Source organism: Schistocerca serialis, chromosome 7 (assembly GCF_023864345.2).
Source record: "Schistocerca serialis cubense isolate TAMUIC-IGC-003099 chromosome 7, iqSchSeri2.2, whole genome shotgun sequence".
In the NCBI taxonomy this organism is placed as follows: Eukaryota; Metazoa; Arthropoda; class Insecta; order Orthoptera; family Acrididae; genus Schistocerca; species Schistocerca serialis.
Window position 1 is genome coordinate 50250182 of NC_064644.1, and position 72089 is coordinate 50322270.

At 39.9% G+C, this 72089-nt stretch overlaps 1 protein-coding gene across 1 annotated transcript; it reads left to right on the top strand.

Annotated features, from left to right (window-relative positions):
- Positions 1–8441: 8441 nt before the first annotated feature.
- On the top strand, positions 8442–55076 carry LOC126412076 (carboxypeptidase N subunit 2-like). The gene is made up of 10 exons (XM_050081480.1): positions 8442–8560; positions 25675–25817; positions 31797–31954; positions 39094–39240; positions 40761–40954; positions 43912–44089; positions 45803–45984; positions 47783–47926; positions 49877–50152; positions 54863–55076. Exons 2-10 carry the CDS (start codon positions 25676–25678, stop codon positions 55014–55016), a joined length of 1575 nt encoding a protein of 524 aa, XP_049937437.1. The 5' UTR covers positions 8442–8560; position 25675; the 3' UTR covers positions 55017–55076.
- The last annotated feature ends 17013 nt before the right edge of the window (positions 55077–72089 follow it).

A 72089-nucleotide genomic window follows, 5' to 3' on the forward strand; every position in this document is an offset into this window, starting at 1 on the left:
GTGATCACCAGCCGCTTACTCGCTAGGTAGGTGTGAGTCCCTGAGGATTTTTAGATATTACAATTAAATATCATCACATTAAGTTATTTTGACATTCGTACAAAATTGTTTCAAATACTCTTCTCAGTTTCAGATATACAAGTCAGCTAAAAAAATTATATTATCACACAAGTTTAAACAAAAATGCAGAACACGCATTGAATGTTACAATTTCTTTACTTACATGAAGGTGAAATTAAGCATAACTTTTGTACCATGTTTTCGATATATATTTAACTAGAGCTTTTTAATAGTACTAACAGTAATACTGTCTTTTACACAGAAAGTATCTTTTGACGACTTGTGGTTTTTCAGGTTGCACAATACCGCACACTGTCTTAATTACTTCAAAAATTAGTGACTTTCGTCGCGTACATTTGTTATACACCTGGATAATAGGAGTTTACAAGTTGTTCCAAACTATTTTTCGGATATTTTGGCTAACAGACTGAAAACGAGTAACACTGAATTAAACGATATCATTATATAATAATTAGAACAGATAGGATAATTCAGATCACCTAGTCGGATTCTTTAGGTTTGATGTGTTGACGTATCATAATTGTTTACATTTTACATCATGCAAAAGGTAGAGATTACTGGTACTGACATTGCAGTTATCTTGTTAATTGAAATCTGGTTTATTACTTGCGCTTAAAGAACTAAGAATTGTGACACCAATCAGTACAATATACTTCCTAAACTAATCTGCTACATATCAACGGGTAGACCTGAAGAACACAATATAAAAAAAATCCGTAGGACATCTTTGTTTTGCAGTGGATGTCAAAGGATTGGTGATGTTAATGATGAAGATGATCATGCTGATGCTGTTGATGACAATGAAGGTCAACTACCAGCCTTTCCCCGAGCGGTAATCATTTGCTCGTTTTCCTGAATTTCGAAAGAGGAACCTGCCTGTATTCAGTTTAGTCATTCTACAGCCTCAGAGAGGAACCAATGTTATCTAGGAGATAATTTGTTTATGTCGTGACTTAAAAATTCTCCTCCTATTCTTCTTTGCGATACCGGTGTATCCAATGCTACTTTTGCGTATGAACATATCTCCTTATTGGGAGCGACGAACTAAATCCCGTTTGACTAAGAGGTGAATACGCTCGTATAGACCGATATACCGTTAGCAGGCATTGTGTTTACAGCACGGCAGTGCAGAAGTGTGTCGAAGGCTTTCCGGAACTCCAGCAAATACGGCAACTGCATGGGCTGTGGTAGTAACAGATTTCTGCTTCTCATGAATAAAGAAAGCAAAACGGGTTTCACACGATCGGTGTTTGCGGAACTCATGATAATTGTTAATTAACTATTAAAGTTACAGATTACCAGTGCGTTATTAGAATAAAAAGATGACTCTATTTTCTTATTAAACCAGAGCAATGTTAAGGATACTTGCATCAAAGCATCAGATTTGAGAAATGTGTGACACACGTTTGAAACATAGCGTGTCACATTCTTTCGTAAAGAATTCATAGTTTTCAGATACAAGTGCTGCAGGAAATAGTGAAGTCAATTGCCACGCGATCTGATGTCACACGATTCTAAATTACAGTAATTCATCGAGATGTCGCATTGTTTTAGACACTGGTATTCGGGAAGACTAAGGCTAAAACTCTGTCTAGCCATCTAGATCTTGGTTTTCTGTCAATGGTTTCCCTAAATCGATTCAGCTGAATGTCAAGAGGATTCGTTTGAAAAGTACACGGATGATTTTAGTCCTCGTTTTTGTCTTATCCGAGCTTGCGATACGTCTATAATTATCTCGTTATTGGCAAAAGGTTATGACCCAATATTCTTTGCTTCTAGACTGCAATACGTTTGCTCGTGTGTGTTTGTGGGTACGAGGCGCTCAACAAACGTTTGCTCTCCAGACTATCAAAGAAGAAGTGGTGTGTTCTATCAGCTATGTTGAGTAAAACATTTGGCAATTAAGGATAAGAAACCATCGCTTGTCCTGTAGAAAAAACATCCAAGACTTTGTTTCGACTTTTACATCTTCACAGACGTAGGAGGAGGAGATTGGTGTTTAACGTCCCGTCGACAACGAGGTCATTAGAGACGGAGCGCAAGCTCGGGTAAGCGAAGGATGGGAAGGAAATCGGCCGTGCCCTTTCAAAGGAACCATCCCGGCATTTGCCTGAAGCGATTTAGGGAAACACGGAAAACCTAAATCAGGATGGCCGGAGACGGGATTGAACCGTCGTCCTCCCGAATGCGAGCCCAGTGTGCTAACCACTGCGCCACCTCGCTCGGTTCCACAGATATACCAGTGCCCGGAGGGTACGTGGTAATTAGGAACAGCCTATACTTACTAATTCCTTACGCTGCTTTTGGCCTGTGTACGCGACCAAAAGTGCACTGAAATATCCATTTAGCGATGGGCAAATGTTACTGAGTGTAGCTACGATACGCGTAGTTTGCTATCCTTACCCGGAAGGGTCTAATGTTTGAGATCATTATTAAGATGTGTTACTGGGTGCTATAAGACCTACAGAAGGTCACCAACGATATAAGGTGGAAGAAAATCATCAACATTTGGATAACAATGGGAACAGAATACAAAGATAGTCGTGAAGTTTACAACTTATGTAAAATCCAAGACGATGTAATAAATGTAGAATGATACGAAAAATAAATTCGTGTTAGGAAAGATATGAGGTAAAGTTCTGCCTTTTTGCCACCGTTCTTTCACCCATGAATGAGAAAATATGAAGAAGGAAAAGGATATTACAGAAGAGTTATACACGTATAAGGAGAACAAATACTAAGACGTAGATTCGTACACAACATAGCCCTTCCATTCGAAACTGAGGCAGAATACCATAGCACTGTCGGCCTAATTAAGTAAAAACAAATATTAAGCATAGAAAAAGGAAAGATGAAAATATGAACAGTAATAGAAAAACGAATAGTGACTCTCCAAAACAATTAAAAAATTGAAACAAATAAAAAATCAAGGAAGAAATAGTGGAGGTCGTAGAATTTGCCTATTTAAGAGTGAAGGCTATTCAACACGGCGAATCAAGGGAGACATCTGGAGCAGAAATACCTTTTTTTCGTCACAATAGCTCTACTGGCATAAGAGCTTAGCATACAACCGAGAACGGTCTGTTTGAAACTGCGTGTGAAGTACATCTTTGCACTGAGGTGGAAGTGATGAAAATGAACAAGAAATTAGGAACACTCGAAATTTAATCTCAAAAGCCGATGAAAGAATTACGTTGGCGCCGAAATGGAGATATACTGGAAAGAATATGGGACGAAAGAAACTATTGAACGCCTTCACAAGCTGCATCGTGGTCGCGAATAAAAACAGTGATCCAGCAAATTGTTTAGTTAATTCTAGTCTGTTGTTGTTGTTGTTGTTGTGGTCTTCAGTCCTGAGACTTGTTTGATGCAGCTCTCCATGCTGCTCTATCCTGTGAAAGCTTCTTCATCTCCCAGTACCTATTGCAACCTACATCCTTCTGAATATGTTTAGTGTATTCATCTCTTGGTCGCCCTCTACGATTTTTACCCTCCAAGCTGCCCTCCAATGCTAAATTTGTGATCCCTTGATGCCTCAGAACTTGTCCTACCAACCGGTCCCTTCTTCTAGTCAAGTTGTGCCACAAACTTCTCTTATTCCCCCCCCCCTCCCCCCCCCCCCCCAAAAAAAACCTATTCAAAACTTCGTCATTAGTTATGTGATCTACCCATCTAATCTTCAGCATTCTTCTGTAGCACCACATTTCAAAAGCTTCTATTCCCTTCTTGTCCAAACTATTTATCGTCCATGTTTCACTTCCATACATGGCTACACTCCATATAAATACTTTGAGAAACGACTTCCTGACATTTAAATCTATACTCGATGTTAACAAATTTCTCTTCTTCAGAAACGCTTTCTTTGCCATTGCCAGTCTACATTTTATATCCTCTCTACTTCGACCTCATCAGTTATTTTGCTCCCCAAATAGCAAAACTCCTTTACTACTTTAAGTGTCTCATTTCCTAATCTAATTCCCTCAGCATCACCCGACTTAATTCGACTACATTCCATTATCCTCGTTTTGCTTTTGTTGATGTTCATCTTATATCCTCCTTTCAAGACACTGTCCATTCCGTTCAACAATTCTAGTCTATGAAGGCAAAAAAAATTTTCTCAGACTATCGCTTTATCTTCAGATATGATTAAAATGTACTCTAATATCATAACGCCAGAGTGAAATCGCCAAGAGGTGCAAACAAAATCAACTAGACATCGTCGGACATAAATATGGTGCGAACAGAGTCGCCACGGCGCTACTGTTCATAGCCGTCTGACGATTGTCACCATGACTGAAAACATACACTGGAATAAAAGAAACAAATTTTGTTAGAAGTCTTGGTAGAAGAAAGGACTAATTAGTGGACAACGGCTGAGAATTATTAATTACCACTAGAAGAATGACTGCAATATGTAACGCAGATTATCGATGATTTCGGTTGTGGTGGGTACACGGAACTGAATGGAACAATATAATACAGCAATGAACTGAGAACAACTCAAAACCAGTTAATCAAAATATGATAAAAAATCAAACCCGGACGTTTGACGTACGTGAGGCTGGGGCAGTTTCTTTACTGTCATCGATGAAGAACGTTACTAATTCTGGTTATTCTCGAACGAAGAAACCACAAACGGTAAGAAGCACTATTCAGTCGCAGTGTTCCAACAACAGAATGCCAAATCACATGGTGAACAGTACAGATATGTCTACGTCATCTTCACAGCTCAAGAGGAAACGGCTGGTTCTTGTCCACCCGTGTGTCAGATCTGTAGCACACTGGACGTGCGTGGCTCTCGATAACGCGGAAAATGCTTCGTTGGTTCCACCCTGGTGAAGAGTGGAACGAGATCTGCATTAAGTACCTACAAACTGTCTCTTCGGAACTTCGTTAGAATAACATTTAAACCTTCCTTTTCTTGTAAAAAATATTGAAGTACCACACTGCAGCAAATCAACAGACAAATTTTCCCCCTTTATCTTTAACTCAGCTCCTACATGAAGAGGAGAATTCAGTTTCCTGCTTCCCAGATTTTCGATCGTAAACACACCTACCTCAAAGCTATGCAAGTTGTCCCTACAACAATTTTCTACTACAACAACGCAGTAAACAGTTTCCGTAACGACGTGATATTGAGCGTTCGTGAAGACCGGACGCATGACTATTTAAGCTGCGGCGAATGAAATGTTTCGTGAAAAAGTGTTCTAGACGAAAATATTATACCTTTCTACGCTACAACGGGCCACCTCCTGCGCGCTCGGGGTGAACTTTGTATTTTCAAGTGGGAAACCCCCATTTTTATTGTATATTCGGATTATACGCCAAAGAATACGTACAGTTTACTCAAACCATTGTTTTCCATTTGTGGTAGATGGCGCTGTAATCGACAAATATAGAGTGTAACTGCTTTTGCGATTAAGAACCGACGTATTTGATTCTACATTTCATTTAGGATGTAAATGTAAACCTTTTATGTTGTAACAGCTGATATTTGTGTTCGAAATTTACTTTAGTGTTGCAAATTTGATCGTAAAGTACGACATGGTTAGCCGTTTCAGTGTCTGCTTACAAACTACGTCTAGCGTGATCCATGAACAATGACGTGGATGTGATAGTTTTCTGTTTCCATCGGACTCACAGTTGGGGTGGTTGTTTACGGTCAGTATCCATGGCAAGCGAGTCTGTCACTACAACTCATGGACATTTTGCCTTATCAGAATGTTCGTGATTTGTATTCCGCCAGTAGCTGCGTAGCTGCCAGCGTGACAGTTAACGGCGGTTGGATGGAAACACACACCGATATCAGTCACCCACACGACGCGGCTACAGGGCGGCCACTGAAATCAAGCATGCGCCCGCATCTCGTGGTCGTGCGGTAGCGTCCTCGCTTCCCACGCCCGGGTTCCCGGGTTCGATTCCCGGCGGGGTCAGGGATTTTCTCTGCCTCGTGATGACTGGGTGTTGTGTGCTGTCCTTAGGTTAGTTAGGTTTAAGTAGTTCTACGTTCTAGGGGACTGATGACCATAGATGTTAAGTCCCATAGTGCTCAGAGCCATTTTTTTTTTTTTTTGAAATCAAGCATGCGATGGTTTGAGGACTCACCACAACCAAACCTATAGGGAACAGAAAACTACGTTACCACACACGTAGCTCATTTGCCAGAAACGTAAATGTCTAGTCATATTTGTACCGTACAATGGCGTTTGTAGAACTCAAGCAACGTTTGAACATCAGCATCAACTGTTACCACACAAAGTTTTACATTAACATCGTAAATGAAACGTAATATCAGATACGTTGGTTATTAATTGCAAAAAGAGGTACACTTCATATCTGTAGATTCCAGTGTTATCTACCACGAATGGGAAATAACGGTTTGAGTAAACTGTGAATATTTTTTGGTGTAGAATCAGAATATGCAATAAAAATGGGAAGTTTCCTTTTGAATATACAAATGCGACTCGGCCCACGCAGGAGGGATGGTTAGGACGTGCCCACCACAGACGGATGTTCCATTTACTAATATTAACTTTTCAGCTAGAAATTTTTTTCGTACCATCCGTCGCTTACGAGGTACTTAGTCGTCTCAAGATAAAACAGACGCCCGTATATAAAAAAGGGAGTGCGAAGCATCTCTCCTGGTCCTAATAATAAATAAAAAAATGCATCTCTCCCGGTCCTAATAATAAATAAAAAAATAAATAAGTGTATAAATCGACAGGCAGAATAGTCTGGCCACCTGGCACCTGCTGATGACCCTATGTGATCGTTCACTTAACACAGCCCCACAGTTCGCCTCCATATCTGAGTGGGTTGGCGGCACGGTAGCTCAGCGTCTTCAAATGGTTCAAATGGCTCTGAGCACTATGGGCCTGAGGTCATCAGTCCCCTAGAACTTAGAACTACTTAAACCTAACTAACCTAAGAACGTCACACACATCCATGCCCGAGGCAGGATTCGAACCTGCGACCGTAGCGGTCGCACGGTTCCAGACTGTAGCGCCTAGAACCGCTCGGGCACTTCGGCCGGCCTCAGCGTGTTCGATCAGAGGGTTAGCTGCCCTCTGTAATAAATAAATAAATAAAAAAAAAACTGAGTGAATAGATCAACGATGAACTTCAACGGGTGTCATGGGACATCTGCCCCGGACAAACGCAACGAACAATACTGAACAAAATAAAATTAAAAGTAAATAAATAAAGTGGTCAGCGCGGTAGAATACTGCGCAAAGCGGCCCGGGTTCGATTCCCAGCTGGGTCGGAGATTTTCTCCGCTCAGGGACTGGGTGTTGTGTTGTCTTCATCATCATATCATCCCCATCGACGCGCAAGTCGCCGAAGCGGTGTCAACTAACAAGACTTGCACCAGGCAACCAGTCTATCCCACGGGAGCCTGTAGCCACACGTCTTTATAGCCCCACAGATTGTGATACCCAGGTACTTATATGAGTTGACTCATTCCATTTGTGGTTCGTTGATATTTTAGTCATAAGATACTGCTCTTTTTTGTTTTGAGAATGGTGTAATTTTACGTTTTTGAACATTTAAAGGGAGTTGCCGGACTTGCACCGCTGTGAAATCTTATCCCTATCCGGCTGAATGTTTGTGCAGCTTTTTTTTTTCGACCAGTACTTCGTTATAGATAACTGCATCATCCACGAAAAATCGGAGGTTTGCAACAATATTTGATGCTGATCATTAATGTACAACATCAGCAGCAAGGATCCCTACACATTTCTCTGAGACACACCTGAAGTTCTACGTTATTCGATGTCTCTCCTTCCAAGGTAATATAGCTGTGTCTTCCGTACTTGATCCAGTCGCATATGATAGTGCTTTCATTAATGAGTAATGGTGTGGTACTAAGTGAAATGCTTTCCACTCATCAAAAAATGTTGGATCCACTTGGCTGCCTCGATTCATGCCTTTCAGGAAGTTATGTGAGGAAGGCGCGAATTGGATTTCGCGTGACCAGTGCTCACGGAATCTACACTGGTTAACATGAAGGAGGTCATTCCGGGTAAGACACCTCATCCGCTGATAGCGTAAAGCCATTGCTAATTATAATTAGACAAGGGAGTGACACAGATGCTAATAGTATCCGCACAAACCTAAATATTTGTTCGCTCACACAGGATGACTTAACAGTACTGAAGCAATCGAAAAACGACGAATGTATACCGATGTTTACAATGCCGGTGTGTGCTGCAAGTCCATTTACAGCATTTAACAGAGGTTCTCTAAACCCGTTCATAGTCGAGAGCACTATGCGACTTCTGGTAAGAGCTGAGATGGTAAAGGGGCGATAACGGAGAGGTTTCCAGTAAGCAGCGCACAGGACACTGACCATCGGCGGCGTCCGGTGACGTCACAGGCAAGGCCAAGGCCGGGAAGTGGGGGCAGCCTCGATATATTGGACGGCCGGCCGGCTGTTCTCCAGTTCTGCGTTTCGGCTGCTCAGCGCGCGACGCATCAGGTAACGATCTACCAACTGTTTACTGTCTTATTCTCCTTGTTTTCGTTACTTTAAGTCAGACAGTTACATCTTATATTTACTACTTAGTCGCATTCGTCTCATTGTTCTTTACACCTCTTCTCTCGCCCATCTAGTCGTTTTCTGTCTATAGGATGGTAGTTCATTGTTAATTCAGTGTTTTGTCGTCTCCCACTGACGAAACGAAGGAACTAGTTTATTTTCTATACAATCATCTCCTGGTCCTTGTGTAATTACCTTCTGTAGTAGTGTAGCTAGTATCAATTGAATAAGAAAAAAAATACTGACTAAAACAGATAATGAAACTTATACCTCCTCAAAAGTTCTTAAATTCACATGCCGGTATACTTAAGAGCATTACTCAATTTCAAATTAGCTGCGATTTTCACAACCACAATGCAAGATCTAAACTAATTTCTACAAATACTTACTTTTCTTCAGGAGGGATCAGAAAGCGTTTTTGCATTCTATTGAAAAGACTTTTAACAATAGCATTACAATCCCATCTTATTGGCCACTATATCTACGGATTGCTTGATACCTCGATTCTAGAACAAGTCAAGCCTATTAGCAGTATGACGTTCATTACAAACAGGCTTTTGCTCTTAAAGTATATATATAATTGTTTGGTAGTTATTATTGTACTCATGTAAATAGTAAACACAATGGTCGATAAATACCTACTTCGCAAACCTGGGAAAGAAGCATCTTTATTAATTGTACTAAATGGGGACTTCACCACTACTGCTCTGTTTGCAGCCTTTAACAAGAAATGGATCAGATTATATAAATTTCGGTGAATAGCTAATTAGTTTATAACTGATAATTCTCTCCCCTGCCATTTAGAATGACACAATCTACATTCGCAGAGGATTCTCCTTTCTGAAAATATGTATTAGAAAATGAATCACGGACACTGACTCTCTGGCCGCATATCCCTTAATTTGACCGCCGGCCGCGGTGGCCGAGCGGTTCCAAGCGCTTCAGTCCGGAACCGCGCGACTGCTAGGGTCGCAGGTTCGAATCCTGCCTCGGGCATGGATGTGTGTGATGTCCTTAGGTTGGTTAGGTTTAAGTAGTTCTAAATCTAGGGGACTGATGACCTCAGAGGTTAAGTCCCATAGTGCTCAGAGCCATTTGAACCATTTTTGAACCTTAATTTGACCGCTAACGCTTTCAGCTCATTTCTGCCTCGTTACTACGTTTCATTTCTCACCTGGTCTTCTGTAACCAACAAATGTGTACACTTTTGAGTCTGCGTGCCTTTTGTTTTATTGTTATCCCTCGTCTGTCGCATATTAATTTTATTAATCTTTATACGCATGACGAAGTCTATCATTGGATGGCGTGTACTGTTTCATATGTGTGGAGCTTACGAGACATGGACCATCAGTATTTTATTGGCTGCTGGAGCTATGTAATTACGCATTAAAATCTGTGGTATCTTTTCTTCTTCCCTCACTGTTACAAGTTAAATCTTGCCCACATAAATGTCATATCTTATTGGAACTTCTTTCGTAATCCGAAAAATTTCCTTGTGTTTGGTATCGGTGAGAGAAAAATGGTAATAAAATTATGGCAAAGTTGGAACGATCTACTGTGATTAATAAACAGGGCGTCTCACAGCAATAAACAATGCTAATAGCTGTATCATGAACATTCTAAGATGATGGAAACATAATTTCCGATATGCAAAGAGTCGATCTTTCTTATGCTGCTCGTGTTTTTAACGTAATCCTTAGCTGAGATTTTGAAACAATGGTTACTTGCTGGATTTGTTACTAACGCCATTGAATTGCTCTTGAAGAGTTCAACGGAACACTGGTTGTTAATGTTTGCAGTGAGACGTTTCACAAAAATAGAAACTGTATAACAATGCGAGGGCAAAATATGCAAACATAGCTAAGTTTCAGGGTGATCCGTGATAGTTTTGAAAAAGGAGGTGAAACCGAAGCTCTATCTGTTGTGGCATTTACTTGCAGTAGTTTTCCTGTCTATTAATGGTAAATGCTTCATTTCAAACACTGACCGTCATCATCCATCCTTGCTGGCCTTCTCAAGAGCTCTCGAATGTGTTTGGGAAGGTCCTCTCTTTATAAGAAAAACAGTTGTTCCCTCACCACCTTGGTGTATAAAAAGTTAAGGATACGAGCTGTGCATGAAAATAAGATAAACCTTACTCATTATCGGAAAGCTTGGTTTTTCTGGTTTATGAAATATCATAGATGTAATTGTCCGCCGGCCGGAGTGGCCGAGCGGTTCTAGGTGCTACAGTCTGGAACCGCGCGACCGCTACTGTCGCAGGTTCGTATCCTGCCTCGGGCATGGATGTGTGTGATGTCCTTAGGTTAGTTAGGTTTAAGTAGTTCTAAGTTCTAGGGGACTGATGACCTCAGACGTTAAGTCCCATAGTGCTCAGAGCCATTTGTACCATTTTTTTGTAATTGTCCGTCCCGATAGCTGAGTGGTCAGTGCGGCGGACTGTCATGCTAAGGGGCCCGCTTAGGGACTGGGTTTGTGTAGTCATCATCATCATCATCATCATCATCATCATCATCTCAGCGACGCGCAAGTCGCCGAAGTGGCATCAACTCGGAAGACATGCACCAGGCGACCGGTCTACCCGAAGGGAGGCCCTAGCCACACGACATTTTAATTACCGTGGAATTTTTTTCTTGCTGTAATTTATTGACGCCAGTAGGACGTTTGAATTCATTCTCTTTTTTCATTTTCCTCCTGAGTTCGTTTTAAATAACATATCTTTTTACAACTTGAGGTAACTTCATTTTTCTTCGTTTCTCGTGTTCTCTTTATCTCCATACACATTCGCATCACACTTGCATTTTACTATGTACTCTGTCATCGTTTCACATCTCTTCATAGAGGAGAAAGCCAATATTGTTTCATCCTAGATAAACCTCGCGAAACGACTTTGAAGATTCGGTTAGTGTGATTCGAGGTCACGCGTAGACTTCTTCCCACAACTGGAACAGGAAAGAGGGGGGGAGGGAGGTTGGCAGTGGTAAATAAAATACGAGCCACCACACACTCTGAAGTGGCTCGCGGAATATACGGTGGATGTAAATGAGCTAAATTCATTGTTGCATTTGTGTTATATCTTTTTTTTTCCCTGTAGTTTCCGATCACCGTTCTAAGTACCTGTTTTAAACTTTTTATCTTTGACATGCCCAATGTTCTCGGCAGACTAAAACTTCTGTCTTTTGCTCCCAGGTGCTGTAAATTTTTGAGAACTGTTTGCTCCATCGTCTGTGAGAGCTCAGTGTATTAACTAGAAAATAATATGAAACTTGATTCTGAGTCGCCCTTTATTAGTGTCTTAAATTTCCCCCTTTGTTATGGATGTTCATACTTTTAACCATCGCACGTACATATCTCTAGCTACTGTTGGCCGAAATTTTTATCAGAATTTAACGCACTGGTGGACATGGAGATGCTGCAATAGGAGGAGAATAGTAAGAGGCAATGATTTATGTAGGTAACCATCCCGGCGTTAGCTTCGCACACTTAGAAAAACACTAAGACGTAAGTCAGTATGGCTGGATGGAGATATTAACTTCCCTTATATCGATTCCGAGCTATATGTCGCTTCTTTCAGTAAGCCTTTGGTGTTAGAAGTTATCAAAATTCCGGCACAAGAAAAATGTAAGTACCTATAGATACCCTTATGTTGAGAAAAACCACCATTTCATTCAGCACTTGCTGCAGCTACATTTGCGAAGCAACATGAAACTGAAGTAGTTCACGAATGAAATACCACTATATGCACATTGAGTCCGTCAGAGGTCATGCATGACTTACGTGAGTCACTCATACCAGTTTTGGTAACTGAGGAATTATTTCGTACTTAACATTCGCGGTACCCAAAGAGGTCAACACGTAAGCCTGCGATGCACGTGTTGTGTTGCACTATGTTCTACCGCCTTCCCAATTTTTATCGGGTAATATTTTTCCACGGGTTCCAACGTCATCTAAAATAAAATCTGAGACAGCAGCTAACACTCTGTCAGACGTTAAAACTCAGAATGTTGCCCAAGTAGCTCAGCTCAAATATTTTCGAAACCGTCAAAGATTTAGAAATAAGTATCTCAATAAGGAAACTCTTCTTCTTCTGTAGTGGTCAATCCAAGGATTGGTTTGCAACAGCTACAATGGCAGCTTGTCTCCATTCTGTGCGTCTTTCAGCTTTTCTCTTCATTTCTTTATAGAGAAAAGCTGAAAGACGCACAGAAGGGTTGTATTTCGCTGCGTGGACAATGCTCTTCGTCTTTCTCTCGACTATGAAAGCGTCTATAGAAAAAGATAAAGACATTGTTTTCAGCAGCATTTGAAATCCCTTAAAAATAAGGGTGTAGTGATAAAAACTGTTAGGGTTCCCAGCGTGAATTTTCGCAAAAAAAGAGGGGGCCATGCCTGAATATCTGGGCCAGGCAAAGTGCAGTTTGATCTGACCTGCTATGTACATAACTGGTTAGGGGCATTGCAAACATCTGTGTAGTGTCGTTTCCAAAAGCAGGGATCGTACTTTTGAATCTTAACTCGAGCTTGGTATATATATATATGGGATAGCGTACTAATGTACAACCAGTCTCAACATCAACACTAGTGTATCTATAGAAACGTATTCTACCGAATGTCCTCTATTTAAGTGCTCTCCAATGCCGCTTCATATCGCTCACGTAGGGATCGTGAAGGCAAGATCTATTTATAGCACGCGGAAAGGCATTTAAGGAATCATTCTTCACGCGCTCTATATGCGAATGGAACGGAAAGTAATCATAATATGTGGGACGATGGAAGTACTGTCTATCATACACTTCGCAGTGGTATAGATGTAGAACAGTACATAGCTCCGTATAATAAAAACCAGTTGCTTGTGTTTATCGTTAGATTAATAAACAATGGGTATTGTTCATGCATCATAATGCTTACCTTTTTGCGTTTTATCATTTATTGAAAAATTTGCTTCTGTGCCTCCACTGATTCCCGAAATATATGAGGTAAACAAAGTTGGTAAGTCTCATGGGATAAAATGAACAGCAGTGGCCCTTTTAGCTCCGCCTCAGCGATGGACTACCCGTTCAGGGTGACTTCAGCGACCTGCATTGATAAAAGGGTTCAAGGTTCGATTCCAAGTGACGACCTGTATAGACTGCACTGGATTGTTTCGCCAAGGATACGGTCTCTGTGTGGCCAGCTGGGTAACCTTATCAAAAATAAGCGCCCGAAGTTGAATGCACCAGACTGCGTGCCACTATTCTTCTCGTGCAAGCCCTAGTGACACGTCAACACAGACCTCTCGCGGCGTACGCAGCTACGCAGTTGAATCAGTCGCGGGCGAGACGTCTTAATTCGAGAGTTGATGTAGGGAATTTCGGCGACTGCCCTTAACTGTGAAATGGACAATGAATTCAGAGCAATAGCTGTGTAATGTTGCTATGATGACCTATACTTAGCCTATTCGTACAATGTCTAATAATTGCGTACTCCCTGACCGAATACTTTTACTTTTTTCGTGTCTTGAAGTTATAAGCTTATTCCAGTTTTACGGTTCAGTGGTAAGCTGCGTCATTTGCACATTTATTTGCTTTCCTTATATCTTCAGCGGTACGATGGAACAGTTCTTCGCATTGTTGCACCAAAAGCGTCTGCTGCATTGTTCGGCTTCGTTAAAGATGTTAGCTTCAGTCAACTATAACTGTTATGCAAAATGTTTACTTAAGGTTGGCATCTACTCACTCCGCTCTGGTAGATATGTTTCAGAGAGCTGGCTAAGAATATTAGTATTTATTGCTGCAACTTTCTTCCGAAATCAGAGGTAATTGAAATTGTACCACTGTTCAACGTGCAGATTTTGAGACATACACCATTTCGAAAACAGCAATTCTGAACGGCATCGTCCTGTTTAACGTATGTAATTTCTTATTGTGTGTTGTTCTGTAGGGCAATGGCTAAACCCCTTTGTAGGAGAGCAGCCTTTTGCGTTCTGAGGATGCTAGACAGAAACAGGGGATCAGAAAAGTGAAAAACGTTGCTTGACCGGAGACCAGGAGCCCTCATGAAACACGACTTGCAGCTTCATCATTCATGCGGTTTTCGTGTGGTATTAGCTTTGTTTACAGTGTTGATTTTTAAGTGTTTCTGCGGTTACAAGAAGTTGAGTTTGACAAATTAAACGTACAGTTTTGTAGAAACATGCTACTAAACTCGACCACATTTTCGTGCATGGGAGACACTGTCTGAAAAAAGGCGTCCACAGAAATAAATCCAAGAGAGAGGCACGATCCTAAACTTGCAGTTGTTGATGTGACTGATGAGCACGAAAAGGAACTGTTTTTCAAGGACTGTATTTGACAGGAATTACGAAATTTTTTTTATATCTCAAACGAATATTTGGTATCCACCGAATTATACCCAGACCGTAAACATATTTTATTAGTATATACAAAGTAAATAATTTTATGTCATTAATACGAATATAAGTGCCACCTTTTTCGTTCAGCTATCTGAAATTAACACCATTATTGTAATTAAACCCAGATTTACAAAAAAGATTATTTTATTCATATATCAATAACGTTAGGTTGACACTTAAAATCTACAAAAATCAGAACGAAAGAAAATCCTGTTGGAAAGCAATAAAATAACCTGCGAAAAAGTCACAGTAATGCTGCTCAAAGTGAAGAAACAGGTAAAGAACTTTAAAAAGGCTTTTCAACTTTCATGCCATCTGCAACTCTTTTTACTTGCAAAACTTCACATTTGACCGTGTTAGTAGACTGTTGCACAATTTGCCGTGCCTTGTACTATTTGATGTTATCTGGCATAACTGAAGTTGGAAAAAATCTCTTGGAAGCTAAATTTTTGTTATTTCGATAAAGTGTAATTTAGGACCAACAAACGACTAAATTAATGTGGGGGAAACCTCCTGAAACTACCCTCAACTTGACCGATGGAACCTATTTTCAACTGCCTAGAACTGAACCAAGGTGGTCCTCGTCTTCCCAGTTTGACACAACGTTGTGCAAATTTGCCAAATAATATTTCTCATAGCACCCGACAATGCAGAATCTACGGTTTAGTAAGATCCCAGCCAGTCATTGCTAGAAATGAGTAAGAATTTCGTAATGAACAGAAAGTAAACCCAAGGTAATAAAAAAAGGGGGGGCAATGCCTCATTTTACCTCCCCCCCCTCTCCCTCCGCGTCCCATACTTTGCGGATGTCTTTAGGGGAGTTGGAACGCAATGTTAAATTTAGTGACTAGGCTCCCCTGTATTTCAGGAACCACTAATTTCGCAGTTAAAATTTTGTGTACTTCTTTGTATGGTATCCTAAACAATTTTAATTATACATAACAGTATGTTCTTCTTTTAGTTCAGTAGACTCAGGATATGTATTACTCCCTGAAAATTTGAATACTCTACTCGAAGTGGTTTCTGAGATTTAGGGAAAAATGCAACAGAAAATGTAAATTTTCAGGAACGGCTTCTAAAGTTTCAAAAGACTGTAACTCAATTAATGCATAATTTTTTATTTTTAGTCACTCAGAGGCATCCTGCACCATACTGTATATCATCCTCTTGATCTTTTTCCAATTTTTTTCTTCTTTCTGGACTCCTTAGTAGCCAAATGTGCTGCATACTCTGCTTTACCAATGCGAACCTTGTCCATCCGTTCAAGCAATAACAGCATCACTGACCCCGCCCCCCCCCCCCCCCCCACTTTAGTGTCTTCATTCCAACAAAAACTGTTTTTGGTAAGCGAGCCCATATAAAATTATTGAACGACTCTAGGGATTTTGAGTTTGACCATGCAGACACTTCTTCAGTAATTCAGGATTGCCAAGTCTCTGTAAGTAGGTTTTAAGATATCCATGACAGCTGCTGGGATGGAAAGTTTATGGCTGTATGAACTGTTTTGAGTACTGGCCATTGCGATAATTGCACCATGAATCAGGTCCAGGAGGACAAAGGTGATGTACTGGTTTTTCATCAGTTGACAGTCTGTGGAAGAAGGTAGCCCATACTGCCTGCTCCTTTTTCAACAAATCCTCAATATTATTTTAATGGCCATCCAATAATACTGCTGTAGTTAATCGATCATTTTGGCTGTCAGCCAGCCTCTTATGGTTTTACCATCAGAAAATTTCTTGAGTCTCAAACTTTGTTTCAACTTCCTCAACCTGGTGCCCATCCACCCTTGACAGTGCTACCAATACAAACTCGTAATTTAACGAAACTTCCTGACAGATTAAAACTGTGTGTCGGACCGAGACTCGAACTCGGGAACTTTGCCTTTCGCGGGCAAGTGCTCTACCAACTGAGCTACCCAAGCACGACTCACGCCCCGTCCTCACAGCTTTACTTCTGCCAGTACATCGTCTCCTACCTTCCAAACTTTGCAGAAGCTCTCCTGCGAACCTTGTAGAACTAGCACTCCTCAAAGAAAGGATATTGCGGAGACATGGCTTAGCCACAGCCGAGGGGATGTTTCCAGAATGAGATTTTCACTCTGCAGCGGAGTGTGCGCTGATAGGAAACTTCCTGGCAGATTAAAACTGTTTTCATCTGTCAAGAAGTTTCATATCAGCGCACACTCCACTGCAGAGTGAAAATCTCATTCTGAATACGTAATTTGACCTTTATAACACAGCAACCCAGAGCCTGCTACATAAAAAATTAACGATTTTATTAGATCTTGAAGTAATGCACGTAAAAATTTTAACATTTTCAACGTGTGTAGATCATATTTAAAAAATAAAATATACTTCCCATGCGAGTTTATAAGTGAGCTACATCATTTTATTTGGAAAATTGCAAATTTTATGATGAGATAAAAATCTGAAAATGGGAAATTTTTTTTCCGTTCTAACTCCCCTCAAGTGCACGATTTGGTGGTGCTTTATGTATTGGATTTTATACATTATGAAAAGTTGAAGATAATGTTATTGTGCCTGCTTCTCAACTGGAAAATTATTTGCGTCAGTGACTCAGTTGTGGCGCTTCTCGCAGTTAATGTGCCGTACACGGTGATTTTATATTAAGAGACGCCATCTCATTCATATGACAATGTACGACCTAAATTGATGTGTATAAAACTGTTTCAATCCATCCAGATCTTGTAGGTTTTGACACTTTCATTATCTTGCTACTAGGATGGCCAAATGATTTGTCTATGGAGGCGCATCTGGAAGCAATATATCCAGCGACGTAGCGGAAACCTTCTGTAGAACACTCTGAAGCTTCTATCAACTGCGAAAACAGTAAAATCATCTAGTGTAGTCTCTCATTTGTTGCTCATCAATCATTGACAACGCTTCCTCAACGCCGGGCACAAGTCCGGTAAACAACTTGACAGTCAGTTTGTATCAGTTTCCACTGCGACTGGAGAAGAATTACGTAACTGTCAGCAGTTCTTTAGCTCATAACTAAAATACGCAAACGGCTTTTGAACTCCACCGGTAAGGGATCATCACATTCGCTGCCAGTTGCTCTTATCTGGGAAAATAAGTTTCCCAGGCAGACTTGGTTGAACCTTGAGGTCAATACATACTTCAAATAGTAGCCATGTTTCAAATAAGAGAAACAGCCCAATAATGACCTATCGAGTTGCGTTCCTGCTCTCTCTTTTTTTTTTCACAGATGGAGTAGAATCTGCGAACAACTTCCTCTTTTGTCTCCATTCACGATCCAAAAGCACTAGAAAGTGGTCGCTTGACAACAGGCACCTTGGAATTCATGACGCCAAAGATATCTTTCACCAACTTAAAAAATTCTGCTCTGTCTTTTTCTTCTGAGATCACGAAAGAAATCTGACACGGTGCTGGAAAGAGCTAGCAGGCAAGATGAACACGTTGTCGATCCCTTCCGAAAACTTTCGGATGACGAGCAGTAAGTTTAGGGCACAGTTTTAATTCGTCATTAACTTACAACAGCTGCTTGACTGCTCGTTTTATTATGGTTTTCCATCGCTTAATGCAAAATCATCATCCAAAAAGTGATTTCTCAAAAGTTTCACCATATGTGACACATCAGCAAATACCAAAACACGTTTCGTTTCATCGTTAAGGTTGATGAAGCAAGTGCTTGCGTAGTCTATATGGAATTTCTTCCACACTTTTCCATTTTTACCTCCCAAATCAGACACAATACCATCTACAATACATCCCACTTTCTGCGTCTCTTTGATGATACTGACCAGAAAAACACGATTCATTGTAATACCAAAATTATAATACACAGGTTGCTTCCAGGTCCCACGTAAACCATGTGCCATAACAAACTGTATCTGACGATGTGACCCGTATGTGGTGTCTGTCTCTGAGTCACCAGGCAGGGGTTGACATATCGGTTGTTGTGGCGGTACGCCTCATAACGTGATAAAAACATTAAATAAACTTCACAAATATACCAAAACTGATGTAAAGAAATACGTTACTGTGTGAACTGTCAAGGACATAAATATTATCTCTTCTAAGGAAAATAACTAAGTCTCTAATATGATCTGCAAATGTAACTGCAGTCTGTTTTTTGCAAAAAGATACCTTCTCTTCCCTTTTTTTCGTAGTGTAAGAAGCCGTAGTGTAAGAAGAGGCACGAAAACTTGTAAATTTCGTGTAATATTTAGCCTAAATATAATCAAATATTACTTAAAAGTATTGTCAATTTTTATATGCACCAGCTTCTAAATTTCATGAAGTGGTAAAATTAATTTTTTGTGCAAATTTTATTTGGTACATTGGTGCAGAGGTCAGCGCCATTATTCTAAACGATAATGGCCCAGGGTCGTAATAAATATCTTAATATTCTCTAATTTTGACAACAAAAAATAAATGTAAATGCAGGAGATTTCTCTTGATTAGCGGTTCTTACTTTGCAACAATAAAAGTAATAAATATTTTCAATATTGAATCATATTTTAGTAAATTGAGTTCAGTAAATTTTTTCAATCCTTGTTTAACGAAATTGCAAGAGTCAACTTGCCTTGTATTTTCACAAAAGTAAAACAATTTGACAAAAAACAATTTTTACAATAGTCATATCTGGAATTTTGTTTGAATATTGGACCACGAGTTTGAAGCCCTGAGATAGAAAAAAAGGTCGTATGCTTAAGCCATACGCACTATAAAGATTTTCCATTCTTATACAGAGTTAACGATTCTTAAAACTAAAATAACAGAAAATCGTGAGTCGCCGGCTTTTCGCTTATTTTTAAATTTTCATGGCAGCAGTCTGTGTAAAGACGCCAATGTGATTAGAAACCTAACGATACATCCGATTGGGAAGCTTCCAGCTTTTTCTCAAGAGGTCATCACAGTATATGCTAAGGCCATTATCCGGGCAAGACACCCCAACACATCAGCAAAGGCACAGATGGCCAACCAGTAGCAGCAGAGAACAGCATCTGCGGTTCACTCCAGAACGGATTAAGACATTTAAATTATTCTTCAAATTTTTGAAAATGAGGCGATTAATCGTGTAACTTCTGTATCATCATGCGTAGTAATGTGTCAAGTAACTGGACTTACAGCGTTTCCTTACTATTTAATATCTGCATGACAAAAGTGTTATCCACTATTTCCGATTGTGACGCAAAAAATGTTTTCTAAACTGAAAGCTCTTGTCATTGTTGCGTTTACGTACAATTGAAAATTGTATAATATTTGAAAACTGACTGAAGTATGCTAAATTATGACTTATATAATGAAAAATATCGAATAATAGAACATACATGTTAAGGAGGCCACAATCAGTAGTTTTGCCATTCCTAGAAAGACAGTGTAAGAGTTTCATAGACGCAGTAGGCGACGGTGACTCACGAGAAAGCGCGGCCCTTTAGTTTTCGTAAATAAATGTTAGTATGAGAGGAATAGCGCCTTACGCGAACGTGAGAATACGTCTCGTGCTGCTGAAGGTTCTCGACGGTGACGTCACGAGGAAGCGCGCGATGGCTGCCCAACGCATCGGCCCAGCCTTGTATGTAGGAACCTGGCTACAAAGCATTGGCCGTGCAAGCCAAAGTTCCTTTTCAAAGGAACAAGTCCGGCATTTGTCTTATGTGATTTACAAGAACCATAGAAAAGCAAATCAGGAAAGTGAAAGTTTCGTTTACTATTTCGTCTGTCGACGCTAAGCTTTATTAAATTTCTTATCAACACGGAGAACTATTTCTGCTTCATATCAAGTTAAGTTGGGAATGTCATTTATAAACAAGGTGTCAGTCGTAAGAGGAATTTCCGTGATATCTCATATATAATTAAAAATACGGAAGCAAAGAACTGCGCAGTTTGATCTGATTTATCCGTAAATCCAGGTTAATAGGGTAGTCCTGCAGTGAGTCTGCAGTCACAGTTTTCACATTTTCTGATCCTGACTTTTCGAGATAGTTTCACTACCAATGTTGTTATACGTTCAGGTATTAGTCGTACCGTGAAGTAGTCACCTTTCTTACAGACAACATTGTTTCAGTGTCTCAACCCGTTTTGAAATACGAAGGACGTTCGTAAATTCGTGACACGTCATTGTAATTACGGGTGGATACAGAATCAGCTCCTGTCTTATAACAGTAGAGACATTTCCACGGTCAGATGATGATCTTTTATTTAATGCAAGCAGATGCAGCTGACTAACTTGACTCTGTTGCTTCAGTCCACATTGCCTGTTATGTCAGCGTGGATTTGGTTAGACTAAGACCTTGGTATTACATCACTCAGATTGAGGACAGTAGGGTGAGAGGTGTAAAAGATCATGTTTGTTGACAGAGAGCAGAAATGAGTGTGACCCCAAGCCTGATTGTCACCTCTACCCTCTCCTATCTGCACAGGTTAGGGGCTATCGCGAACTCTACAGCCGCCATTGAGATGACCTACGAGCGCTAAGTTTCCTCCGATAAAACATGTCGCTTGTTTTCACTTGTTTTCCTTTCTATACCGATTACTGACACTGAAAAGCGAGGCTGGTACGTGATAAGTGGTAAAGTGTTGCGAAATGAACACAGATCGAACAAATACGTTGGAGAAACCAGTTAGCGTCGCAAAAATTGACGCATTGTCTTTTTCAGAGAAAATCCGCAATCGGTTGTTGTAAAAAACATTTTATTGTCCGTTTAGATCACATTTTTTAAAAACTGTGGTCGGTTTCGGTTCCACATGCGCCACATTTAGATCCGTAAAGCAAAAAATAAAGTAATTAACCAACATACGATCTACGATGTGCAACATTACCATATGTACCGGACGTACCTGAATGTACTGCCTGCCATTTAAGAGTAACCCGTACAGTTAATCAGCAAAATACTTGCTAAGAAGTGAACTTCGGAGAAAAGGCTGTAAATAAATATTCCGTACGATAATGAGACGAAGCACATATAGTTAAACAAAAATTTATTAATAAATAAAATGGCACAGTTCCTTAGAGGAGCGATTAAATGAGCAGCGGCCGCCATACTGTACCTGACAACGAACATTCTGGTTTCCTGGCAGACAGTGATAATCCCTAGATCGGGTTCCTCATGTTTCTCTGAATACTGCGATTAAAGGAAAAGTACACACTCAACAAAGTTAGTGTCTTCAGGTCTTCCAACAGTTTCAGTACTCTTCTCTTACGTAAGTGTATTCGTTTTGCATTACAGTGAAGTCAAGACCACTGCCACATCAAATAATTCATGCCGCTTGTTAACTAGTCGCAGTTAGAATTTACTACCAGTAGTGTTTGGCTCTATGGGTCTTAACTTCGAAGGTCATTAGTCCCCTAGAACTTAGAGCTACTTTAACCTAACTAACCTAAGGACATCACACACATCCATGCCCGAGGCAGGATTCGAACCTGCGACCGTAGCGGCCGCGCGGCTCCAGACTGTAGCGCCTAGAACCGCTCGACCTCTCCGGCCGGCGTAGATGTTTGTTTTGCGTCATTCCCGGTTCATGAAGAAACATGCTCAGATGTCTGTGTGCTCTAATTGGCAACATCTTTTTTCTCTTTCGACGGATTCGATCGTGACGTGAAATACACAATTGTGAACGGATGTGGTACGGTATTAGCCGACAAGAGATCCGATATCAGGACGTCTTTAGTGTTGCGCTTGGCTTCCAAAATGGCTAAGTCCAAGTTTTATCACCATTAGTTGCCGCGAGTTTTCGTATTTGCTCGTTTTGTGTAACAAATGAAAGAAAGAACACAGATTTCACATTAATATGAGATTGACATAAGTTGGTAACTAAAAAACGCAGCGTGTGGGCATCTGTGTGACTCTTGTAATTATTTTGAGCAAATGAGTTGTCGTGCGTTGCTAGACGAGTGAAGCTTATGAGGCACGAAGTAAGGAACTCCATAGTCGCGGGGCTGACTTGAAATCCCATGCAGGCGAGACAAATTCTGGCCACTCGCCCAATGTCGCGCATTACAGATGCAGGAGCGGACCTAACTGCGAGAAAATTGCGCCATAAAGCAGGAAGTTGGTCTCGACAGCTGTGCCAAATCGGTGAGTCACAGTTAACCACTTCTGTACTGGCAACTGGCAAAACATCCCGCCAGGCTATGGTTAGTTCTTGATTCATTGCCATTGTCAGCACTCAGTTTCTTGTGCGCATTTGTGTACAGTACCGGTATTGTTCGCACAAGCAAGTGTTATTGAAGAGAGAGGGGGGGACCAGAACAGCGAGAAGGTCTTACGGCAGGGCATTCTGGAAGATGTGGACAAACATTTAGAGACAATAATATGGGCCCCTCTGGAGGTCTGGAGGAAAAATATCATAATAAAACACGTGCCCTGTTACCGGATTCCGAAATACTGTTGTTTGAAACAATGAGTAGGAGTGTTGAAAGGTAGTGTTTAATTTCTAAAATTTTAGGTGCCGGAACTCTCCTCTTCAACTGTACAACCTCCCCCAAACTTACAATGAGAAATCACTTTTTACAAGATACTGTTCTGAAATCCAGGGCTTTATAGTAAAATTTCTTACGACTAAAACAATAACGCCACAAGATTTAATATAAACAGGTGTTAACTGTCTGTCCTCGGAGCATTTACAAGTTCATTGCAGCCGGCGCAGCGGCAGTCTACAATTAGCGGTACTTTCCGATTCGACATCACGTGTACTACTTGCCGACTTTTTTCAGTCAAGCTAAAAGAAGGAAGTCTCTGGGAGATGCCGGTGCGCCGTTCCGGCCAAAATTAAGCCCTGGTTCAAGGATACTTGTCTAATTCTGTAATCGATTATAGCTAAAATAGGCACTGCTATCTTCACTGCATTTTAAAGCGGATGTTGCCAAAACTTGTCAGGGTGCATATACAAAACTCAAATAATTTGTGAAGAACAACATTTGAAAGTGAACAAGCAAATTCTCCCATATACATAGTTGTGCCAATAACGTAACTTACAAGTGACCAACATGGTGCAGATAGTGACACGACGCTGCATTTTGCAGACCTGTTAAGCACAGAGCATATGTTTAATGGTTTCCCATTCAGAGTGGCACATGCTATGCAGAGCTGTACCGAGGTCATCTCGTGTTCTTTGCAGAACTACAAAAGCTGAACCCCCCTCCATTTTGTAAGTAAATTTAATAAAAAGAAGCATTACTGGAAACGAAATTATGGTACTTAATGGAACCGTACTGTGTACAACCAATTAAATGTATCATTGTACTCTGGTGTGCAAAACTTTTGAATGAAAGTAACTTTCATATGTCACTGCCAAGTAACATAGCTTGATGAAACCTGGGACTGTACAGTGACTGAACTGCTTCAGTATAGCAAGAAGGTAACTAAAAGAAATGCGTAGAGAGACAAACAGAAATGACACTGTATCCATCATTTTGATTTGCAGCTTCTTGTATTGGCTCTGTTTGCAGTTAAAATTGTTTGGATGTGAGGTCCGCCAGTTATGCAGAACACCGTTTTTCTCAGTACCCAGACATGTTTCGGCACCACTGTGCCATCATCAGTGGCTTTTCGTTTTTATTTATTCTGCAATGTGAACATTTTTGTTAAATGATTATAGAATTATGTGCATATTTAGTTCAAACGACAGACTGTTTCTTTTTGTAAATACCTTTATATTTGGTGTGCATGAATTTTCTGGATCACTTGCGTGTTAATTACTACAGGTAGCTTGTCATCTGCAACCAAACGATGTTGATGAGAAAGTTTCTTGCTGGGAGTTAACCTATCTTCTAGAATGTAATTTAGTTTTGTTTACGCGCTTGTATTTGTTTTTACATACGTTTTCTTGTGGCGAGCGCTTCTATTCTCTGCATCGACACCTCAGCAGTTTCAATTAGCTAAATGTGAAGAGAAAAGGGAAGCTACATCTGCAAACAACTTTACTGAAAGATAGTTTGTGATGACTCACTAAATGGGGAGCAGTGTCATGGAAATGGCAACAGTATTCTGTATATTGATATTCTACTTTCAGTAGTAAAAGTGGATGAATAGCAGTGAAACTGCCGTTGGACATCTAGGTTTCTTCTGACAACTTGGACTTTACTTGTTTGCTCAGTCAGTGAACAGGGTAGACTGCAATGTGCAAAGCGAGTGGAAGCCGAGTACTATTCCTGGGAAGACAAACATTGTTTGGATCACACTGCTCATAACGCATTGTTGCAGATTTGCTCTGAAACAAATGTATTCACTTAGTTGTTACCAAAGGCACGATGGCAGTTGTATTCTTGTTAGCCACAAATCCTTTGCAGCTGATGTCGTCCATACCAGACGTGGAATCTTTCAGTATGACACAAGAACGGAACACAACAGTTATTAGAGTAGCTTGTGGCTAAATTCCTGTCAATGTACCAGCTTACAAATGTCAAAATATCAAACCTCTGAAACACACATGATGCAGAGCACAAGCTAGAAGTATTTAAAGCTTCTCATTGTGGTTTTTAGTGAACACACAACCATTTGTAGTTGGATGTACGAAAGAGTTGTAGACTTCATATCATGAATTGCAGGTATTTTGTGTAACAACACTGTTAGGTGGTGGCAACAATTTTTTTTAACTTGTCAATGCATTGTGCATAAGTAAGGTAGCCTTAAATAATAAGCATTCTTAAACTTATCAGCATTACAATGTTACAGAATGTGGAAGCTGGTGGCTTTGACTCTAGCAGCAGCCTGCTGCATTGTTCTGGGTGAGGAGTGTCCCTGCAACATCAGTGGGAACAAGCTCATCTGTACTGGTATCAAACTTGATGCTTCACCGCCAGAGTCTTGCTTTGCAGGTACAGTACTGATATAATTAAAATTTTCATCTTCTGCAACTGTAGGAAATGCTAAGGTGCAAGCTCAGTGGCACCTTGAATACTATTCATGTGACATTGTATTTTATGGATTCAACAAATCACACTGTTGTACAATTTGTACATATGGTATTGGACAAGTCAAGTATACATTTTACAAGTAATTTTTACAATTTATTTGTTAAAATTTTAATGTATTGTATAAAAGTCTGTGCAATATTGTTAGATGGTAACAGGCATCACATTGTAGGCTTCTTTCACTTGGGTTGTAAATTCTTTTTACAGTACTATGAAATTCAATTGAACATGTTGAGAGCAGAATAGGAATAAAATACAGACCAGTACATACATCCTTTTAGGAAGAATGCACAATAATGCCATCAAGCATTTGTAACAGCAAAGATTTTCAGAGTCGCAGCATACTTAGTGTGTACTGGAACTGAAATATTGTATTCATTATACTTGCATTTCCATTATAAAGGAAGACAGCTAAATAATGTCCTTACTTGTGCAGTTGTGTGGAGACCTTTAAAAAGAATTGTGAAAGTTTCCAACTGCAGTAGATCATCTTATGAATTTGTGTGATGTTAGGGACTGTAAACTGCCAGCCATAAAGCTTGTGCCATTAATATGCTGTATTGCCATAACTTCTTTACAAACATAAATTGCACACTGTGGATGATCTATATATGTATATAAAATATTGCTTAATAATTATATTGTCAGTAAGATTAAATTACATTCCAAGAATTTTAAATTCATCTTGATCTCTCCATACACTATTATAAATTGATATATTCATAATTCTGAGGGAAGCAAATAGCCACTACTTCCAATCTAAAATCACCTCTATATTAAACACATGTACACAAAACTTAACTTCTTTATGTTGAAGCATTTTGCCGCGACAATTGACAAGTGGTTATCAGATTATTGTCAGAAGCTAGATGTTAATAGCAGTGATACACGTCACAAAGATATGTTGAATGTTGATGGTAGAGGTGTTTTTATAGCTATAAAAATATGATATCATCTGGTAAGGTTAGTAAGATTTTGAATGTGAAATAATTTGGGTGAAGCTAAATGTTAAGGAGCAGTAGTGGTGGAACATTTGAATGATCAGTATTAGTTGTAGATGGAGATTTCAACTTAACCAACTATAAGGGGGGGGGGGGGGGGGGGTTGCAAAGACAGGGGATCATATTAAGTTTCTATACATGATGTATTTGAGAATTATCTTGAATAGCTAATCAGAGAACTGTCTGATTAAGACAACATTAAAGCCATTACAGCAGTAACTGAATAGGGCTGTAGGTAGGAATGTAAAGAAAAGAAAGGAAGATATTTCTGCCTTGCAAGAGCAACAAAACACAGATTTTAGATCACTTCAAAATTAATCTCTTGGACCAAAATTCTGAGCATGAATAGAAAAAAAAAAAAATTGAGTATTCTACATTATTGCTCAGATATGTGAGAAGAAAAATTGTGGTGAAATGTTTTTGATCACAATATAAATTGATATTGTGATCAAAGACTGGAATAAAAAACATATCGTAGTATTGGATTGCTGTTCGTATATGCGACTATGTCGCAACTGGTGAAAAAGTTGTGGTGAATGAGAGAGACCTGCAGTGGTTCAGCAGCCACATTAGAAAGCTGCCACAGAAGCAAAGAAAGCTGGAAATTTAAATGTATCCAAAAGTTGACAGACAAAAAACTGAACAAAATCAAAATTAGCACAAGGAGAGCCATATGTGAAGTGTTCAGTGAATTCAAAAGTAAAATTCTGTCTACTGCCTTTGCAGATAGCCCTAAGAAGTTTGGTCTTCTGTTAAATCAGAAGCCATCAATCCAGACACTCTACATCTACATATACTCCCCAAACCACTGTGAAGTGCATGGCAGAGGGGTATGTCCCATTGTACCAGTTATTAGGGTTTTTTTCCATTCCATTTACATATAGATTATGGGATGAATGATTGTTTAAATGCCTCCACATGAGCTGTGATTAATCTCTTATTGTTGTCCTGATCCCTATGGGAGAAATATATAAGGGATTATAGTATATAATTTAAAGCCAGTTCTTAAAACTTTGTAAGTAGGCTTTCTTGGGGTAGTTTGTCTATTTTTAAAGTGCCTGCCAGTTCAGTTTCTTCAGCATTCCCATGACACTTTCCCACAGGTAAAACAAACCTGTAGCAGTTTGTGATGTTCTCCTCTGTATATATTCCGTATCCCCTGTTACTCCTATTTTGGCAAAAGTCTCTAAAGCTTAAGTAATATTCTAGGATGGGTCGCATAAGTGGTTTGTAAAGCTGTCTATAGACTGACTGTATTTCCCCAGTATTCTAGTAATAAATCAGTCTGCCACCAGCTTTGCCCATGACTGAACCTACATGATCATTTCATTTGATATCCCTAGAAACTATTAGATCCAGCTATTTGTAAGAATTGACCAGCTCCCTTCATGAGTCACTAATATTACATTTGTAGGAAACTGTTTTCTGTTTGTGAAATGCATTTTCTAAATGTTTAAAGCAAGTTGCCAGTCTGTGCACTGCTTTGAAATCTTGTCAAGATTTGGGTGCAAATTTACCGTATTTACTCAAATCTAAGCCGCACTCGAATCTAAGCCGCACCTGAAAAATGGTACTCGAAATAAACGGAAAAAAAATTTTCCGAATCTTAAGCCGCACCTGAAATTTGAGATTCGAAATTCAAGGGGAGAGAAAAGTTTTAGGCCGCACCTCCAAATCGAAACAAAGTTGGCCCATTGTAATATGAGACACAATTTAGGTCGAATGAAAGACGATACAGCTACAGTAGTTTGGTTCGAGTCTTAAGCTTAGCAGTTACGCTTTACCAGGTAGCCATTGCTATGCATCAGGCGCTCTGTTCGTATTTATACGGGTACCGTTCCTTTTTCACGTGTTTCGTCTGGTTTGAATCGATTGCTTATTTTTATTTGATCTGATAAGTGCCGTTTTCTTTGTTATAGGTGTTTACGTCACTCTACGCTAAAATGCATTACTGTACTGTGTCATGCCTTGTTTGTCACATTCTGATAGAGCGTGTTTACGGCCTGTCGTCGCTCGCGGCATGGCTTGCTTTTGTGCGCGCTACTGCCGCTTACAATTATATAAAAAAAAAAAAAAAAAGAGGAGAGGAATCGTCTCAGCGAAACAATGGCAAGAGACTGCTATTTGTTGTTACTTACACTGCTGCTTTCTTTGATAACGATCAACAAGAACCAAATAATAGACTGCGTATGATAGAACATGTTCTGAACAAGAGTTAAGCAAAAAATTTTCTCCGTTTGAAAATCTTTGCGGCCGCTTCTTTAGTACATCAAATTCTGCACAGAAATTAGTCATCTTAGATTTAAAAATCTAGTCAGTTGCTGTGCTTCATTTCTGACTGTATCACTATTAGGCGTAAGAATAATACGAATATAAACATGACACGATACGTATATTCTTCCGCGTTTGCTGTTGTCTCACTCTAGTTTCGTAGCTTATTAGACAGACAGGGTTTAAATGGGATAGCAGCAAACAGGAAAGAATACATGGCAAAATGTTTATATTTGTATTATTCTTATGGTGAAGAGAATACTGCATGTGATTCACATTTCATCAGGTTCCTATTAGCAACCATCTCTTCTCACAGGTAGAAAAAAATTCAGAATGTAGAGTTGGCCATATTGACAAACATCCCCAACAGTCTTGCCAGTCGGATTTTCGTAGTACATAGAAATTCTGCTACATTCCAAGATGAACAATATGGAATTTGTATTTACTTCATTGGATAATGTATGAAAATGCAGTGGTCGAAACTCAGGGGGGAGAAAAAAAAAGCTCGTCTTCCACCTTTTTTTTTTTAAATTTATTTACTTACGCAGAGGTTTTGGCACCAGTATTTATCTTTGCAAAGCATGCCTGTGTAGCGGTACATAAATTCGACGGCAGAAGTTACTTGTGGCGGCATTTACAAACATTTTTCAGAACTTCCGCTTGCTTTGCACTCGATTCTAAGCCGCAGGCAGTTTTTTGGATCACAAAAACCGGAAAAAAAGTGCGGCTTAGATTCGAGTAAATACGGTATGCAGCTTATTTTAGGCAGACTGTCTGATCATAATGGTCAAAATGGAGCTTACAGAGAAAAGATAAGGCCAAAATAGTAAATGCCTTTCTCTGAGTTTGTTTCACTCAGGGAGATCATACTGCAATTCTTTCTTTAAATCATCATACAAATGTCAAAATGACAGGTAGCAAAACAAGTAATCATGGGATAGAAAAGCACCTAAAACCACTCAACAGGGTGAAAGCCACTGGACTTGATGGGACACCATTATAGTTCTGAGTAGAGTATGTGAAAGAACTTGTTCCTATTTTAGGAGAAGTGTACCATAGGTAAGAAGGATGGAATATCAGACTTGTAGTGAGAGAGAGAGAGAGAGAGAGAGAGAGAGAGAGAGAGAGAGAGAGAGAGAGAGAAGGGGGGGGGGTGTTTTTTGTTGTGCCTATCTGCGACTCCTGGATTTTCCATTGTTTGATTATTGTTGATCAGTCTGAGATCCATGCCAGATAGTATTGATGAGGGGTGAACAGAAAAGATCTGCAGAATAGCAGTGTGCAAATGCATCGTGGAGACACTCGGCCAACTCCAGCAGCAGGCACTTCAACAGAAATATTCTGCATAATGCTGAGGTGTGCCTTTAAAACACAAAGAGCATACATTCCTAGAAGAGTCAACTAATATATTGCTTCCTCCTACATATGTCTCAAGAAAATACTATGACTGTAAAATAAGAAATTTGAACTCTCACAGAGGCTTACCAAGAATCCTCCTTATGAGCCATTCATGACTGGAACAGAAAGGAGGAAAATGACAGTGTCGCACAAAGTACCATCCACCGCATACTGTAAGCTTGCTTGAAAAGTATATAATTAGATTCTACATACATTCTTGTAGCTGACACAGAAATCTCTTCAATGTCCTGCGAATGTATGTGTAACTTGCACAAATTTTCTTCCAGTCATTTACTTACTATTATTACATCTTGTATTTGGAAGATTTTACATTTTCAGTTCAAATAATTCCGATTGTGATCTACCCACTGGCTCCAAACACAAATTTTTACAATGAGCTCAACCTTTGTACTGCTTGCTATGAGCTCTCACTTAGAACTACCAACTCTCATAGAGATTATTTTCACAACCATGTGCTTCTGCACTAATGGTACCAAAAGAAAGAAAATAAATGCAAAAAATGAGTTATTACTATATTTACTATTGCAATGTACATACCTTGAATATAATCATACTTCTCATTTAAAATAATTTTCTGTTTATTATTTTATAATAACTGTTTCTTGTTTCCTTATTTTGACTATACTTGTAACTGTAATTGCTTACTTACCAATCTGAATTTCAGTGCAATAATATAAAAGTTCTAATTAAAGATTTGATGACACAAAATGGGTTAATCAATGCCTATTGATTAACAATAAACAAAAATAGTAAGATTTCTCACTGTATTTTCCTCACAGATTATTATTTTATTTGTGGAATAGGGCTCTATTTAAATTTCCAAATGAGATAAATTAATTTTAATAAAATATGGTTGAATTACACTCCAGGACCCAAGACTTAGATGTGTCACAATGTTACTGTTATAAACCTTCCATGAATGTTGTCAGAACATTAACACTCTTTAGTAATGTATACTATCTGTATGTATTATCTCTCAGCAGTGTGCTACCCAATACACTCAATTATACACAGTATATTTTTCATTAATGACAGTTTGGAACATCCTTTTCTGAGATGTGATTGGAAGTTTTTTATCATCTCAGTCTAGTGAAGTTATTACACAGTAGGTCCAATCATCACTATGTTTGACACACACCTGCTGACATCTATTCTGATTTCCAGACAGCTGATGAATTTGCTCTTATTTCAGGTAAATCAATAAAACAGCTAGTAATTTCAAGACTACAAGAAGGTGGATTTAAGACACTGCAGTTGCCATCATCACAGTACTGTGCCAGTTTGGAAAAAGTCATTGTGACAGAAGTAGCCAAACTCTGGGAGGTGGAGGGTCTGTCACACTGCCCACAGGTAATAATCGAAATATTATTGTCATTTCTTGTTATGTATGATACATTTACAAAGTTGTGAAAGTTCCATATACTTGAATAGCTGCTTTTAGTTTTTCCTGTGCAGCATTATTGAAATTTGGTTTTCGTTACCCCTAGGTTCTGTTTTACTGTGGGCAAAGAAGGAATATGTTTGATTATCAAAGGATATAAGAGTAACAACCATCCTCAAGTCACTTCTTGTTACAATCACGTGAGAAAATAGACAGTGAAATTGAAATGCAGAAGGATAAGTTGTCTCTGGTCCTATGTAAAATCACTAAGTGCCACTAAGGCTTCCATTCAGCTCCTTGATGACCAGTCTGGTGTGGCAGTTGAAGATAACAAAACAAAAGAAATAGTTTCAAATTTCATGTTCAAGAAATTGTTCACACAGGAGAATCGTACAAACATACCATCATTTGACCATTGGACAGACTCCTGTATGGATGACATAGTAATAAGTGTCCTTGGTCTAGAGAAACAACTGAAAGACTTGAAAGCAAATAAATCACCAGATCTGGGTGGAATCTCAATTCAGTTTTACAAAGAGTGCTCTATGGCACTGGCCTCGTACTTAGTCTGCATTTATCATGAATGTCTTGCATAGCATAGAGTCCTAGGTGAATGGAAAAAAGTGCATGTGACTAGTATATAAGCACGGTAAAAGAATGGACCCACAAAATTACACACCAATATTCCTAACTTCAGTTTGTTGCAGATTCCTTGAATACAATATATTCTCAGTTTGAATATATTAAGTTTCTCAGTCTAAAGAAAGTTTATGGCCACAAATCAGCATTGTTTTAGAAAGCATCACTCATGAGAAATAGATTTGCCCTTTTCTCACATGATATACTGCGAACTGTGGATGAAGGGCAACAGATTCCATACTTCTAGATTTCTGAAAATCATTTGACATGGTGCCCCAATACATGCTGTTAAAGAAGGTATGGTCATAAGGAATAAGTACACAGATATGTGAATGGCTTGGAGACTTCTTAAGTACCTGGTATGTTGTCCTCGACAGTGAGAGTTCATCAGAGACAAGGGTATCAGCAAGAGTGTCTCAGGGAAGTATGAGAGGACCACTCTTGTTTTCTATATGCATACATGATTTTGTACACAGGGTGGGCAGCAATGTGCAGTTGTTCCCTGGTGGTGCTGTGGTGTACGGTAAGGTGTTGGAGTCAGATGACTGTAGGAAGATACAAAATGGCTTAGACAAAATTTCTAGTTGGTGTGATGACCAGCAACAAGCTTTAACTGTGGAAAAATGTAAGTTAATGCAGAGTAGTAGTAGTAGTAGTAGTAGTAGTAGTAAGAACAAACCTCTAATGTTCAGATACATTATTACTAGTATCCTGCTTGACACAGTCAAATGGTTTAAATATGTGCGCGTAAGGTTGCAAAGTGAAAAGAAATGCAACAAGCATGTGAGAACTGTGGTAAGGAAGGTGAATGGTCAAGTTCAGTTTATTGGGAGAAATTTAGGAAAGAGTGGTACACCTGTAAAAGAAACTGCATAGGACGTTGGTGTGACCTATTCTTGAGTATTGCTAGAGTGCTTGGGATCCATACTAGGTCATATTGAAAGAAGGCATCAGAGCAATTCAGAGGCAGGCTGCTTGATTTGCTACCATCATATTTGAACAACATGTAAGTGTTCTGGAGATGCTTCAGTAACTCAAATGGGAATCCCTGGAGAGAAGACAACATTCTTTTTGAGGGACACTATTGAGAAAATTTAGAGGACTGGCATTTGAAGCTGACTGCAGAACAATTCTACTGCCTTTAACATACATTGTGAGTAAGGATCACGAAGATATAAAAGAAATTAGGACTCATATGGAGGCATATAGATAGTTGTTTTTTTCCCTTGCTCTATTTGTGAGTGGAGCAGGAAAGGGAATGAGTAGTAGTGGTAAAGGTACCCTCCACCATGCACCTTATGGTGGCTTGTGGAGTATCTGTGTAGACATAGATTAGTTAACGAGTGCTTCTAATAAAAGACATAAATAATAAAGTGACTGCTTCTTAGTAGATATCAGTTGTCTGGATTCCACTGAGACCTAGAACAGCTGTAGAGGAACCTTCACTTGGGGAAGTCTGGTAGTAATTGCAGAAAGGTGAAAAAACTATTATTTTTCTCATACTACAAAATCCTATTACTGGGATTTACAGAGAATGTTGAATACCATTATGAATTAAGAAGCAATATCATATTATGAGCTGCTGGAAACAACTCATTATATCATATAGATGGTAAAATGGAGGGGCAAACATTTCTGTATTCCCTACTTAGGTGTACGATACAGCACAAACCTGAAAGCTGATAAAATTTCAGAGGTTGTTTGGGGATATTTTCTAGGCATTTTAGTATAAGGGACACATGGTCTCCAGTATCTCATCATGGAGTAACTTCATTCATTCATATTGTTTTTGCGCTTATGGACAGTGTTTGAACTCAAATATCTCATGACGACACGATTTGCACTTCTTTCCTTTCTTCCTTTTCTTGTCCCAAAATCTCGTAATCCTTTGCATATGCCTTTGTTCTGTCCATAATGCTCCCGTATTCCTCTTCTCATTTACCATAAATTTTGCATTCCTAATTTTGTTCCTGAATTCCTTTCTGTCTTTTTATCATTTGTTTATTGATCCCCAGCTGCCTTATGTCTTCCTCTATTTAATGATACCAATTTGTCTTATGGCTTGAATGTTTTATTATATCAAAGATTCTCTTTGTAAGTCTGGTGTTGTCCATTCTCTGTATGCATCAATAGAAATTTATTCTGCATTTTCTGATCATGTCTGTGTGTCTGTCAGTGTGTTGGTCTTTTCGTCCATATGCATCTTTGTGTATTGGTCCAAATATTGTCCTGAGAATTTTGCATTCTATTTTTTCTGTCTCTATAATGCCTGATGCTCCAGTTGTGGTCGTTTCTGACACATATAGTGCTTCCGGTAATACAACTGTTTTGTAATGTCTAATTTTGGCCTGTCTTGATATGCTTTTCTTATTATAATGTGACCATGTGAGTTTATATGCTTTCTGGAGTCTTTCGGTTTGTTCTATGCTGAATGCCTTGTTTGATCCTCCTATTTGTATGTATTCCCCTAAATACTTAAATTTTTTGACTCTTTTTACGGATCCATACATTGTTTGCATGATGTGTACATTGTTGGTTTGTCGTTCCCTGTATTGAGTCTTCTCATATGATATCTGTAGATCTGTTTTGGCAGCTATTTCATGATGTTCCAGTGCTTCCTTTGTCTCCTGTGTATTATTACTAAGTATGGCTATGTCATCTGCAAATGCCAGACATTTTATGATTGTTGTTATTTCACATGTTCTTCCTTTAACTTGTTCTTCCCATTGTTTGACAATTTGTCTAAGACTATGTTAAACAGGATTGGTGAAAGCCCCTCTCCTTGTCGGACACCTATTTGTATCTGGAAGGGTTCCAAAATTTCTCCCAGGAACTTAACCTTCGAGGTGGTGTCTGTGAGTGTCTGTTGTATAATTGCCGTGGTTTTTCTGTCGCTGCCATATTCTTCCAGTATGTCAAAGAGCGTCTGTCGGACTATGGAGTCGTATGCTTTTTTTTTTTAAGTCAACATATGTGATGGAGTAATAATGTAATTATGACTTATTTGTTTGTTCCCCCCGTTATCTTTGTTCCTATGAAAACACCTTCATATTGTTGAGTTATCAGAATGTACCACACTGATTTCCTGTACAGACAGGGAAGTAATGTGTATATGGTTGCTTTGCTTCCTGAAAATTTCAGCATAGCATTATTGTGCTACTCTTCAGTTCCATCCAGTGAGCACATGCACATGAGATGCATACTGGCCAATTCTTAATCATTAAACCTATCCACACAATGCATGCTATTAGTTTATTGGAAAAATATTTTCAGTGCAGTACGGATGATGCAAAGATAAATAGGAAGGGGGGGGGGGGGGGAGTGAGAGGAATCAAACTAAAAAACAATTACTCCGTGATGAATTGATGAATCACTTAAGGCCAAGGGTCCCTTACACCAAAATACTCAGAATATGTCCCTGAGCGAATGAAGTGCCAATGTTGTCTGACCCAGTCAGCACATTTTCCACATTAATCGTCTGTTTTTGTGGCCAGTCAAGAATGAATTAGAATGGGGGACATAGTCAACACTACACAATGACATGTGATGTGATCCAGTGAGAGTTGGATAGATTACTTCCTATTGTTAAATAAAGAATTCCTTGGAGATGTAGGCAACCTCAGGGTGATGATATTGGATATACTTACATGGTATTTTGTTGGTACCATGTCAAGGAAAGGTTGTGTGTATGTATTAGGTGATCAGATTTGTCATGCTTTGTTTAATATTTTTAACACAGTTAAACGTTTCCAAGATGACAGAGATAAAAGCATCCCTTTTTTTAAGAAGTCTTCAGCTGCCATTTTTTTTTTTTTTTTTTTTTTTATTCCTGTGCTATTGTACAGTTTCAGCCTTCGGCCATTTTCAGTATCTAAAACGGAAGTTTCATACAGTGGATACATTAGTGACACTTGTGTTTTTGATATAGAAACAAGTCATATCTGTACATATACTAGGCGCATTATAACTTACTTTATGTATGATTTTTTTGGTAACAGATTGTCGTATACGTTGTTGCTCCTACGACATATCATGCTTATAAATCAGTTCAAAGTGTTCACACTATTTTAGGAGCACTTTACTTTCGAGCAGTTGTTGCAAAACTCTTATATATAATGTCCTTAACACTAGGAAGATTATAATTTTGCTACTTAATCTGCATATGCTTTTGTTCTCAGTTATATTTAAATATTGTTCATCATTGGTATAAATATGACAATGTAATTTCTTTAAAACAACGTGTAAATATTTGTTCTGTTATGGTAGGAGCACGTCATTTTTGAATAGTTGGTACAAAGATCGTATATATCACATTTATCACAGTATTCTAATGAGATAGTACTGAGAACCACGAGAGTCTGGTAAAAATTGCTTTATGGTTGCTTGATGTTTCGCATTAGTCATATTTATTAATGAGTGTAGCAACAATTGTACATTCTATGCTTCTGTAATGCTTTGCCCTAGAACTGGTAGAAAATTGTCTAGGAATTTCCCATTTAATACTTTGTCTGACTGATCTTTTAGATGTATGTAGATTTAAATTTCTTCCTTAACATCCATGACATTTCCTTCCTGTAGCTTATGTAATATCTGAAGTGAATGGTTGGTGTCTTTTAAGTGTGCAGCCAATGTGGATGGGTTATTGTCATGTGTTCTTTAAATCGTGTACCAAATTTTCTTCCTGTTTGTCCAATATAAAATTTTGGGCATTCTTCACAGCTAATTTTGTAGATTCCTGATTGTGAAAAGTAACTGGTCTATAGTTTTGTATCCTTGAATCATCGAGTAATTTTGTCAGAGATAATTCCTAGACATGGGCGTACAAGGACATTATTTTTTCTGTGGTTTGTTTTTGTCTCTAGTTAGTTATTTTGTCTATTCAAAAATGACGTGCTCCTACAATAACGGAACAAATATTTAAAAGTTATTTTAAAGAAATTCCATACAATCATATTTATACCAATGATTAACGATAATTAAATATTACTGAGAACAAAGGCATATGCAGGTTAAGTAGCAACATTCTGTAAAATAATTATAATCTTCCTAGTGTTAAGTACATTATATACGAGCTTTGCAACAACTGCTTGTAAGTAATGTGCTCCTAAAATAGTGTGAACTCCTTGACCTAATTTGTGAGTATGATATGATGTCATAGGAGCAACAACATATATGACATGATCTGTTACCAAAAAATCATCCGTAAAGTAAGTTATAATGCGTCTAGTATATGTACAGATATTACTTGTTCCTATATCAAAAACACAAGTGTCACTAATGTATCCACTGTATGAAACTTCAGTTTTATATACTTGAAAATGGCCTAAGGCTGAAATTGTACAATCATACGGGAAATAAAAAAAGGCAGCTGAAGGCTTCAAGAAATCATCCAAAAAATTCATCGCAGCTGCGGACCCTGTCGCATTGAAAATTACAAAAGCATCTATTTAGCTTTGTCCAGGTGCATTCATCTGAAAACATTTGTTGATAGCTTTAGACCAGAGAATGTGGTGCAAATTTGGTTATTTGCTAATGGAGACCTGTCCTCCATCACTTATAAGTGACAAAATGCGCTCTGTGAAAGAGTCATTAATTTTTGCATTCATTATCACAAATAAAATATGTGACACTAGGTAAACTAATTGAACATGATTTTAATCATATCTGGTACAGTGTTTTATTGTCCGATTGTGATCTGTTATTCACAAGCTTGCATTACCAATTGACCCCAAAAAAGTTTTTATAGATATTTCATACAGAAGTTGCTCGTGCTGTGCTTCCAGTAATATTTCTTATCAACAATATTCTCTTGTTTCATCAGATAATGTCCTTTGAAACTGTTGTGATTTTCCTGGTTTCTATTATTTAGGGGCCTACTAACTTATCATAGATTCCTACTATGACAGGTAACTTAATGTTACTCAGACATAGTTAATTCACTATTGTGTTCGGTAATTAGTTTTGCTGGCAGTCTGTAATATGTCTGCAAACAAAAATGTATTATTAAAAGCTTTTTATCTTTCAAATGGCAGGAATAATATGATAATTGTATTAGTAGTATGCTGTGCAACATAGCAACTCTGGTGAAGCTGTTCTTTCATTGGCTTGCTCTGACCAGCATGTAGACAACAGAGAGATGAGCAGCTCATAACCTGTTACCAATTCTCATCAGTAGCTTTCCACCAAGGAAGGCAGCACCATTTGAATTCTTGGGCTTCACCTACAGCTAGATTGGTGTCTCAGTTTCTGTTGTGTTTATGCTACTGTAAAGTTTTCATTTTGTTTATGCTGCTGTCAGTAAAAGATGTTATTTTCAAAGAAAGTTGTTTTAAGTAATCCCACATATTATCTTAATTAACATAAACTAATGTGTATAAGTAATTATAGTATCCACCCATTTTATGTGAATAAATTCGACAGACTACACATGTGTACTTCTGTTCTAATGTGTCTACAAATATCTTTCCAGATTAGGCAGGTTATAGTAAAATCATGCGCTCTTAAGCAGCTACCATCAGTGACTGGCCTTGCAAAGCTGAAAGATGTTGTCCTCCGTAACAATGAAATCAGTGAAATTCCAGCTGATGCCTTTGCCACCAACCCCAGTCTTGAAGAGGTGAATATTCTGGTTTATAGCATTATACACATTTCTTTACATTTAATTATACATTATTTTTAAAGCTGTTATGTAAAACAGAAGCAGTGAACTAGAAATTTATGAAACAAAAATATCAACAAGGAAAGAATGAAAGGAGAAGGAAAAATTGGGGAGCAATATAAGTGTCTCATGTATGTTCTCCAGCAAACGCACATCAGTTCAGTACCACTTTGAAGAAAACTAGAACATGTAATGGATACTGACAAGTAGAAGGTGTATTCAGAGATATTCCATTTGTCATAATTGATACAATTAAAAGTAATGAATACAATGCTTATATATCATCAGTGTACTCAATCCATACTTCAACATTATTTGTTGCTTAATGTTGTACACATTATATAATGTACAGCTACTACAATGCATCCATGTGCACTCTTGCCTGTGCCCCTCTGTATGCACTTGATAACAACACTGTGCAAGCTGATGCATCATGTGTTGCTCTGCTTTGGAGGGGGTAGAGCAGGATGTGCATCATGAGATGTGTTTACCCAAGCCAGCGGGCATGTGAGGGCACCAGATGTTATTGCACTTACTGTTGTTTACTTACTCACCATCACTTATCACTTAAAAACTACTGCTAGAAGGTGTGAGTAACATCTGGCACATAATAAATGACTACTTTGATTAATGGTCCAAAGTTTTTCACTTGTGTATAAAATGCCAAATGTTCAAGGAAGGTCTTGATGGCAGAATTTTTAAAACGGTAGCGAATTAGTGACAACAGATGTAATGTAGCTGCTTTACAATTTATTAAATTCTGTGTAATAAAAGTTAAAAATATGGATTTTCTTTGTAAGAGACAAAGAAACTGAAAAGGAAAACAAATCAAAACTTGCATAAACTGTAAAGACATGCTGTTATTTTAATCTGGTAGAAAAATGATTACAAAAGAAAAATAGTATAAACTGAATTTATGTTGAATAAATTACCTCCAGATAAGTCTGAATGTGCAAGAGAAAGTTAACAAAGAATTCTCACAAGTAGTTCAAAAGGTGTGAAATATTGTTTTATTTCAGTTTTTGGCTTTTTATTCATATTCTTAAGAAAATAATTATAAAAAAGTGAACTGCAAGGGACACAATACAGTGTTGACCTATAACGTATATGTACCGTTGAAAAGCTAAAGTGTGTAAAATCAATGTGAAGCACAAAACCAAAAAGTTGCACAAAATCAAAAATATTATTAATTTTTATTTTTTAATCTTTTTATGCCTAGGTTTCAGAACATCTTCCAGTTTCTCCTAATGCATCACATTTCCTTCATGTTGTTCTTCTTTCACTTTATTACAGTGTTTAAATTGCTAGGAGTAAACTTCATGAGCAGCTTGCAGTGGTGATACTGTTACCTGCCCAAGGATCTGTCTGATACCATTAGATTTCCTTAATTTTATTTGATTGAATAATTATATAACCAATTCATAAAGAAGCATGTGTTAAAAATTTCTTACTTAAATATGTGTATATATGTTTTATAGGTGAATCTTTCAGACAATAAAATTTCAGAAGTTCCAGAAACAATATTTGCAAATAATCCCAAGCTAGACGAAGTGGACTTATCATACAACAAGATTACCACCTTGCCATCTGGTCTATTTTCTCACAATCCCAAACTGGAAGAACTTGAACTTACCCATAATGACCTCACTTCATTGCCATCAGACATTTTCAAGTAAGTCTATAAGTATATTAAGGTGAAACAACATTAAAAATTTACAAGAAAACCCTATACTGGGGATTTTGTGGAAGAAAAGCATTCACCTTAAAACAAGCACAGGTTTCCAATAATGCCTTTTCATAAATAACATAATTACATTGTAATTATAATTAAAATATTCTGAAGTGAAATTTCAGTATGTTATTTGGCATACATTCATGTGGTGCACACACACACATTTGCAAGAACATGTTACTATGGCAAGAACATAAATAATGTGAATAGAAAGTTTTCATATCCTGTGGCTTTGGTGATGTACTACTTCTTCTAATAGATGCTGTCTCATTTAAGGCATATTCATGATGTCTGAATGTGGAAGTAAAATTTGGAAGAAGCGTCAACTGACAATTTTAATTGATAGTCAATACACCCATTTAATCATGTTTAGTATTTCTGACAGCTCATATTAACTTAAGGAATTAACTCACAGTCAATGTATGTTCAAAATGTGTACTCCATAAATTGTTTTAATTCATTTTTCTTATAAAGACAGTGTGGTTTTTACATTTGTCTTTGGAATAAGACAAAATTTCAAAGTTAAACCATGTGTTGCCACTCTGTAAATCCTTAAGTCAGGGATCCAAATTGGACATTGCAATAGTTAAAAAGATGATTCTTGATGCTACACATGTTTGGGAACAACACAGTGAAATTGTTTTGTATGGGGCATATTTTTCATTCAAAGCATTTTTAACAACTAGAACTTAATTTCAAAGTGTTAATGACAGAGGAATGGAAAATCTAGTAGAAGCCGACCTCGGGGAAGATCAGTTTGGATTTTGTAGAAATATTGGAACACGTGAGGCAATACTGACCTTACAACTTATCTTAGAAGAAAGATTAAGGAAAGGCAAACCTACGTTTCTAGCATTTGTAGACTTAGAGAAAGCTTTTGACAATGTTGACTGGAATACTCTCTTTCAAATTCTAAAGGTGGCAGGGGTAAAATACAGGGAGTGAAAGGCTATTTACAATTTGTACAGAAACCAGATAGCAGTTACAAGAGTCGAGGGGCATGAAAGGGAAGCAGTGGTTGGGAAGGGAGTGAGACAGGGTTGTAGCCTCTCCCCGATGTTATTCAATCTGTATATTGAGCAAGCAGTAAAGGAAACAAAAGAAAAATTCGGAGTAGGTATTAAAATCCATGGAGAAGAAATAAAAACTTTGAGGTTCGCCGATGACATTGTAATTCTGTCAGAGACAGCAAAGGACTTGGAAGAACAGTTGAATGGAATGGACAGTGTCTTGAAAGGAGGGTACAAGATGAACATCAACAAAAGCAAAACGAGGATAATGGAATGTAGTAGCATTAAGTCGGGTGATGCTGAGGGAATTAGATTAGGAAATGAGACACTTAAAGTAGTAAAGGAGTTTTGCTATTTGGGGAGCAAAATAACTGATGATGGTTGAAGTAGAGAGGATATAAAATGTAGACTGGCAATGGCAAGGAAAGCGTTTCTGAAGAAGAAAAATTTGTTAACATCGAGTATAGATTTAAGTGTCAGGAATTCTTTTCTGAAAGTATTTGTATGGAGTGTAGCCATGTATGGAAGTGAAACATGGACGATAAATAGTTTGGACAAGAAGAGAATAGAAGCTTTCAAAATGTGGGGCTACAGAAGAATGCTGAAGATTAGGTGGGTAGATCACATAACTAATGAGGAAGTATTGAATAGGATTGGGGAGAAGAGAAGTTTGTGGCACAACTTGACCAGAAGAAGGGATCGGTTGGTAGGACATGTTCTGAGGCATCAAGGGATCACCAATTTAGTATTGGAGGGCAGCGTGGAGGGTAAAAATCGTAGAGGGAGACCAAGAGATCAATACACTAAACAGATTCAGAAGGATGTAGGTTGCAGTAGGTACTGGGAGATGAAGAAGCTTGCACAGGATAGAGTAGCTTGGAGAGCTGCACCAAACCAGTCTCAGGACTGAAGACCACAACAACAACAACAACAACAACAACAACAACAATGATGAATATGGTAAGAATTTTTTTGGACTTTATGTTCCTTAAGACTTTTCAGTGGAAGAGATTGATACTAAATTCTAAACTTTGAAATTGTGGTCTTCTTACCTGAATTATTAAGAAAAAAGAAATTATTGGAGAAAGAAGAAAGAAGCCACAGAAGATATCTGTGTTACTAATGCTACGAAAGTGCTGAAGTGAGGATCTCTCTTGAGAGAGAAAAAAAGAGTAGAGTAGCAGATTTTCTGGATACATTTCTGAATAATGAAACATCTCTATTTGTGACGGAAATGTAAAAATCTGCTTTCCACGAAATTAGGACCTTAAATATTGGTTTTATAAAACTGTTGACCTCAATAGTTCACAAAAATAGCTAACTGTTCTATCATTTAAATGTTCTTTTTTTGGCTGACATCAAATCTTTGACACTATGAACTCCAAGCCACTGATTCAACAGATTCCATGTGAAAAACATGAAGAGAGAAAAAAGTAAAATAGGTAAAAATGGAAGTGACAATCCATGCAAAAAAAATTTTTCTCTTTTGTTTTTCCACCATAGAGAGGAATCATCCGGTTCTAAATAATGATTTATCTATTTTTTCATATTAGTATTATTGCTTCATGCCTTTGTAAGATTTGATGACTGAAGTTACTTAAACCTGTCCCAGGTAGTATGTTTTTATTTTTTACCTTCTTTGTGACACTATATTTATCAAAACAAATTTTAGGATAATTTAAACATACTTTCATTCTTAAACTCTTGTTTATTCTTGTTCTTTCTGCCTAGGGCACAATTAGTCCATTGTTTTACTGTCTTTGTGGTACACAGCAAAACTCTCAATTCATTTCAGCACATGATAGGCAGAATTCCTCATCAGCTTATTGTTATGGAGGCTATGACAAATAAATCTTCTACTAATAATACCATTTTTCTATTCATTAGAAACAATCGCAAGCTGGAGAAAATTGACATTAGCAACAATAAGCTGAAATCTCTGCCTGAAAGATTGTTTGATGGACTGGTTGAGCTGGAAGACCTGTACATACCAGGAAATGAACTAGAATCTTTGCCTCCACATCTGCTAGATCCTCTTGTTAAACTTGAAGATCTCCTGCTACAGGTGAGCCTGTTTTTTAACTTCTTTATTGATTTTACTAAGAGCACAACTGACCATTGTATACTCATGTTATAACTTGTATCAAATGACAACTTAATACATGAAAGCAAATATGGGACATTATACAACAAAACAAGAATTTATATTGTGGCATACACTAATGGCACTTTCATATTTGTATGTATATAGACTGAAGTGATGAGTGAAAATTTGTACCAAGGCCAAGAAATAAACCCAGTTCTCCTACTTACTAGGCAGGTGCATTAGCCACTAAGACGCCTTGGCACAACAGTTCACACAATTGCACGAATTACCTTTGCATGCCTCCCTCCTCGATCCAAATTCCCACTGGCACCCCAGCCTAGTTTACATGTCCCCTTAAACATGAACAGAATTTCCGAGGCTCTCCATGTACTGGAATAGCACCTCAGTGTCATACAAATGAAATGATACAATTTCAGAGACTTCACTGGTCTCGTACAGATAAGATTTTACCTATATAGACTGAAGCAGTGAGTGAGAACGTGGAAATCCTCAGCAATTCTGTTTGTGTGAGAGGGGGAATTTAAAGTACATTGGAGCAGCAGTGAGAATTTGGATCGAGGAGGGAGGCGCCCCAGTGTAATTCATGCAGTTGTGCAAACTGTTGGACCAAGGTGCCTTAGTGGCTAGCACACCTGCCTAATAAGTATGAGACCTGGGTTTGATTCCTGTCCTTAGTACAAATTATCACTCACTTTCCAGTCTATATGCATATAATATCTGTATGAAACCAGTAAAAGTATCTCACATTGTCATTTCATTCATTTTTGTACTCACACTGACTGAAGTAAAATCTTGATACATGAAAACATGCATGGTACATTTAAAAAAAAATTCCGTTGTTTGTATTTGTGCTGTTTATGATTGTATAAACAATTCACAAGACAAAATGAACAGCACTCTTAGACTGTTTACAGATGATGCTGTTATTTAACGTCTCATAAAGTTCTCAGATGATAAAAGCCAATTGCAAAATGATTTAGACAAGATATCTGTATGGTTCACAAAAAGAAAGTGAACAAAAGATTGTGACTTATTGGCAGAACACAGAAAAGAGACTCTACACTATTCTTGTCTGTCCTCTTCTGGAGTATTGTTACACGGTGTGGGATTTGCATCAGGTAAAACTGACAGAGGACATTGAAGGAGTTCAAAGAAGGGTAGCTCACTTTGTATTATCATGAAATAGGTAAAAAGAGTGACACTGATATGATACACAAACTGGGACAGCCAAAAATTAAAACAAATCATTTTCAATTACCAGCTTTCTCCTCTGAATGCAAAAATTTCTTGTTAGTGCCCAGCTGCATAGGAAGGCATGATCGTCACAATACAAGAGAAATTAGAGCTCACACAGTACTCATTTTTCCTGCACACTGTTTGCGAGAGCAGAGCAACAGAGAAATAACATGAAGGGAATTTTGAGGCACTCTGTCAGGCACTTCATTGTGAAAAGATTGCAATTATGACCTGTTGGTTACTTGGAAACAACTAAACAATAATTTTTATGCTCCTTCTATGTACATTCTGAAATAAAGGACAGGCTCAGTTTCTAATGGTATTCTCAATGACCATTAAATCATTGCCAATGATGATTCTTGATTCCTTTTTATCAGTATTTGTGATCTTATTTATTAAATGTTGCTTTTATGAAACAAAACATTTATTTTTCAGGACAATTTACTGACAGAGCTTCCACCTACACTACTCATCAGCCTGACTCATCTTGAAAAACTGAATGTATCCAACAATAAACTGGAAAGGTTGCCTGAAGGACTGTGTGCTTCCAACAGAAGGCTGGAGAAATTAGATGTTAGTGGCAACTATTTAACTGAAATTCCTAATGATCTCTTGAGGTGAGTTTATAGCATGCTTGAATGAGCTAAAAAGAATAAGAACAGTTCTTGTCTTTCATGTTTAGATTTTTCATGTCAGATTAACCTTAATTTTGCTATATGTAAAAAGTTCAATCTAACTGTGTCAGTTCATAGAGGACTATGTAGCAGCTGTTTGCTGCCTCAGAAACGCTAAGTGGTGTAGGCTAATTGCTTTGTCATTGTATAAATTCCACCTTTCCTGTTCTTGATGAAGACAAATTTGTTGAGTCACATTTCCTTCACATAGACATACTGTTAAAGTTGTGTTGGTAGAGTTGCTCATCTGTAATTTATGCTCTAGCACTTTTGAATCCCCTTGCCCCTTTGATCATTAATATTTCTTCATTTATAACATGATATCTTAAAGAGTTCATAAAACGACAAGTATAACTGAGATTTAGAGGAATTAAGATCTTTGCTCTCAAGAGCCAAAAGAACCATTCATCTAAGAATTAGGAATTATTCTGAGTGTCATCTGTTGCATGATCAGAACATATTGTGTCTCTAGGGTGCAATTAGATGCTTCCCCTTAAACCTATTGGTGGTTGTCGGGTAGAAATTTTTGAATGTTCCTCATAAGTGGGTTATTGGGCACTGGACCTGGAGAGATTGTATTTCAGCTGATTTGACAGAAAAAATTAAAAAGAGTTAAAATTTTTAGACTAATAACTAAGCATTATGGTGTTAGAAATATTTGAACTCTCAATAGTTTAGAAACATACCAGTAAGTTCATTTTTATGCCTTTCAATGTTTTGTGAACAAAAATGGGCAAAAAATTCAATGAGAAATCATTATTTTACCATCCTAAACTTTCAGTACTATTATAGATGGTCTTAGTTCCCATATGATTATTGCTTTTATCAGCAGATAATCTTCATTGAGATTCCTGGATGCCCCACTATGGTTAATTTCAATTTTGAATTCATAATTCTGTGTATGTATTTGTAATGGGTGAATTACTGATAATGTGGTTATGATGACAAACAGATTTTCAGGATTCAATCCTCTGTCAGTCCCAAGACTTTCTTTAATAGCTATCTTTCCTTCCTTTTACCTCTGGCAATGATTTGTACATGTGAAAAATGCAAGACTGCTCCATTATTCTGAATCCACATTAAAACTGTAGACCCTCTTGGGAAAAGGTTTGATCTGTCAGTTCATATGTCAGAGTAAGGCAAAGAAATAGCTCCAATAGGGCCATGCCTAATAAAGCTCTCTGCTGTTCAAACCATGCTGAGGACTGCTTTGCTTTTTTTAAGCAGCTTTGAGAACTGAGCTGTAGTATGACAGTCATGACTAGTTAACTAAATTATTTCAGTATTTTCACTATCAGTATTTTAACTTTTTGTATTTCTAAAATTGTTTATGAATATTAGTGGATCAAACATTATGAAGTTCTAGGCAGTGAAATTAATTTTACAAATCTTCATGTTAATGAAACCTAAGGACAAAATTGAAATGAAATCTCAAATGTTTAAATATAATTAAAACAGTTTTTTTAATGGGTTGCAACATTACTGTCTTACTGTGGTATTCACCTTGCAAGTTTTTAGTGTCTCTGGACTGGTAGATTCAGGATCATCTTAAATAATATTTTATAGAAAGCTGGAAAACAGAATTTAGCTCCTGATGGCCAAAGTGTTCACTGAATGTTGAACTTCATACTCTAAAAGTACCAAACACACTTCAAAATAAGCTTCTTAATTAAATTTATGGTTTAGCACAGTCACTTTACAAAAAATAAGCAAATTACACCCATGTCAAATTTTTTTTCAGTTCTGCATCCCGCTTGGAAAAATTGGCACTCTGTCATAACAAGCTGACAACTCTGCCATCAGGACTACTCAGTTCTGCAACACGACTGAAATATCTCTGGGCTGAGTCCAACAAAATCTCATCACTGCCTGCAGATTTTTTCAGGTGAATATCCATTGAAAGAAGAAGGTAAAAAATAATGTGGACTTTTCCTGTAGTTATGAGTAACATATCATTTGATCCACAATGGGGAAAAAATTGCTCTCAACTCATGTCAGTAGACTGAAAATGGAAGGACAAGTTAGATAAAATAGGCAGCAACATAGAAAAGGAGAAAATAGCAGAATTAGGTGAGAAAATACACGGGAAAAATTACCAGTGTAGGAGAAAATAGATTGCTGCTTACCAGCTTGTATAAAGAAGAGGAATCAAAATAGCATGCAACAGACATAAAGCATTGGCTATTGTGCTGGTATGTTATCATTATGTAAAAAGCTGACTAAAGATTGCTTTTTTGTTGGTATACAATGTGTCATTTCATACATGGCTCTTTATTTAACTGGAGCTGACCAAGTATAGGTCTGACTTAGGTAAGTGTTGTAAGTCTTGTTCTTCAACAACCAGATTTTATTAAGCATAAGTTATTTACAATTAAATCACAGAAGGTAATAGTTCCTGATTTTCTGGAAATATACAAAATGACTTTGAGGTGGACACCTCTTGCCAATATATTACTCTGAAAGTTTGTTGAATAATTCACATCAGTGCTGGAGAACACCGTATAAAGTGTCAACTGGGAAGCACTCTGTGCATCCATATTCCATCAGTTTGTCCACTAAAAACAAAAATGTTGGTTGAACATTAAGCGAAGACAGTGGTGCACTCAGCAGAGGGGCAAGCCTGTGCAGTAACCAAATATTGATAGGTAACAACAAAGGCTAAATCACAGCCCAGGAGAAAAGCAAGTAGTGTAGGGTTATAATCAAAACACACACACACACACACACACACACACACACACACACACACACACCAGAGCCCTTGCTGTAAATATTAACTCTTGTGTAACAAGTGAGGCTGCCATTGCCTGTGAAGGTATATCCTTTTGTGTCATGCCTATTGACTTCATTGGACAAACGCACAATTATGATTTATCCATCAACAAATTAATGTAGTACCATGGTTAGCTGTTTATAAACCATGCCACAAATTTTGTTTTATTCCCTGAAATATTGCGAGTGGAAAGATATTTCCCTTTGCTTCTCACTTACAATGAAGATATGATCTGAATGCATATTTCACAAAAATTTTCCCATTTGGGACTGGTGCTGTAAGAAAGAAATAAAAAAGAGGCCATAAACAGTGATCAAATGAAATATAACACAAGGCTGACAATTACATCTATGAAGTATGGGAATATTTTTTTCAGATGGATAATAGCACAGACCACTGCCAGCAATACTGGAAAGGCAAGACACACTTTCCATGCCTGCTAATCCACTCCTTGTGGGCATTCTTCTGAACTGCCCACAGCAAACAGATTCTATCACATCTGTATGATGAAATGTTTGTCAGTTCCATGACCTCCATATGACGATAGACATTCTGAATATGAAGCCATCGGGAATCGTGATTTGAGGGTTCTGTGTAGGGTCCTTTGCTTCTAATATACATTACTAATCTTCCACTTCCATTGTTAAAGACACAATTTGTTTTTATTTTCGAAATGATATAAAAGAACATAAGAAAAAAATGACAGTCTTCATGATGGCAGAACATGAATAGTAAAAACATCAAAAAGATCGTGCAAGGAAAGCAGGTTTTCGTTAATGTTTTATAATACTCAATAAGTTCATTTCAGTACGTCTAACAAAACACCATAAATTGTAAATAAATGTAATATAGTGTTCACAGAAACATGTATTTGCAGGACTTTTTGCAAAACTATATAAGCAATGATATTATAGCACAGTCATTTGGAAACACGGGTTTCACATACCACTGTCAGCAATTTCAGCTAACAGCTGCAGTCTTTCCTGTTAATATAACATTATTTTCTTTTTGCCAAAAGTAAAAATGTTTTTTGGTTTAACTGTGTAATTACTCTCATTACAGGAACACAGCCAAGTTGGAAACACTTGATCTGTCAGAAAACCACCTGACAGATCTTCCTGAAGGCATCCTGTCTCCGCTAACTAAACTGCGGTCTCTGCTGCTTGCAAACAATGAGCTCACAAGCTTGAAACCTGTGTGGTGGCAAGGAAACTCATTGAGAAAACTGTCCTACCTTGATGTTTCTGGCAATAAGATACACACACTGCCAGAAGATTATGAACTGGAGAAAGTGTTGGTAGACCTTGATAAACTTGGGCTAAACAACAACCCATGGAAGTAAGTTGGAATGACTCATATAAAATACCTGCAAATTCAGTGTAACATTGAAGGGTCAAATAATTATTATCATTAACAAAGTCTCATGGAATTAAAATTGCATCCTGCACTATTTTAATAATACCATGTAGTTGGCCATGTCAAGGACTGCAAACAGGGATAAAGGTGGTCTTTGTTTACAATGTCTTAACAGCTCATTATCATACAATGTGTTTTGAGGCTTAATAACTCACTATAGGGTACATATCTACAAGAGTACGTTTCATAAAACAAAACGTTTTCTGTGTAAGAACAAAAGCAATTAAGTTTTGACAAAATAATGTAACTGGATAGCTAAAAAATCTACTTACCAAGCAGTGGCAGCACACACATAAGATGGTTGTAATTAGGCAAGTTTTCAGAGCAAGTGGGTCCTCCTTCATGCAGGAGGGTTGGAGGGGAAGGAAGGAGACAAAGGAAAAGGACTGTAGAGGTTTAGAAAAAGGGGTAGATTTTCGGAAAGGCATGCAGAACCGTGGGTCAGGGGAGACTTACTGAACAGGATAAGGAAAGACTGATTGTTGGGGACTGCATTGGATGAGATTTGAAAATATGGAAGCTTAAAAGTGGCAGACGTGAGACTGAGGTTACTGCTTAAACATCATTCACGGGTTAATAAGAGTGAAAAGCTAAGTGCATTGTATGTAACACAGGCGAGAGGGGGGCGGTCAAAAATAGACGGGTAAGACAATGAAAGATGTAGAAAACTAAAACAGTGTGAAGAAGAGTATTTACTGTGAATAAATGCTGAAATGAAAGAAATTAATGTAAATTAAGGCCAGGTGGGTGGCAAGAAACAAGAACATGATGTAGCATTAGTTCCCATCTGCAGAGTTCTGAGAAGCTGGTGTCTGGGGAGGAAGAATCAAAATGGCAATTGTGGTGTAACAGACATTGAGGTTACAATTGTCTTGTTGTAGAGCATGCTCTGGAACAGGATATTGCATGTTTCCAGTATACATCCTCTGCCTATGCCCATTATCCTGATTGATAATTGGGTGGTAGTCATGCTGATGTAGAAGGCAGAACAGTGCTTACATAACAGCTGATACAACGTGTTTCACAGGTGGCTCCCCCCTTTGATAGTATATGTTTTTACAGTTACAGGACTGCTATAGGTGGTGGTAGGACGATGCATCGGGCAAGTTTTGTAGCAGGGACGGTCACAGTGATAGGACCCATAGGGTAGAGAGATGGGTGTAGGAGGAGCACAGGATCTGACAAGAATATTGCGGCTATAGGGAGGGTGATGAAAAGCTATTCTGGGTGTGGTGGGCAAGATTTCATTTCATGGCATGATTTTAGGAAGTCATGGCCCTGTCAAAGTAGCCAATTAATACCTTCTAGTCCAGGATAATACTGAGTCACCAGTGGTGTGCTCCGAAGTTGTTTTTCAGAGGGATCAGCAGCACCAGGACTGGATGTCATGGCCTGGGAAATCTGCTTTTGAACTAGTCTGGTTGGGAAATTATGTGCAGTGAAGGCTGAGACGAGAATGGTGGGCATTGCTGTACAGAGTCTGCATACAAACAAATGTGTTTACCTTGAAAGCCAAGGCTGTATTGGAGGGAATGTCTGTCATGGCAAGGATTGCAACTATCAAAATTTAAGTACTATTGTTTGCTGGTAGGTTAAATGTGGATGAAAGTGTGTAGCTGGCCTTGAGTGAGTATGAGATCAGCATCAAGCAAAGTGGCATGGGAACTGAAATAGAACAATATGAAATGTAACTGGGAGTAGGTATTCAGAGACGGCAGGAATTTCAACAGGTCAGTCTCACCATGAGTTCGTGCAGTAAAGATGTCATCATCAATGTAGCTATACCAAACCAGGGGCTGAAGACTTATGGATCCCAACCAGCCTAGTTCAAAAGCAGATTTCCTGGACCATCACATCAAATCCTGGTACTGCTTATCGCTCCAAAAAACAACTTCGGAGCACACCACTGGTGACTCAGTATTATCCTGGTCTGGAATGTATTAATTGGCTACTTTGACAGGGCCATGGCTTCCTAAAATCATGCCATGAAATGAAATCTTGCCCACCACACCCAGAATAGCTTTTCATCACCCTCCCTATAGCCGCAATATTCTTGTCAGATCCTGTGCTCCCCCTACACCTATCTCTCTACCCTATGGGTCCTACCACTGTGACCGTCCCTGCTGCAAAACTAGCCCGATGCATCTTCCTACCACCACCTATAGCAGTCCTGTAACTGTAAAAACATATACTATCAAAGGGGAAGCCACCTGTGAAACAACACCTCATTTCAGCTGTTATGTAAGCACTGTTCTGCCTTCTACATCAGCACGACTACCACTAAGTTATCAATTAGGATGAATGGGCATAAGCAAAGGGTGTATACTGGCAACATGCAGTATCATATTATGGACCATGCTCTACAACATGACAATTGTAACCTTGATTCCTTCACCACACGTGCCATTTGGCTTCTTCTCCCAGACACCAGTTTCTCAGAACTCCACAGGTGGGAACTAGCACTACAACATGTTGTATGTTGTTGGTTCTTGCCACCCATGTGGCCTTAATTTCTTCCATCTCAGCATTTATTTACAGAAAATACTCTTCTCTTCACTCAGTTTTAATTTTCTACATCTTTCTTTATCTTAACTGTCTATTTTTCACCCCCTACCCCATGCCCACCTCTGCTATGTACAATGCACTTAGCTTTTCACTCTTATTAACTCATGTACAATGTTTTAGCAGTAATCTCTGTCTTGCATATTATCCTCTTTCACTTTTAAGATCTCTCAGGTTTTCAAATCTTGTCCAATGCAGTCACCAACAGTCTGTCTTTCCTTCTCATCATGTGCGATAAGTCTCCCCTGACCCACAGTCCTGGGTGACTTTTCCAAAATCTACTCCTCTTCCTTCCCCTTCCTACCTTCTGCCTGGAGAAGGTACCACTGGCTCCAAAAGCTGCCTAATTACAACCCTCTTTTATGTGTGTGTTCTGCCACTGCTTGGTGAGTAGATCTTTTTATCCACCCAATTAAATTAAAACGTTTACTGCAATGTTAGTTTACCTGATCTTATGTGCTTATTTCAAATGGGAATGTTTGTCACAAAATCACAATGTCATTCAGGCAAACACTAAGCCACGCTGTGTAGTAGACATGTCTGGTGAGGTATTAAGCCTTGAAATGCACCGTGTGAAGTTATTACATTGAACCACAACCAGTTATAGATGATATATTATGTTCATTCTCAAACCATTTCTTGTACCTGTTCTTGTGTAGATTGTTTTTCATCATATTTTGAAAGGCTGCATCTTTCTGTTTCAAATCACAAATTATTTTTGTAATTGAAATATACATGTGTTGCTCCATGTATTTAAGTACCCTTCACGATTTCATCCTTTCTTTGATTTTCAGTTTCAGAATTTTTATTCTTTATTTTTTTTATAAAATGTCGTGAACACTCTATACACACTTAGCTGGATTTGTGATATGGATGATATACAACATTAACTTTATTGAAACAGTACATCTATAGAACACTACAAACACTTTCATAAAACTGAAAGGGAAGTTCCATTACGAGCACGTTAGGAATGTCCCATAGAATTGTTAATGATAAATACTTAAACAAGAAATTGTTTATCTGGAAAGCATGGAACATGTGCAGGTATTCAACAACAATCTGGGCACTCAAATGTCATGACTTTCAGTACAGAGTCCCAATTTTTAATTAGGACTGAACCTCATTTATATCATTACTTAATAATTGATGACTAGTGGCTGCTCTTCTTTGGAGACAAGTATCATTAGCATGGATTGGTAGTAAGTTTTTTGAATTTGCAGCCTCACCCTAAAATAAAATTGACATAACATTTTGGGTGAACAGCTGAAAAACCAGAACCATTGCCCCTATGGCACAGAACATGGAAATTCTGTGGGTTGTATAGAGGCAATGGCTCTAATCCCTCAGGAGTTCATCTTTACATCTTCTGTGAATTTGATTTTCGGATCTGTCTGTGATCCCAAGACAAGTACTATGAATAAATACTCAGAGTATAGTCTATGGAGTGACAATAGCACTAATTTTTTAGTTTGTTTCAGTGTCTGACAGTTTTTCCTCCATTATTTGTCAAGAAAGGTAGAAACAACTCTTTTTTTCTGCCATTTTCAGCTAGAATTTCACTTGAGGAATGATGTTGTTGGTGCAAGCTGGTTAAATCTGTTGTTTACTTTATCCTTATTTTCTTATGAATGTATATTGTCCTTAAGGGAGATAATTTTTGATTTGATTGATTGCTGGTCATTGGCATTAACGTTGGGTTTATCATGGAGTTTCCCCTTGTTCTCATAAGTACTTGCATATCAGTGTGACATAAGTTTGAACTTCCTGAAATGGTGTTGTCATGAACATATCCTGATAAATGCTGATATTTTGCCATGTGACTTGCTCAATGTTGACTTCATACTCAAATAAGATCTGACTTCCTTAATGTTGTTATTTTAGGCTATACCATGTTTTTCACCTAGGCCAGGCTGGTGATAATCTGGTTATATATATAGTACTTGAAAAATAAATGTAGTGTAACTACTAACAAAATATTGTCAGGTATACTTTCTGGACCTTGTTGTTTGGCCACTATCCTGCTGAAACTTATTAGAACTGTGTAAATAACCATTGGTTTCTCTCTAGATGCGACTGCAGTCTGAAGCCAGTACTGGACAAGCTGGCTGCTAAAGGACGCCTTCAGCCATCTGTGCTTCTGGCACCATCGCTGTGTGCAGAGCCATCAGAGGTGAAGGGAAAGGCACTCACGGACTGGAGAACGATTGCTGACTGTCATTAATTTATTATATACACACTTTATAACCATGTATGCAAAATACAGGCAATTTTTGTAGTAAAAGAGTTTTATTTATGATACTTCCTTTAACATATATAAGAGATCTATTCAAAAAATTCCAGAAGTGTTCCTCAGAATTTTCGTACATTTACCTTCTACTTATTGTGTATGGTATCCTTCAAAATACTCTCCTCCAAAATTGATACACTGCTCCCAACGCTGTTTCCACATCCAGGAGCAGACTCAGTATACATCTTGCTGGATTACATAAAGCACCATCTGCGAATTTTGTATCTTGTCTATCATTATGAATCTGTATCATTTCAATGGGGCTTTTAATTCTGGGGGGGGGGGGGGAGTGAAGTCAAGTCCACAGGGGCCAGGTCTGCAGAGTATGGCAAATGAGGCAGCACAATGAGTTCATTTTTTGTGCAATAGTCATGCACCAACACGGATGAATGTGTTGGTTGTGTTATTGTGCAAGAGGCACGAATTGTCTTGCCACACTCCAGAACATTTCCTTCTCATATTTTCTCAAAGGTGTTGCAACATGTCCCAATAGTACCATCGATTAACAGTTTGACCTTGTGGTGTGAATTTATTATGAACTAATCTTTCAAAGCTAAAGAAAACTATCAGCATGGCTTTGACATTTGACCTGACCCAATCTGACCAGCTTTTTCTGGCCTTGGAGAACCTTTGCTGATCCATTGTGGAAATTGAACCTTGGTCTCAACATCATAACTGTAGACCCACATTTCATCACCAGTTATGATTCTCTAAAGGAACATCTTGTTCTTGTTTGATCGATCCACAAGCTCTTCACAGATTGGGAGGAGAAGGTCTTTCAGGTCTTGACTCATGAGCCATGGGACAAACTTGGCGATAACACAATGCATTCCAAGGTGCTGTGTCAGGATTTTATTATATGATCCAGCTGAAACACCACATTCTTCTGCAGTCTCTGTCAGTTTGACTGGCACGCTCAATTTCGTTGATGTTTCTGATAAGAGCATTGCAGTTGATATTGAAGGGCATCATGCACAAGGATTATGTTTAACTTCCATCAGGCCATTTTTGAACCATGTGAACCATTTGTAATACTGAGTATGACTTAAGCACTCATCACTGTAGGCTTCCTGCATCATTTGTTGTGTCTCTGTAAAGATTTTGAGTGTCGTGCAAAATTTATGCATTGCTCCTCTAACTCTGCCATCTCAAAATTCACAAACTGTGGGACACAACATTCTATTCAAGAGACCACTGAACAATAACTGACATACAGCAATGAAACTTCTGGCAGTTACACACTAAAGACAGGCATGTGCAGGGAGGCCAACTGCTTCTCGCTCCAACACACCATCAATGCGAAATTATGAATGTTCTGGAATTTTTTGAACAGATCTCATATATATCAATAAATATAGCTCATATGAATTTTGTGCTGCATCTGAAACGTAAAATTTGCATGCATACTATAATTATTTAATTAAAAAGATCAGAATGGAATACTTTAATTTTTCTCCTCCTCCTCCTCCTCCTCCTTTTGGGAAGTACAAAAGTAATCTGATAAATGGTGTACAACAAGAATGACATTTCAAGGAATGTGCAAAAAATTGGTATTGGATGGTCTCTCGATGGTGTATATAGCTATGTGAACAAAAGTATCCGGACACCTGGCTGAAAATGACTTAAAAGTTCATGGCGCCCTCCATCAGTAATGCTGGAATTCAATATAGCGTTGGCCCACCCTTAGCCTAGATCAGGGCCGGCCAAACGCTGCACAGTGTGCAGACGTGTGGAAGTGCTGCACATGTGTGCCATCTGTTATTAGACGTGTCCTAAATGAACGGCGGCGGCTCCACTTTCCTGTTTATGTGGTACAACCAAGAGGCAAATTGGTCATTAAACCAATTGTTTCAATGTGTACTTACATATAGGTTTTTTTAAAATGTGTGAAGGGCTACGCTCAGCTGAAGTCGATAAAACATAACATTCATCTAACTGTCGGTTATTATGCAGATTTCAGACGGAACTGATGAAAGATATAGCAATAATGGTATTGAAATAGCAGGTGATCGAGAGGTCTGCAGTTATCGTTCTGTTCAAAGGTCAGTGAGAGAGAAATTATGTGGGTGTAACTGAGGACACCGAGAATTAGTTATAGGAAACCTTGCACTAGTTTAATGTTATTTGAAATCATGAATAAGATTCGTTGGAAGTCGCTAAGTGCTCTCTTTCTTAAATACTAGCTCAAAAACATTACGTGTATTTACCTGCCGTCAGTTAAGCTTCCTTAATAAAAACCCATGGTTGTTAACTGTATTATATGTCTTACTGGTTTAAACTGTTAACATAAAAATAGATGTCTCAATGAGTAGGCTGTGACAGTATTTTAAATGTTTAATACGCAAAATACCTTCCCATGGTTCGCTTGCAAGCTGTGGGAAGAGCACTAGAATGTGCCGGTACAGAGTATCTCAGCAAGAGGATAAAGTGACATCTGTACGTAGAAACATGCACTACATGAACGCTGACGGCTGCGGCGTGCACGCTGTGACCCGGAAGTTGCACGTGTGCAGGAGCACTGCACGCGTGCAGAATTTCTGGCCGGCCCTGGCCTAGATGATAGCTTCCACTCTTAGAGGCATATGTTCAATCAGGTGCTGGAAGGTTTCTTGGGGAATGGCAGCCCATTCTTCACAGAGTGCTACACTGATGAGAGGTATCGATGTCAGTCGGTGAGGCCTGGCATGAAGTCGGCGTTCCAAAACATCACAAAGGTGTTCTATAGGAATCAGATCAGGACTCTGTGTAGGCCAGCCCATTACAGGGATGTTATTGTTGTGTAACCACTCTGCCACAGTATGTGTATTATGAACAGGTGCTGGATCGTGTTGAAAGATGCAATCACCATTCTCGAATTGCTCTTCAACAGTGGGAAGCAAGAAGGTGCTTAAAACATCATTGTAGGCCTGTGATGCGATAGTGACATGCAAAACAACAAGGGGTGCAAGCCCCCTCCATGGAAAAACATGACCACACCATACCATAACAGCCTCTGAATTTTACTGTTGGCACTACACATGCTGGCAGATGATTTCACTGGGCATTCGCCATACCCACATCCTGTCATTGGATCGCCACATTGTGGACCTCGATTCATCACTCTACACAACGTCTTTCCACTGTTCAGTTGTTCAATGTTTACACTCCTTACACCAAGCAAGGTGTCATTTGGCATTTACCGGCATGATGTGTGGTTTATAAGTAGCCACTCGACCATGAAATCCAAGTATTCTCACCTCCCGCATGTCATAGTACTTGCAGTGGGTCCTGATGCAGTTTGGAATTTCTGTGTGATGATCTGGATAGATGACTGCCTGTTACACATTACGACCCTCTTCAACTGTCGGCAGTCTGTCAGCAACAGACGAGGTTGGCCTGTACGCTTTTGTGCTGTATGTGCCCCTTCATGTTTCCACTTCACTATCACATCGGAAGCAGTGTATCTAGGGATGTTTAGGAATATGGAAATCTTGCATACAGATGTATGACACATGTAATACCTAATCACCTGACCACATTTTAAGTCTGTGAGTTTCACGGAGCACCCCATTCAGCTTTTTCACAATGTGTAATGAAGACTGAGGTCACTGATATGGAGTACCTAGCAGTTGGTGGCAGCACAATGCACATAATATGAAAAATGTATGTTTTTTTTGGGGGTGTCTGGGTACTTTTGGTCACATAGTGTACATGCTAATGCAATGGATAGAGTGAAGTATAGTTTCTGGCTCATAATCTGTGCTAGCTATAGAGATAATGCAAGTACCTCTGCAATTCACTGTTGTTAGCAACTTGTGCATAAACAGCATCTGTCCTTACCCTGTCTGTGTTTAACTTCGTCACTAGATTAACAGGATTGGAGAAGACACAAGAAATTGTCATGTGGTTCTGATTCATCATCAGGACAAGAGGTTCTTTCTTCAAAGCTTCAAAGAATCCTCTTCACCAATGAAGCACTCCTTAAAAATTATTAAAAACTGAATGTAAGAAGTACTCATTACTGGGACCTCTGGAATTTGCACTGGCTGTGGCAGGTTGAAAGCTGGAGGCAGTGGAGTGTTAATGCTCTTTCTGGAATTGGAGATTATTTAATTGCTCCTTACTTCATTGATGAAACCTTAATGTGTAATAGATGTACATCGTTTCATACTAAAAGTGCTGCTGGCTATCCTAGAGGAAATATCACTTCAAATAATTAGGTAAAGTTGTCACCAATCCAAAGACTGGTCTCAACATAAAAGTGCTGTATGGAGCATTGTCTGACTGGAGGTGGTATGCTGTTGCCCTCCTCCAACTTTTGAAATGACTTACCCAGTCAGTTGTAAATACATGGTATCAGCACAATGAGTATCTAGCTTACTACTTGTGTGAGCATTCAGTTTGCTTGATAAAACATGAAGGCATTATCATTTGGCACACACATTCAGCTGTTTTGAGGCCACTATACTTTATTCTCTGATGTGAAGATGAAGAAGTTTCAAGGATATGATTGGTTTTAAAACATGGCATTGTTGCAGCACATAAAACGATAATCAAGCAATCTCTGCAGTCTAACCAGAAAATCCTTTTAACAGGGACTGCAAATGAGTATTCTAGTAGATGGAGGTAATTTTGAACATTCTATGATGCAAATGGAATTTAATGGAAATGTTTATGACCTGTTTCATTCATGATTTTCTTTTTGATCTGGTTGCAGAGTTATTAATTTCCACAGATCATTTGCATAATAAATTGTAATGTGGAGTGGGTCATTTTATATTCATATGTTGTAATTTTTCACTGTACATGAAGTTATAAGTTAACAGTTTTTAAAACTCAATTTCTTATTTTACCAGCCTATTCTATCTGTGACACTGACCCATGTTTAAGGCTTGGAGCCAAGTGGAGTGCCACAGCCAGAGGCTCTGTCAATTCTCTGATAGTCTTGGCTGTGGATTTCTGGATCTCCATTAAGAGGTGTCAAGCACCAGAATAAGTTTCTTTCCTTTCTTTCTTTTTTTTTTTTTTTTTTTTTTTTTTAAAAAAAATAAAAAAAGACTGGGGTCTGAGGTCCTCTGATGGATGCCTACTATTCAATATGCATAAATGGCTCTGAGCACTATGCAACTTAACTTCTGAGGTCATCAGTCGCCTAGAACTTAGAACTAATGAAACCTAACTAACCTAAGGACATCACACACATCCATGCCCGAGGCAGGATTTGAACCTGCAACCGTAACAGGACTGTAATGCCTAGAACCGCATGGCCATCCGGCTGGCCTATTTAGTATGCATAGGGTGAAATCAAATTACATACAGAGTAAAGACACTACAAATGACAAAATTTTAACAGTAGATTGCTGATGCATTTGTATCAAAGTCCCTGAGTTTACTGCCCTCAAAGACAGCTGTAGCGCTCAAATTATAACTGAGAGATGTGTGCAATGTGAAGTAGAAAGTTTGTAAATATTTAATGAGGTATGGTACATATACTGAAAAGACAGGTGCCATAGAAGTTGCTGTATTCATACAATCGACAAAAATATGGTGTCTGTTAAGGTCAAAATTGAGTATGACTGTGAAGTTATCTGGACGCGAGTAATGATGACCCAGATGAACTGAAGTTAATGGGATGTTTTTACCAAGCATCAAATTTTGCCCATAGATGTAGATTCATTCAAAGAATGTAGCACAAAAGTACCCTGATCCTGCAGAGTTAGTTGGAAGCAACATACAGAGTGTTGTCTTGAACAGTCAGTTCAACAACCCATTGACAATGGATATATATCAGGCCCTGTAGCAACAAACAGGTCGACTTTATCAAAAGTGTCAGTACAGAGACTAGGATCAATGATTATGATGTCATCATAGCAAAGATTATTATCAAAAACTTAATAAACTCAGCAAGAAGACTAGGAGAGTTTTTACGCAGGAAAGAGCAGATAAGTAGTTACATAGAGGAAGTATGGGTGAAGTTTGAATGGACTGTCAGTTGAGCTCTTGAGGAGTATGTCCCGAGTAAGTGTAAGAATGGAAAATATCCACCATAGTTAAATACTGAGAACACAGAGATTATTGCACTCTTGGTTCAGGTAAAACAAGAGAGAGAGAAAAAAAACAACAGAAATGACAGGTAAAAGTGAGTAGAAATTCATGCATCCATAAAAAGATAGATGCATGAAGCATACAACTTCCATCATTATACCTTAGCAAGAGATCTTGCCAAGAACCTGAGAAAATTATTGTCTTACATAAAATTGCTAAGCAAGCCTAAGGCTTCCATTCAGCTGCTCATCGATCAGTCTGGCATAGCAATAGAGGACTGTGCTGTATACAAGAATATGGAGAGGTGGGTACAGAGTGGTGCAGCAGCTGTTGTTGTAGGGAAGGTAGACAGGAGCAGAAATTATTAGTGAACTAATAAATACAGTAAACAGAAGTTTTACTTAATTTGTAGCTTTCTCCAAGCATTACAAAGAAACTTAACAAAAGAACAAACAGCAACAAATTGCACCGGTTACAAGAAGCAGACTAAAAAGTGTGGTGTAGTGTGAGCCTCCCGCTACTAATCCATGAGAAAACTGTCTAAAACTGAAGATTGTCAAAGGTCATGACTGAGAGTGGGTCAGCCATCCTTTATTGTGGTGGCAGCAGGCACTTGCAGTCGAAGCCACTGAAGATGTGGCTAAGTGGGCATGCATCTATGGATCCACCAGGTGCTTGCTTGACTGCTACTGGAGTCCGTCGGAAATGTGCATTTCCACTGCCAACTGTGAGACGCTGGTGAGAGTGGTATTGATCTATCACACAACATCCGTACCCTGTAAACCTCCTCACCATTGCTGTGTAGTGCAGATGAGTGAATGATGTTGGGAAGGAGGGAAGAGGAGGAGGAGGAGGACTGGATGCAGGTGTTAATGAGGAGATGGGAGCTAAAATGTAGGCCAGTGCCGAGCTCCAGCCAGTGCCCTAGTGTACATCCTGAGCCTGCCAGGGAACGCCAGCCAAGAAACCAGGCGCTAACATTCAGAGGTGAAGCAGACAATGAAGTTGGCATGCTTAGAAGTGGGCCAATACAAAATCTCATATTGGTAATTCAACAAAAGAAGAGTCCACAATTGCAGCTTTTGGGCTGCGTAAGTTGGGACTGACTGTGAAAGGCTAAACAAAGTTTGAAGAGGTTTATGGTCAGTCACAAAGTAAAATTTCCTGTCAAAGAGAAACTGGTGAAACTTTGTTACCCCATATACAATGGTAAGAGCCTCATTTTCTATTTGTGAATAATTACACTGAGTTTTGGTCAACAACTTTAAAGCAGAGGCAATCAGCCTGTCAACGGAACAAAATCTATGTGACAAAACTGCACCAATGCCAAAAGAGGAAGCGTCCACAGCCAAGAAAACTGGATTGGCTAGATCAAAATTAACAAGGCACTGATCACTAGGCAAAGCATCTTTCAACTTCTGGAGAGCAGAGTGACACTCTTGCGACCAAACAAAAGGAACATTCTTCCTGCGAAAATGATGCAAGGGAACAGTGATCTGAGTGGTGTTAGGAATAAACCAGGTGTAGTACATGATCTTCCCTGACACAGACTGCATTTCCTACACACTCTATGGGTGTTGACAGTTACAGATAGGAAGCAAATGTAATAGGAATGAGTGAACACAATGGCTACTTGTGACATGTCCTAAGAACTCAAGTTCTGTCTGAAAAAACCACACATTTTTCTTTGTTAAATTCGAGACCAGCTGCAGACAACACTTGAATCAGAGTACGAAGATTCTTAATGTGTTCTTCGGGACTGCGACCTAAGATGATAATGTCATCTAAATGATTTGATCAAAAAGGAACTTTTGCAGTTTGCCGGTCCAGAAAGCACTTGAGGTGGATGCTTGGGTGAGATACAACAAACAACACCTTATAATCAGGAGTTCAGTTATTCACCTCTTCACACAAGTAAGGCTTACACAGAACTGGATGGCAGAGCTACACAAAGATAATGTTTTGCTCAGTTCAAAGATGATGCTCAGATCAATACTGGTGTCGATCTCATCGGTGCCACATAGCCCCCTCCCCCCCCCTCGTAGTATGGAGTACTCCTGAGAGGCTGGGGGGGGGGGGGGGGGGTGACTATGGCGTCAGCAGGGGTGGTCCACAGGAGCTGGACCACGGTCAGCTCGATAGCTTCGTCGGGGAGCTGTGTGGTGTGGGTAGATGTTGTGAAGGAAGGCCCGGCCAACGAACCTGGAAGTCGTTGAAGCGTGCTGGGCATTGTGCTGGTCGTGCGGTGACAAGTAGGCCGGCGGTTTGTGGGAGGAATGGAGCGACGACGACGATGTATCCGGTGGGCATGGCAAACACACGAAGCATGTCCAGGTCGATGTCGGGTGAGAGGGGAACACATTTCACCAGGTGGCAGGGAATGGCGGAGGTTGTGTCATGAGCACTGGTTGAAGGGAAACACACAACGAACAGAGTGTCATCGCGTAGTATTATAGAGATGTCATGGATTATGTCCGGGGGGACAGGCACAAACACCTCGAGCGAGGGCACGTTCAAGATGGGGGAGAGGGGGGCGTGAGAAACCTCGACATGGCGAGGCAGGCAACGGTGGAGAGGTCGAAGGGACCGGCGAAGGGCCTGGCGGCGAGGGCGTGATCATAAGTAAGCTCGACGTGGGGAGCATGCGATCACTCGACGGAGTGCGTGAGACCGGAGTAAAGGGCAAGGTTGGAGAAGAGCTTGACGATTGGAGCTGGAAGTCACTCGACTGAGTGAGTAAGTCCGACGTGGAAGGAGTGGTCGGAGAATCGTGAGCAACGATAGTGAGTGGCGTGGTTGTGGCCTGAAGGAGGGTAGACGTGGGCTCGCCATGAGCAGGCTTAAGTCTGTTAAGAGAGACTGTAACAGCTGAATCTTTTATGTGGATGTCATAGGTGTTGGCTGAGCGCCAGAGGACTCAGTATGGGCCAGTATATGGGGGTTGGAGGGGAGCAGAGACAGTGTCATCTTGGGGCATGACGTACTCGCAATTGTTCAGAGATTTCTGGATGTGAAGTGGCGTCTGACGCGGTCCACGAAGGAAGGTAAGTCAGGGAGAGAAGCAGAACGGCTCACAAGTTCCCCAGGGAGAACAATGTTCTGGCCGTATATGAACTCAGCTATTGTGCCTTTGAGGTCTTCCTTATAGATCGCACGAATGCCAAGTAGCACAACGGGAAGGGCCTCCATCCAAAGAGAGTCGTGGCATCGAAGAGCTGCCTTGAAAGTGCAGTGCCAGCACTCAACTAGCCCGTTACTTTGCGGGTGATATGCTGTGGTATGGAAGCGCTGGATGCCGCAAATGTTACAAATATCATTGAACAGGGTTGACTCAACTTCTCTGCCCTGGTCAGTCGTGATGATAGCTGGACATCCGAAACGCGATACCCATGACTCAATGAAAGCTTGAGCAACAGTTTCTGCCGTGATATTGGGGAGGGGGACAGCCTTGACCCAGTGACTTGTTCGGTCGATAGACGAGAGAACATAACAAAAGCCGTTAGAAGGAGGAAGAGGGCCGACAATGTAAATGTGAATATGCTGGAAACGCCCAAGAGGGATCGAAAAGGCTCTGAGGGGGGTGAAGTATGCTTGTGTACTTTGCATCGTTGGCACGCGATGCAGGAGCGTGCCCATTGCTGGAAGTCCTTGTTGACATTTCTCCACACAAAGCGCTCTGCTACGAGGCGGGCGGATGCACGAACATTGGGGTGGGTTAAATTATGCATTCATATTGAAGACAGCTCGACAGAGCATGGTTGGAATGAGAGGGCATAACGTGCTCGTACTGTCGTCACACCAGATCGCACCAGAAATGCCAGGGAAGGTGGTGCGGACGAAGTGTAGTGAAGAGGTAGAGTCTGAAATCAGGTTTTGCATGTCCTCGTCGGCGGGTTGGAGGTTAGGCAGCTCAGAGAGATCTAACAGTGAATGAACGGCGTCAACTCATGAAAGGAAATCAGCAACTGTATTGTCAGCACCCTTTATGTGTCTGACATCGGTGGTGAACTGAGATATGAGGTCCAAGTATCTGAAGCAGCGAGGAGGCGGGTCAGCTGGCGGGTTTGTAATGGTCGCAGCCAGGGGTTTGTGGTCCGTTAAAACATAGAAAGGGTGTCCCTCAACGTCAGTCTTAAAATGCTTGATTGCTTCATAGACCGCGAGCAACTCCCTGTCAAACGTGGTATATTTTCATTGTGCCTTGGTGAGCTCGCGCGAGAAGAACTGCAGAGGCGAAGTTTGGTCATTGACTGTCTGGCTAAGGACAGCGCCGATAGCAATATCGCTCACGTCTGCGGTGATGAAAAGTTGCGCACTGGGATGAGGATGCGCGATGGTCCAGGCCTCAGCAAGAAGATTTCTGAGGGCAGTGAAAGAGGCAGTCATAGCAGGGGTCCATGGAATGGGCCGAGATCCAGAAGTGTTGGTGCCTGCCAAGGCATCCGTCAGCAGAGCCTGAGTCTCCGCAGCCCGAGGTAGATGTTGGTGATAATAATTAACCATCCCCAGAAAGCGCCGGAGCTCTTTGAATGACGCAGGTCTGGGTAGGTTTAGTATTGTTTGTACTTTCTCAGGGGGCGGTGAAATGCAGTCGGCAGAGATCCGAAAACCGAGAAAAGTGACAGCGGGTTGATGTAGCTGCAATTTGTCCTGGTTGGTCTCGATGCCTGCTGCCGCGAGAGTGTTCATAGCAGTTTGCACATGTCGAATGTTGTCCTCGACGGAAGAGCTGAACACAAGATTGTCATCAGGATATGCAAAGCAGAATTTTAGTTCGAATAGCACTTCGTTGATGAAGTGTTGCCAGGTCTGGTTTGCATTTTTCAGACCAAAGGACATGAATCGAAACTGAAATAACCCAATCGGGGTGGTGATTGCTGTCTTCTCGATGTCTTCAGGTGCCATGGGGATCTGGTGGTAGGCCCATTTGCAATCAATCACAGAGAAGGTGGTCGCACCTGCAAGGGAACTGGTAAAGTCGGCAATGTTGGGTATGGGGTAAGTGTTCATAATTGTTCATGCATTTAGTCGACGGTAGTCTCCGCAAATGCGCCACGACCTGTCTTTCTTGGGTATCATATGTATGGCCATAGACCAGCTACTGGCAGAGGGTTCAATGACGCTGGAGCTTAGTAGTTCAGAAATCTGTTTTTTAAGGTTGGAGAGGCACTTGGGACAAAGTCGACATGGTTTACTGGAGATCGGGGGGCCTGGGGTGAGGTGAACCTTGTGAACCGTGCCGTTGGTGAAGACGGAAATGTTGCCGGCGGCATGGGAGGCAGTTTATTTACAATGTGTGGTGAATGGGGCAGTCGAGACATGGTTGTGGTGTTCAGAGCCACTCGGCGGATCCAACGGGAGCCGAGGCAGCAAAGTGTCCCAGGAGTCAACGAGCCAAGATGGCCGACAGCCCAAAGCAGTGGCACTGTGCTCGGGTGAGCTCGGTAGAGCTCGTGAAGCGTTAGTGAGCCCATTGTCCGAGGGCACGGCCTGTGGCAGCAGGATCGCGGGCGAAGCGCTAGGCGTGAGTGCACTGTTTGTGTTGTCAGTGGTGGTCGCACGGCGTCGCGCAGGAGCCGAAGTTGCATAGTTTGAGGTGCTGGCCGCGAGGGGCGGGGTAGGAGCTGTCAGTTCGGGAACATGTGATATTCGTTGCGCATGCACACTTGTGTCTGACCGAATGCCAAACACTGCCGTGTTAGGAGGGTTTGGCCTTGCAGAACTGTCAGTACATGTTATGGCAGTCTTGATAGCACAGTTGTGAGGGGTAGCGGGAGGTAAACACATGGAAGCTCGATTGCTAGGATTGCAAGCGTATTCGGCGCACTTACTGACCTTGCTTTGTCCTTGCTGTAGTGTCTGTAATTCCTTTGCTACATCGGAGGGCTGGAGCTGTGTTTCGTGGAGCCAGAGGGAGAGCTCGAAGTTTTCCTTGCATAGGCGAGCGATGTGTTCAAGCTCGACAAGGCACTTATGTGTGGTTTCTTGTAACGTCGTAGCAGAGACAAGCATGTGCGGATGAGATGAGCTGGGATTGATATATCATGGGGGGTTTTGCTCGACAGAGCACAGGGGAAGTGAGTCTTGGACGGGTGATGAAACACCGTGTTTCACACTAGGTCCGATGAAAGTTTGTGGTGTCACAAGAACTCAATGCCTAGTATAGGTTCGTAAGTTTTGCACACTAAAAAAGTCCACTTGAGTTTGCAGTTCACGCAGAGTGAGACGACGTGTGAAGTTGAACCCAAGCTTTGTAGTTTACTTGAATTTATGGCTTGCAGTGAAGTATGATGAGGGTGGATGTTCAACGACGCTAGTGATGTGGGCAGCAGTGAAACATCAGCGCCTGTGACCACTAGGAAAAGTTATCCCGACAAAATGTCTTTAATGTAAAGTCGTCCACAATTATCAGGTCGTTCCCGGACAGAACATAGCGCTGGGCGGTGCCTGTCATGTTGTGTGCAGGAGGTGTTTGGGAAGTAGCAGGGTTGTCTGCAGTTCCGTGCCACCTCACCAAACCGTGTGTGGAAGTAACAGTATGGGTGGTGCGGTTGCATCTCCTATGGAACGTTCGTTGCCAGTGGCGGTGGCCGAGGTTCGGTGGTCGCAGCAGGCTCAGTTGCAGGAGGAGGCATGACCGTGGGTGGAGCCAGTGACGTCCCTGTAGCTTGTTTTCTGCTTTCTGGAGCGAGCAGAACGGTCAGCACAGTGCGGCTCCGCCTGTGTCCAGCCACAGGACGACAAGCCTGAACCTGAGACTTGTCAGGTAGGCAGTGGCTGGCGAAATAGAGCAGTGATGCATCGTGTAGCTTGTCAGCAATTGTCACTGCTCGACAGGTTCGGGAGGCCTCTGAGCCAGAGCAAAGCGGATGTGAGGAGATAGTTTATCTGACCAGATGGCTAGGAGAGCTGTGTCAGAGAGTAGATCGGCGCTGACTAGGGCGCATAGCCGTTTCCAGAGTTGGGAAGGTTTGTCGTTGCCTAGTTGCTCGACGTGGAGCACTTGCCGTATTGCTGCCTCTGTTGAGCGGGCAAGCCAATGTAGAACTGTCTCTTTGTCTAGAGTGTACTGGGTAGATGAGTCCGGGGCGTCGACCAGGTCAGCAATCAAGTCCTCCTGGTCGTACAGGTGGGTGATGAGGCACAGAAACCTGGCTGACTAGTCGAGTTTGCAATGGTTGAGCACTTTGTCCACAATTTTGAACCAGATTGTTGCTCTGTCGGGATTAAACGGCGGCAGCATCGGTAAGTGTTGTAGAATGTTCAGAAGAACAGGTTGAGTTGAATTCATCGAGGCACTGCCTGAAACAAGCTGTTGTTGCTATAGTATTCCAGGAGAGTGTGACTCCCGGCAATGTGGCGATGATGGCTGGTCGGGTGGCAGCGTGAAGGTGACGCATTGTGGTTGAGCGCGATCTGTCATGACGTTTAAGGCCGACGTGGGTGAGACACCATAATGTGTCTATTGCAGTTGCACAAGCTCAACACGTTGCAGGTGTGTTCGGATTGACGTGTCGTGGAAGACCAACGCAGATGAGGCACCGAGATGTGCCGAGAACGGTAGTGGAAGCTCGACTGGTGCGGATAAGGTGACTGTCATGGCACAAAACACCGAGATGTAGCAGTGGGACGGAGATGGATGTCAGGCACAGATAACAAGTTATTGTTCCTGTTGCAGGCAGAGGTATCGAAGCAGGAAGGCATGTGCTGATGCTTAACTGAGGCAGGTGCGGGCGTGATCAGATGCTGAGGAGATTGACCTGTGAACAAAGTAGTTCCGGCCACATGGCAGGTATCCGCGTGGTACTGCACGGATTGCGGTGTGGCAAATCATTGTCCTGGTGGTGGTAGGTTGTCCAACGAAGCATTTGCAGAAATTGGCATTGGTCCCGCACTGCATGGAGATCCATAAGAGGTAACTGCACCGTCGATGAGGGAGGGCACATGTGATGGGAACAAAGGCGTCAGATAGCCGGAGTCATGCACACTCCTAACCTCACTTATGTTGCAGGCTCGAAAACGTCCGGCGAAATCGGCATAATCGTCGAGTGAGAGGCATCATGTTGCACTCCTGGTGGGTGTACATCGCCCGCAATACGATGCATGTTGATCACAAAATCCGGCGTTAGGCCGAAGTCATTGTTCGAATGTTGTGCTGATGTAATACACGCGAAAATAACCAACGCAGAGGCTGCAGACACAGTAAAATGGCGAAAATGGAAGATGTTACAACTCTGGGTCACCAGTGAGGTGGATGCTCGGGTGAGATACACCAAACAACACCTTATAATCAGGAGTTCATTTATTCACCTCTTCACACAAGTAATACTTACACAGAACTGGATGGCAGAACTACACGAAGATAATGTTTTGCTCAGTTCAAAGATGATGCTCAGATCGATCCTGGTGTCAATCTCATCGGTGCCACACACTGAAATATGGTGGAAGTGGTAGCAATGCCAAATGGCAATCTTCAAAATTTGAAGAGCCCCAGATGAGTATTAATGATATAGACCTCTTGTGACTGCTCATCCAGATGGATTTGCAAGTGAGCATTGCGCATCAGTTTTGAAAAAGTAATTCCCAGCACCCAATTTTTCCATGAATTATTATGGGTGCGCAAAGGGATAACTGCCAATGACCATTTAAGGATTCACAGTTTCCTTAAAGTCAATGCACAATTGGAGTCTGCCCAATGGCTTCTTTAGAATAACAGGAGGGGAGAGGCCCACTGACAGGCTGTAATGTGTGCAGGACCCTGTTATCTTGCAAATCAGTAAATTCCTGTGCCACACAGTCTTGAAGAGCATGAGGAACAGGATGAGCTCAAAAGAAACATGGCTGCACATTGACCGCCATTGTGATGTGCACAATAAATTATTGGCTTTGCCTAAACATTCAGAAAACAAATCCCGAAATTCTACACAGAACTTAACAACACTGTCACAAGGATCAAAGGAAGTAATGGAAGCTACTTTGACCTGAACACTTCATCTAAACAAATCAAAAGAGTCTAGACCAAAAATGTTAGCACTGTCTCAGAAGCAAAACACTGTAAATGTCACTGTCTTTGTCCGATTTCGGAAAGTTGCAGGAAGGCTACAAGTGTCCAAGACAGGAATGTCTTGGTTGTTATATGCCATCAGTGTATGGTGCAGGGTGTACATCTTAGGTTTGCCAAGCGATTTGTAAGTATCATGGCTGAGCAAATTAACTAAAGCTCCAATGTCAAGTTGCAAACGGTCTGATTATCTAGCAACGGTAAGAGATAAAAAAAGCTTGTTGTCCTCACATGACATGGCAGATGAGTTGGGAGCCTTTCCTGAACAGCCATTACACTACTGTTTTCCATGAACAATGCTGCCAGGTTTTGAAAACATACTACACACTGTTTGTGATTCTGATTTGCATGAAGAAGTAGCAGATGGGGATGCCCTGCGTTTCTGTACACACACAACCTGTACATGTCCCCATCTGCTGCAGAAAAAGTACATTGCTTCATGTGAGAAGCAAGATCGTGATCATGTTCATATTACAGCGAGGGCATGACTTCACACCTTGTCCCGGAAGTAACATGAATTCACATGAACACTGTGGCTGTGGCCGGATGGGATACTGTTTGCAAGCTAGCTGTGAGGCCTGTTTGTCTTGTCTATCTTCTGAACAAACAGGCACTACTTCAAAATTTCACTGTGCCTTTGCAGGGATCTTTATAGCCTAGATGCTGCAGAACCTTTTGCCAGGAAGGGTCCAGGTATTAAAGAATCTGTTGCCGAAGTTCAGAGTCAGCAACAGCGTGTGTGATAGCATCGGGAATCATCACGCATTGTGGTATTTGCCACAGTCACATTTGAATCTACACTTTCTAGTAAGGTCTTGAAAATCAGTCACCCACTGGTGGTATGTTTGTCCTTGTTGCTTAAACAAACTAAAAAAATTGTACTGAGCAACCACCACTTGTACCCTCTCCTCATAATATTTTGTAAGCATCTGTAATAGTTCCTCATATTTTACATGTTCTGGGTGCAAAGTGGGAAATAATTTGGCACACAACCTGTAAACAGTCACTGCTGATGTGGCCAACAAATAAGAAGGTTTGTCAGTACCTTATATATGATATGCTGTGATGTGTGCATTGCAATCTGTGAGATATTCATTACAGTCTTCCTTCAACTTGTCAAACTCACGAAGGATCACAACACATGCAGGTGGTGTGGGCAGTGGCACTGCCATTGGTTTTGGCATTGTTTATCAAGGCCATCTGCACCATCATGAAACTATTCATCAATTCAAGCAGTTGTGCCATTCATTGACCCTGAAAGTGAATGAAATGAGATACAGCAATTGCAGGGGGCACCGCAGGTGATTGTAGCATGGTAGTCATTTTGAATAAAGGAATGCACAAAGAGGCAAAAACAAATACAAAATAGCATAGAGAAAAGGGGTGCAAAAGCAGCAACAACAGAACCTAGAATATAAATAGCACAAGCAAATCAAACACGGAAAGAAAGCAACCCAAAAGACAAGAGTAACCCAAAAGACAAGAGTAAAGTAAGAAGTCAATGAAATTTGAAACAAAAACATCTCACCACCAGGTTTGTTGTGTACTACTTCATACACAACTGTAAGAAGAGGTGAGCTATAGACTGGTGCAGCTGCTGTCACTGTAGGGAAGCTGAACAGGAGCAGAGAAAAAGCACTGATGAAGTCCAGCTATTACAAGAATCAAACTAAAGGACAATGGGCAGTGTGAGGGTCCTGCTAAGAATACAGGAGAAAACTGTCTATTACTAAAGATGGCAAAGGCTGTGACTGTGACTGAGACTGGGTCATGTAGCTGCCACTGGCCATCCTACATCACAGTGGCAGAGGATGCCCATAGCCAGGTCCACTGAAGGCATGCCTTAACAGAAGCACATCATTGGATCTGCCGGGTTGCCCTGCATGGGGAGTGTTTATCAGAAACAGAGTATTGTCAGGAGA

What these genes read in the sequence shown, in the direction of transcription:
- LOC126412076 (XM_050081480.1), top strand. Translation starts at nt 25,676, where the DNA reads ATGTGGAAGCTGGTGGCTTTGACTCTAGCAGCAGCCTGCTGCATTGTT. An exon ending in ATTCCTAATGATCTCTTGAG is followed by an intron (nt 45,985 to 47,782) that starts GTGAGTTTATAG and finishes ATTTTTTTTCAG; the next exon opens with TTCTGCATCCCGCTTGGAAA. An exon ending in CTGCCTGCAGATTTTTTCAG is followed by an intron (nt 47,927 to 49,876) that starts GTGAATATCCAT and finishes CTCTCATTACAG; the next exon opens with GAACACAGCCAAGTTGGAAA.